Source organism: Perna viridis, chromosome 3 (genome assembly GCF_037379345.1).
Source record: "Perna viridis isolate PV_CMFRI_1.1 ecotype Kerala chromosome 3, ASM3737934v1, whole genome shotgun sequence".
In the NCBI taxonomy this organism is placed as follows: Eukaryota; Metazoa; Mollusca; class Bivalvia; order Mytilida; family Mytilidae; genus Perna; species Perna viridis.
In genome coordinates, this window is record NC_142447.1 from 40,413,543 (window position 1) to 40,474,490 (window position 60,948).

Here is a 60,948-nt window from a genome sequence, read left to right on the forward strand (position 1 = left end):
CCTCCATGTATTCTACACAAGAGGAGGGTCTATACTGAAAACATATTATTCATTGTTGGGTTAAATTGTTCGCAATATTTTACTTCAGCTTATTCCTTGCAGAAATATTTTCTAAACAAATTCCAAATATACATTTTTGTTTTCAGTTGACCAATTTTTTAGATAATGATTTATATCAGGTTTTTGTGGATCAAAATATGTCGGAGAACATGCCTGAATAGATTAATGTCTAGTGAACTCAGAGGCATTTATTTAAATTTTCCAGGATATGCCTTTTATGTTAAAAAAAAAAATAAGAGAGAATCCAACCTACTAACCCTGTGAATTCTTGGTGAAGTAAATCGAAACAAAATTCTTTTTTTCCGGGCCTGACACGGAATTAAAGAGTGTTTGATATTGAGAGATTTTGGGGTTTATTTTATGTTTGGTTTAGATCTTATTGTTCCCTGCAGGTATTGATTAGGGAAAGGTAATCCAGGTAGAAAAGGGGCACTCAAGGACACTTGAGGCTAATTCAAAGGTACATTGTGCAAAAATTAGCATCTATTCATGAGAATTGACTAAAATATTGTCTTGGAACACTAGACATGTTTCAATGTGAGTGTCATGTAACAACATTTGTATGGCGTGACTATGATAGGTCAGAGTATTGAATAATAATGAGTTCAAATACTCAGTCAGTTTTATTTTTTGCTGTAATAAAATAGTTTTTCGATATTTGAGTACAAACACTACATGTAATACCTGTATGCATGTACATTGTACTTGTTAAAAATAATAAGTAACTTTCTATGGTTGGCTGATATCAAATAGATGATGAAGTAGAGTATTTTCAGCTGTACACCAGTCTTGATTAATTTTAGTTACATGTACGTAACACCTGTAGAATGTACATTTACTTTCAAAATGTCCCGATGTTTTTTAATTGTTTGGTATAGTACAGTCTATATGTGTGAACTATTGTCAGTTTACATGGAACACCTAAATGAATGGATACAAAACTCCCCAGCATCCTGCATAATTGAAATACAAGCTACTAGTTGACCTTTTTCAGCATTTAAATTTTGAAGTCAAAATTCAAATTAACACACACTAGGTTGAAACTGTCTGTCAAATCATTCTGACTTGACCCACGATCAATCCTGCCCTTAGATACACATACCTCTTGTCTAGAAACAACAAGGTTTAGTTGGTAAGCTACAGCTCAAGTGCTACGAATTTCTCACCTATGTGTCCTATATTAGCGCTTAGTTTCTGGGCACCTGATTCAAGAGGCTCTTATTTATGTGGACTTTACTTTTGACCATTGCCTAGATTTTATCACTTTGATTATTTTGTTATTACGCTTCATTAACATAAACACTTTAGTGTTAGAATGTGATTTACATTTTTACCAAGTGATATGTGATCTGTGCGATTTTTCCAAATATACAATGTACTGTTCTTTTTTACTTAAAGAAGTGTGCTTTATATACTGAGAATAGTATAGGTATAGGAGCTTTGAACTGACATACAAACACATTGCATCTCTGCACCAGAGATGTGTGTGCCAGTGCTTTGTTTTACTATATATACATGTACATGATATATTATCTAAGCAAGGTTTTGGTCTTGTTTAAGGAGGAACAGGGTATGACCCAGAGAACAGAGACCCTGACTATTCTAAGTTTACAGAATGGTTGCAGTGTTACTACAAACCAGGTATGAGCAACATTGCAGACCATAATGGCAGAACAATGTGGTACTCCGGCAAACTTGGTCCAATGGCACCAAAAGGTAAGGAGGAGTCACTACCAAACTCAAATCTTCAATTTAAATATATGTCTCATGTAGTTTTTTTTACATGTATACCTACCATTGTCCATATAATGCCAAGTGATTGTTCAAAATTTTGTTAAAATGTGAGCCCTCTCATGGTTGAAGCTAGAAACTAGTTGTGTTTTTAAATCAAAGATATTTTATAATGATCCCAGAGTTTTTATTGTCTGTTGGTAATTCTCAAAATACCAGTTTTAATGGTACAAACTGAATATATGTATGACATTATCAAAGTCACATTTAACTGGGCCAGTCTTAGCTTCTTAAAATGTATATTTAAATTTTGAGTTGTCTCTCCTTACACACAATAATTCATTAACTACACTATCATTATTTATAGATAAAAAAGAAAGAAAAGTGAAAAAAAGGATGAAAAAGAGCGAAGATAAAGGTCAAGCTAAAGTAAGTCTGTTCTCATAATGGTACTTTTATATACATGTCCTTTCACAGCTCCAATTTTGTTGTAGATTCACTGACTACATCACTATAGGGAATGGTATGAAACTTAAAATTTAAGACTGATTATAAAAAAATGTATGGCTTGTATCTCTCTGTCCATCTTGATGAAAAATATTATTGTTTCTCCATGTGAAAGTTCCAGTTTGTTTTTAAAAAAATGGCTAAGAAGTTATCCCCATTAAGAAAAGTTGTTTTCCAATTAGTAATCATAGTGCTAATAAATGAGGTTCTGTTCAAAATGTCCCTATTTATAACAGATTCTTTTCATGTCTGTTATAGTATTAATTCTTTCATCTGCAAATTGCAAGATTTTTTACACTGTCTTTATATTTTTAACATTTCCTTCCCCCAATTTAAAAAGAAAGATGCATATTCTCTCAATGGAGGATGGGGTACATGTAGTTATGGAAAAGTCCAAAATTATCACCATCCAGAGCTTTATATAATGGGAGTATTTGAGTAATTTCTCAATTAAAATGGGCAAAAACTCTATTGTTTTGTCATCAAAAGAGTCTCAAAACCTGACAGCAAAAAATAGAAATCCAATTTAGAAAAAGTTGAAGGGAGAAAAATATTGTTCAAAAAAGTAATATCTGTTAAAGTATGAAAGAATAACTATATATTTGGTAGGAGCTCTACCCAGTCTGTTTTTCTTCCTAAAACTGATCATTTTATAGCATTTCAATGTGCTCCAATTATCAAAACAACATAATTCACAAATCTGTAGATACAAGGTGTATGTACTTCTTGCAATCAATAACTGGTCATAAACAGATTTTTCATCTTGTCAAGTTAAATTCTGCATCTGACATTCGATTTTTTTTGTGTTAATCCTTCAGGATCAAAATACCTTTTGTCACTGGTTTTAGTCCATAAATTCTCTACTGTTTCTGAACAATTCACAGAATGTAGTTCATATAATTTGGGCTCTGCCCCTAAAAGTGGCAGTTGACCTATAGTGATGACTGTCCATCTGTTACAAATCGTGTCCAGGCTGCAATTTTTTTTGTCTTTTGATGTAGACTTTTGATATATGCATGTGGGAAGATCAGTCACCTATAGGTGATGTGTGCATACAATGGATATTGGTGTATGACATTGATCTTTGACCTCAATGTCTAATTTCCTGCTTTTCACTGACAAACTCAAGTCCAGTCTGTGACTTTTTTATCTTTCAATGTGGGCTTTTGATATTTGGCATGTTGGTTGATCACCTAAATCAAATTTCTATATGTATGGCTTTATGCCATGCAGGGCCCACAGAGATGGATTCTACTTCAATAATTACTAGTTCCTTTTATACCTATAAAAATGTCTAAAATTCATTAAATATATTTCAGGTAATTATTTAGATTAATGATATTCTATCATTGATGCAAAAAAATTAAAATCTAGACTTTAAATCAAATCAAGATATGAGGGGCTTCTTTTTCTTATTTTTGCCTGAAAAGATTTTGTAGTTATAAATTCAGTTTTTTGCAAAATGTGTCAAGAAGCATTAGATGTGTTAAACATATCCTATTTTACACACTCTGTCTTAATCTCCATCCTTTCATATATATTTTATGATTGAAGAGCAGTAATTATAACCAAGTAAAATTGGTGGGAAAATTCAAATTGATAAAAAGCATCTACATTTGTATAGATTCTACTGTCAACACAAATTTTAAATTCTACACTGTTCACAGTGGAGATAGCATAAGTGGAGTCATAGTGTCTCCATTTTCCACGGTGGATTCACCATTTCAAAAACAGTCTGTAGTTAACTAATCCTGTCTTTTATACCAAAGTATATTTAATGGTTCTAGTAATTTAATAACATTTTAGTAATTGGCAGAAGTACAAATGTAAATATTGAAAAGTATAGAAATGGAGCAATTTTATCCCAATTTTTACTTCAGTGGAGTCACTGTGGAGAACACGAGTCACTCCACTGTGGAGAGTGGAGAAATTTTGGTTGACAGTAGAGTATGAAATTATTTTCTTCAGGAAGGTTTTTGAATGCAATTTTAGACAGGGTTTAAAAAAAACTGAGGAAAAGTGAAATGAAACAAAATTTGTAAATGTCTATGAAGAAATATACTGTTAAACTATTGATCTATAGATCTACCTGTTAACGCTCCTGTATTAGGGAAGACTCCTACAAAATCAGTGAAAAATTAAGAAAACAACATAAAAATGTAACATTTGTTTAAGGTTTTTGTTTACTATGTACAACATAATTTTTTTTTACGTAAACAGTTTGCTTTTATGTAAAAATCTCCCACATGACTGATAAGACAGAGTCAATGGAGGAAAATCTCCCATATGAACTGTTACAGGTTAGCAGGTATGCATCCATTTTAAACATTTCTAAATTACATGTATATGGGAAATGCAAATTTACAATTACAGTTTTATTTGACATGTAATCTTTAGGTCATTTGAAATTGTGTGCATGGTACTATTTTCACAGGAATAAAAAATCTCCAGTGATAACAGCACTTTGTTTGAATATAATGTTTGAATATATGTAAAGGACACATGGATTGTGTCCTTATTGTATGACTTATGATGTACATGTACCATGATTCTCAATCCTGCATGCAGTGTTCTTTCCAGATGGAGCCCTTGCACAATTGGCGCCAAAATATTACATATGGCACACATAAACTGTTCCCTGTGGTCCCTCCGGGCGCACAGTATTCTGTAGGTCAGTCTCTAAATATCTTGAGTTTTATCAGTTCTGTGTCTGGACATGTTTCCATTATTTATAGTGCCAATGATATTGACTGTTTCATAGTAAACAGGAAAAACGAAAGTTAAAACTTTTTGGTATGTGGTGCAAAACAACTTTAAGAAACTGCTGGCGGTGTCGCTGTGGACACAGTCGTTTGATACAATGTATGATGCTGCTGACGGTACCTTATAAATACAGACACGGCCGGCGAAACCTGGAGAATTACGAGTATAATGGAAAACTGAATGTTTGTTTGTCTGGCGGAATATGAACATAAAGATTCTAAGTGGTGCTGCAACATCAGAATGAATGTCAATTTGAATCAGCAGAATGATATTATAATAAATAATCAACATTTACTGATATCTTTGATTCATTAATGGAGGCCTCTTACCTTATAATGAAACTATAAAGTGTATACAAACATTTCATTTGTTGGTTGAATCTCCCATTATCTATAAATGACCCGCTATCATACAGCCATATTGGCCCCCTTTTTTCTGAGAATGACCCCCTTTTTTACTTTCAAGGGGTCACTGTCTCCCTTTTGCAATTTTCTGGAATGAACACTGCTCATTGGAAGAATTGGGATTAATTTTACATACGATAGGGACATAACTTATGAAGGTTTAAACTGGTCTGGAGCTGGCATGCGAATTAACTGATAGTAGTCCTTAGTTTGTACATTTGTGTAATTTATATTCAGTTTCTTTATTTCTGTTGTAACAAAGGACTCGGACCTTTTTTAACTGATTTTTAGGTGTGTTTTATTGTGTAATAATTTTTCCACAGTGGTCAGATTTTAAAGGGGAGGGTTTTTTGCACCAAAGCAATTTAACCCAACCACATTTTTTGCGCCATTCCCAAGTCAGGAATAACTGGCCTCTGTGTGTCTTGTTTCTTTTCACTTTTCGTTCATTTTTTAATTTACTTGAGTATATTAGGGCAACACTTTCACTGTACCTGTGTATAATCAGCCAGTCCTGTGGTATGAGGATTTTCTTTTTGTTCATTGAAGATCGATGTGTGGCACTGGGCTGACATTTTCATCCCAGTGGTGGTGTTGTCTCTTTTACACCATACCTATTCTCATTACATTGGTATATTTTGTTATTTTGACATTGCAGTACTGGTTGATATATTAATAATAATCATACCTAATACAGTTTGGATGTTTATATTATATTCATTTTCCAGAATTTAGTTTTCTGTTTGATAGTTTTCCATATTTGAAAACAAGAATATAAATTATTAGGCTTTAAATAAAAAATTTCAAAATAAAAAAAAGATATTTGCCTCATATCTTTACATATTTTTATTCATTCTTATCTGTTATTGTTATTTAAAAGTAAAAGTTTGCAGACATGATTTTTTCCGCCTTTTTGCAGAATTCTGCTGTTTCAAATCCAGATTTTTACATTATGATTCTTAATTTACTGTATATTTACTTCTGATTTTTCCATTTTCTTCTTTGTAGACCTCGTAAAATTATCTCTGAGTTTGATTCAATATGAGTTTTTTTCAGTGGCTGAAATATTTCCATGTAGACTGTGACTGTGCTGTCTGAGTCAAGTAATTTTGACCTTGCTATGCATTTACAAAAAAATTAACATTATACTTAGTCAGTGTCAGCATTTACTGTTTTAATGATGAAATTAAGTAATGCCAATATTTTTTTAGAAACTGAAGGTAGAATTACCAGATAATGTCACTGTGAAAACTAAGCCCCAAAGGTCAATAAAGAAAAAATCTGCCTCTGGACCTATCACCAGACAGGATATAGAAGATGTATCAAAAGAGAAATTACGGAAAAAGGGGTCAACTCCTACACAAAATGGTGACCAGGTCAAGGGAGGGAAAAAACTCATAACATCTAATACAAAGACTAAAGGGAAGCAATCTGGGATATCCAGAAAACCAAGTGTAACTCAGGACAGACCAAGTGAATCAGATACTAACAGGAAGAAATCAAGGACATCAAGAAAGTTGAGTCTATCTCAGAATGGTCCAAATAAACATATGGCCTTAAAATCTAAATCTAAACAGAGGACAGTCAACCAGTCTAGAAGGATAACAAGTTCCAGAAATACATGTAGATAATTTTGAAGTATAATTACTTGTACTTACATTTCTTATGTTGGTGCTTTTATTGATTTGCAAAGCTTTTATCTACCTCAGATGGATGGAATATGTATGCATATGACCTTATTTTTAAAAGTTTTAATGGTTGGGAGGTGCATACATGTATGTGTAGACTAGATTTTACTGCATGTGTTGCTCCAAATCTTGTGTCTATATAGTAACACATTAGTGAACTGTGAAAACATAAATTGTATTTTTATTGTGATAAACAGTTGAATGAAACAGGAGAAATAGGAGAATCAAATCATAAATTTTTTGAATGAATTTTATTGTATTTTTTTAATAAGATGAACTTTTGAACAAAGCAAATTTTGATTTTATGTTTATTAAACATTAATGTTGTTAGACCATCATGAATCTTATATACATATGGAGCTGTATACCCATATTCACACTATGTAACAACTTTTTTTTATAGATCTTTACAAAGTACATTGTTGGCTTTATGAAATTCACTTTTTAGTCCAGATTGCTGAAGACTAGAATTTTTCAACCTTACAGATAATTATCTGTAGTGAAAAGGTTTGATTTTTAAACATGATCATTATATTGTTTCTAATGTTTCTCTACTACATGTATGTGAGATAAAGTGTTCTCCTCTTTGGAGACTTTTTTGTTCCAGCTGTTGATTATTTTTAATTTCATTGTTAAAACAAATAGTTTTGCTTTATCATGACAAAGAGCACAATCCCTTTTTGGATGTTGACCAGATCAGGTATATACAAAAATCAAAGATCACTGTAGGGATAGAATCATGCTGGTGTCAAACAACAACATTTCTACACTCACACTAGTTCAGTTTTCTACTTTTAAAAGTCGTGCCAAGCCTTACATTTCAAAAATTAAATTATAACTATTTTAATTGTAGAAATGCCATCAATCTTAATTTGTTGGAAAAATTGATTAATGTTCAGGATTATTTCTTAGGGCTAAACCAATAAATTCATTGAAAAGAAAGCTGTTAGTGTTCCTCTTTCATTATAAAAATGAGCCAAAACAGGGAAAATTGGACACCTGTGAATATGAGCCCTTAAGCTCTAGACTGTGACTTTATATAAAAATATATGACAAAACAGTTGTAAAAATTGTTTTTAGAATGGCCTTAAAGTCATGTCAACACTTTTCTTAGTTTTGGTATGAAAGGCATTTTTTGTGAAAACTACCAGAATTCCCTTTGAGTTAGAATAAAAGGAGGCAGGTGAAATAACTGAATAAATGATATAAATTACTGTATATAAATGTTGTTGAGTAGGAAAAGATATGATATGCCAATATCAATATTATGTTTTATTCAGTTAAGGATGGTATAGTGTAAAGCTTGTTTCCTTAGCTAGGTAATATATGATCAAGTTATTTGTAAAGAATCAAAGATTTCATATGTCATATGGCATATTATCCTACACAAAGAGATAAATACACCACATGCGTTTAGACTCATTTCCTGTCTTATTTAAAGAATATATATAGAAACTAACACAATAAATATGTTTACATTCCCTTCGTGTTAGTAATTTTTTGGGGGTCAATGGGACACAACACTATAAACTATTTTGTTAAATCATGGGATATCTGCATAAGAATTTTATATGGTTGTGGAAACTTTCATATTTATACCTTGTGTGTGAAAGAGTAATCAAGGGAACCAAGATTTAAAATGTAATCAAAAGAATATATTCCAAGGATAAAGACGAGACAGGAAAAAATAGACACACACAACAAATAACACGAAATGACAAAAAATATCACGTACAAAAAATATCAAAGCAAATTGTATTTTGGAATCATTTCTATGAATAAATTTATTTGTTTATGCTTGAGGAAACAACTATCTAGAAACAAGAAGGGCAAATACTTATGTTGTACACTAATGCCCGAATAGCTCCTATGATTTTTAACTGTATGAAATTTGCTGTCTATCTGTACACTGGCTTGTTCCCTTTCTCCTGAAATTCAAATATTAGCTCATTTATACATAACCGTCGGAAGTGAACAACTTACCAATAATATACACACTTGTGCAACTATGTTGTAACTTTAGATGAACCCATAAACGGTTTTAAAACAACAGGATTATTTAAAGAATTTAATGACCCCCATCATTTGTCTCGAGTGTCTTCTGAAGCGCCTGGTTGACCAAAAAATGCTCGGTGCAAATACTTAATACAGGCATGGAAAGAATAATAAAAATCTGAAATTATGTTAACCACTGTTCTCTTTTCTAAACGCTCAGATAACCGATTAAGATCCTGAGCATAGGTTTCCTTACAGTTTCCTTTGATTTCCCTTGCACCCCGTGCAGGTCCGGGTGTCAAAAGAATAGGCCTGCAGCAGCGCTAAGCTTGTCGTAAAAGGCGACTAAATAGTGCTCAGAAACCTAGCCGGGGGCTAGGCGCTCTGCCCACAGAGCAACTGGGATGTGTGCCCCAGGTGGTGGAATGGGGTACCCCTGGCATGTTACATGCTGGGGTTGTCAGGCTATAATACGGAAAACCTGACCTCAAACCATAGTGGTGTTGGGAAAGATGCCACGTTCCTCGCACGTTAAAGAACCCTGCTATGGTATTCGATAGGAGTAGGAAACTTTGCGCTCCGCCACAGGAGGCTAAATTGCCCGACCTTACCCATCCCTCCCTTTTTCTAGTGGCAATCAAAATTTGTCGACCCTACTGTCCTTGTGTCCCATCCCGTTTTTCTTTTCATCATCATTTCATGTTCATCGTCTGAATATAGCTGAAATATTGCTGCTCGGACGTTAAACCCCAACAATCAATCAATCAATCAATCAATCAATCATGATTTCCTTTGCAAGCATCTGTTTTGTCAGCCAAGTCTTATGATATTATCGGAACACATCATATTTATTATTCTTACAACGAAAAGAAAACATTACATGCTGTGTGTGTCATGTTTTTAAACAGATGGGATGTTCAAACTGAATAAAAATGGTTAATAAATTTTACAGTGAAAGCTATTGAATGGCATTTGTAGCAGACTTCGACTTTAGAAAACGACTTAATACAGAATTGTCGACATTAATTCTTTGTAATGTATTTATTGAAAGCAATGTTAACACTTTTAGTATTATACTTAGTTAGTTCAGAAATGCAAATGCACTCTGGCTGACCATGAAGTAGAAATACCACTATTATCTAATATGGGAGCACACCTGAAGGCTGAGCTTGACATATTGAGTTCGAATGAAATTGAGAAAATCATCAAATTAAAAGGTTTTGTTAACCCACGGCAGTCCCTAACCAGTTAAACTGAGTTTTGATGGTTGTTGTAATTAAAATGTTTACCTATTTTTTTTCCAATTGTAGATTCAACAAATATACATGCACGTGCTAAGATAATGAAATTCCAGTTTTAAGTTACAATACATGTATTATCGACACAAGAAGTGCGCTATAAATATAAACAAATACTTAGGCCAAAACAAAATTTTCAATCAAGGTAAAGTTTTAAGTCTATGAAAAAGTAACACCTATAAAATTCACGTCGTTCTTTGCTCATATAGTTCGAGGGGAAGTACTGCTCTGTCACTGATAGTGGCCCCAATATGGTTTAAAATACCCGGGATGATACATCATATAAACTTTATAAACAATATAAAACCTGTAATACCCAGCATATATTGCACACAAATCACTCAAATTTAATACCAACACGCTTTGAGGAGTATAAAACGACAGCATTAGTAATTTATGGATTAGTGCATGTAGACCGGTAACTACATGCAAGGGCTTTAAGACGTATGCTAGCAAATTTTCTATCACTGACCGCTTTTGAGATAATTAGTTGTGTCTTCTTTTTATATCTAGTTACATCTTTTCTTTTTTTTTTTTCTTTTTTTTTTTAATAAATTTCAGAACTTTCCAATGTACCAGCTTTCTTGGCCACACTTACTCATGAATTAACCCCTCCCATCAATTCCATAATAAAGTTCAACTCCGTAAAATCCAACATAAGAGGGTTCTAAAGACGGGTTTCTACATGTTTTCAGTAAACACCGGATCATACGGAACGCATCTTCATTGTGATCTTTATGTAAACAACTTGATAAAGATGAAAGTCCATACCGATGGTCTTGACACTGGAAGTGCAAACTCAGTCTTACTACTACAGAAAGCAAATAGAGTCTTCGTGAAAAAAAGATCACACGGAATGAGCGCATGATTGGACGTCAGTGGTCTATGTTCTCCGGATATTTCATTGCATGAACCTTGAGCTAATGAGAATTTAGCAAGTAAACAAAACAAACAAAACGCAAAAAAAAAAATACCATGTGCACGGTACACACTTTGTGTAATCAAGTTTTATTGTTTTCTACAATGTTTATATACAGTTTGATGTGCACCTCCTATGGGAAATTTTAATTTACAAAAAAGGTGTTTATCATGTTGAACCGTTTTTATGACTCTATGATGTGGACGGCATTACTTCGTGTAATCTGGTAACCTGTAACTTACAAAAGTATCTAACCAATATTATTTAAACCTCACACTATACCTATTGTAGATTGCATGTGAACAAACAAAACAATTTTTACAAGTTGAACTTAGCCATTTTTCAGAATAATATACTGTACTTAGTATTATTTCTTTCAATATAAATTTTGTAACTCCCACGTTAAAAAACACTAAAAGCGATATTGAAGTAAACATAGTATGACGATGACGTAGGTCCAGGTCAATCTTATTTTATAGTTGAAATTCACGCGACTGTGAGGATACTCGTGAATCTGACGAAAATAATTTTCAAGCTTTCCTTCCCTTAAAAGGCTATGCAACTTTTTTTTGCATTTTGCTGACATAGAAATCATATCGAGAATGTATATAGTCTGCATAACAAAAATACTATTTACTACTCAAGTTGTGCGTAAACATTTAAGTCAGACATACACCACACCCTAATAAGAATACTTTTACATTGGCAATGATCTACATCATATAGGACTGAATTACTATATTCATCATAAAAATGAGATTCACGTAGGCTTTAATTGCCATTGGAGCTTGCTGTACAGATGTTTCGTGTTTTTAATTGCTGATAAATGCAATGCCATTATACGTATTGTGAACTTTCCGTTGTTAATTTCGTAGAGAGCAAAATTTAGGAAAGAAAAACACGAAGTGCATTGTGAGTTAAAATACTCTTTAAAGTCCAAATATTTTTTATTAGTGTCTTAAAGCCATAGAAATAGAGAAAATTTCAATTGTTGAAAGGACCCTTATGATTAGGCATAGAAAAATCGAAGTTATTCGTCGACTCTATTTTCGTCAAAATTTTTTTGCAGATTTTAGCGAACACCATGCAAACTATAGATAGAGATATCCTAATGTTATAACGTCTACAAAAGTCGATGTTGTTTGACTTCTCTTTAAAATAAAAATGAACATTTTTGCGGTCTTTAGTTTGTGTCATGAAAAAACATCTCGGGTAGAAAGACATGCACTTTTACTTGATAAAAACATCCTTTTTTATACAACTGCATTATGTTAACTTATGATGTTAAATTGTCGTCGTCGTCGTCGTCGTTAATGTTTTCGTTTCTGTTTGATAACGTAAGTTGTATTGAATCGAATGTCATGAAATATTGATATATTGTTACTTGTTGCTAGAGGAAGCTTGCTGTTTAAAATATAGCATTGGGAATTTTTAGTATATAGGGACCAAAGTGGTACCACACACGAAAAAACTTTTATTCCTGCTTCGATTATATTTGTTTTCCTCGTGGAAATCTCTGCCTGTATTTTTCAATCAGTTACATGGGGTCAAAGAAAAAAAAGTAATTTTATGAAACACCTTTTTTTTCTTCAAATTTTCTTATGACTGAAATGAAATTAAAAAAAATGTTCCTCCTTAGGGCTTTATGCTGGTAGATTTACTCTATCACTGACCGTTTTTTGAGATAATTAGGAACAAAATGGTTAATGAAAGCACCCTGCTAGCAGAACATATTAATTATACTTAATTACTAAATAAGGTGCAATACTGTATCCAAACCAGTTATAGTGTCCACGATGATCTGTAAGTCCTTATGTTTAAGTGTCCATATTTGCCCCAAGCGAATCTAGTTCAAATGGTTAAAATCGTATCATGCAGCATTTGGCGAAGCTTTTAATACTTTTATGTTCTTCTCTTTGTGTTGTTCCCATTTTATCTATTTCCAGACATCACTTCAACGCAAAACCCCTGATTGTACTGTGTAGAATTCATTTCCACCGTTAAACCAAATATCATTAATCATCATTTTCGATTATCACTTTTCCATCCAGTGTTATTGTTTACTATTTCGAGTACTTCCGTTGTAATTTCACGATTGTTTTTCTGTGTTGATTTGGTGGAAATATTATTAATTTGGTGAGTTTTTTACTTTATCTTTGTATAAATATACTTCCGATGGTTAATTACATACATTTTGATAATTAGATATAATTTTTGTAGGTTTATTGACTTTAATTTTAATGTTAGGCAGATTGATTTTCGAGTGCACCGCAATTTTTCACTGTATGTTGGGTGCCGATCGATAAATTATTTTCTCAGTGAAGCTTAATAGCGATTTAATTAATTAAATCTTAATTAAGTTCTTTTTACATATTGTATTTTCATGCTTTTGTGTCATTTTCTATTGATTTTCTATTGATATTGTATTACTATTGTGTTTGTATTTTTTGTTTTGATTGGTTATTTTCTTGGTTGACGACATAGGTACATTGTATTTCGTTTTTCTATTTTCAGTAAATCGTCAACATCGTCAACATCGTCAACATCATCTATATTTTTGTTCAGCTAATGAAATGTACTCTCTGGAATCTCTGGACTCTCTGGTTGTTGTCATTAAAGATGTTACGCATTTACTTATATATTTCCACGCCCATTTGCTAGCCAACACATTATTTACAAATTAATAATTTATCAAGTGACAATGGATGACAATACGGAAGACTTAGTAGAAGCTAGTAGAGAAAGAAAGCTTACGGAAAAGGGATTGATGTATTCCATGAGTCTTTATAGAAACCAACGTACTCGTCTTATAAAATCATTGACAATCCTAAGTGGTGAACTTGAACGATTGATATCGCAACCAGGAGACGTTGATTTGGTCCGACCAGTGTATTCTAAGTGGATAGGTATATACGAGGAATTACTAGAGACACATGATAAGTACCAAGCAATTTTTACTGACTTGAACGATAAACAAGTAGACAATGCTTCGTTCCAGGATAAAAATCGAGTCTTTCTATCAACAAATCAATCAGCAAAGGACTGGTTTATATTGAATAAAGCGAAAACAATATCGCCGCAACATATAGTTCAAGATGATCAGAGATCACACAGATCCGGGAGCGTAAGATCGCACAGGAGTTCAGGTGCAAGGTCCCACAGAAGTGCGAGATCTAGTAATGCAAGTCATATATCCAAAGCCAAGTTAATGGAAGAACAACGTAAGGTAGAATTGCTAGCAAGAGCCGAAGCGTTAAGTGAGAAGAAACAACTCGAGGAAGCTAAGTTAAAACTTAAAATTCAAGAAGAAGAATTGGAAATAAAAACGGAGCTTAAAGTTAGTGACGCTAAATCAAAGGTGATAGAGGAGCTGGAGAAAAGTATGAGAGACGACGATTTGTTAGAATTTAAACTCAATAGACATGAAAATCTAACTGAAGTATCTTACAATCAGAAACCTAGACAATCAGAGGCAACACGTATGAAAACGTATGTACAGGAAGAAACGTCACGTTTAAATCCGCAAGCATCTGAATGGATTCCAAGTAAGTGTACGCCTAGGGTGAAGAACTACGACTTAGTAAATAGAAACACACCTGTCGTTCCGTCAGAAAGTATTTCAATAGTCCGCGAGCTGAATAAGCCTCAAATCGACATACAGAAATTTGATGGCAATCCTATGTTGTTCAATGGATTTAAGAGACAATTTCAAGCTAGAATTGAATCGAATACGGCTTCCTATGATGAACGTTTAACTTACTTGTTACAGTTTACCCTTGGAGAGCCACATCGTATTGTAAAAGGATTTTCTCACTTGGATGCGGAAACAGGCTATACAGCGTCAATGAATGAACTTCAGGACAGGTACGGTGAGCCGGATGTGATAGCTAATTCGTTCGTTAGAAAGGCTTTAGATTGGCCCGTGGTTAAGCAAGATAACCCCAAAGCGTTAGATGACTTTTCGATATTTCTTACCGAGTGTTTGTATGCTGTTCAGAACGTCGATGAGGTCAGGGTGTTAGAATACTCGGACAATATGAAAACTCTAGTTCGAAAACTTCCGTTCAATTTACAAGACAAGTGGCGTAATATAGTGTATGAAACAAAGTCACAGCGAAGAACTTTGTTATTTAGTCAACTTGTAGATTTCGTTAAGAGAGAAGCAAAAAAGGCTAATGACCCTATTTACGGTAAAGACGTTATGCGTACACCCTCGTCGGTAAAGAAAATTCAAGAATCGAAATCCTCGTCTTATGGTAATCGTAAAACGTTGGCCACGTCAGTGGAATCTAACTCTCAAAATGATCGTAACGATAGTACGGACTCAAAACCTAATGCATTTTCGAAACCATGTGTTTACTGTGGAAACTCAAGTCATTCACTGAAGATGTGCGACAAGATTACAAGTAAGTCTCTTAAAGACAGATACGATTTTTTCAAGTCTAAAGGTTTCTGTTTCGGTTGTCTGAAATACGGTCATCAGAAGGTTGTATGTAGTCAGAAGGCAACGTGTTCCGTGTGTAAAAAGGGTCATCCGTCAATTCTTCACGTCGATTCACGTAAACAGAAAGTAAATGAAACTTGTAATGACAATTCGGTTAGAGATGTTACTAGTTCTGCAACGTCTACAGGGGCTGGAGATGTCGTCCAGCAGGCACTTCCAATATTACCAGTAAGAATTAAATGTGCGAAAAGTGACAAGTTTGTTGAAACGTACGCTTTTCTTGACTGTGGCAGTACCGCAACGTTTTGCTCAGAAACTATCATGCGCGAATTGAATGTCGAAGGAAAGAAAACGAAACTCGGTTTGCTTACAATGACACAGACGGAAACGGATGTGAAAGACTGTTACGTAGTTAGTGGTTTGGAAATCAGTGACTTAAACGGTAATAATGTTATATCCTTACCGACTATTTTTTCACAGGAGAAATTACCAGTTACTAGTAGTGATATCGTTTCAGTAAGTGACATTTCAAATTGGCCACATTTGCGTGATATTCCATTACAAAGGATTAGTAACGATCACGTTGGACTCTTAATCGGAGTTAATGTTCCTCGTGCAATGGAGCCGTGGAGTGTGGTACCGTGTGCTAATGGTGGACCTTTCGCGGTTGAGACTGTGCTTGGCTGGGTAATAAACGGTCCGTTGAATGTTTCTAGAGATGAAAATACTTCTTGTAATTTCGTCAGAGCCAATCGCATCAGTGCGTCAGTTGTGTCCGAGAATCGTATAGACGTTTCGCTGGAAGATCAAATTCGCAATCAGTTTGACTTTGACTTTTGTGAAAGGACTATTGATGATGTCAATTCGCCTTCCGTAGAAGACCGTAAATTTCTAGATAATGTTTCAAGATCGATAACTCTCGAAAATGGACACTATATTATAGACCTCCCGTTTAGGTCGAACGAAAACGCGATGCCGAATAATCGTAGGCAGGCAGAACAGAGGTTGATGTTACTGGGTAAGCGTTTTGAAAAAGACAAACACTTTCAAGATGAGTATGTAACGTTCATGAAAAAAGTTTTAGGTGAAGGATATGCGTCGGAGGTATCATCAGAAGATTTGTTAAAGGACGATGGTCATGTATGGTATCTACCACATCACGGTGTGTATCACCCACGTAAGAACAAGATCAGAGTGGTTTTCGATTGTGCGGCAAGATTCCAAGGTACGTCATTAAACGAACGCTTACTTCAAGGTCCTAATCTTACGAACAGTCTCGTTGGAACATTGATTAGATTTCGGCAAGATGACATTGCAATAATGGGTGACATTGATTCCATGTTCCATCAAGTGCGCGTGCCTACTGAAGATGGAAATTACTTAAGATTCCTATGGTGGAAAGATGGACACACTAACTCGAAACCGATCGAGTATCAAATGAACGTTCACCTTTTTGGTGCCACGTCGTCACCGAGCTGTGTCAATTATGCGCTCAGACAAACTGCAGAAGAAGGCAGAGGTCATTTCAATGATAAAGTGATAGATACGGTATTGAGAAACTTTTACGTGGACGATTGTCTTAAATCGGTGGAAATAGTTGACGGTGCTATTACGTTAGTTCAGGATTTACAAGCGCTTCTTCGGAGAGGTGGATTCAGGATAGCTAAATGGATTAGCAGTAGTCGAGATGTGATGCGATCGATACCGATATCAGATAGAGCCAAAGAAGTGAAGGACATTGATTTAGATCAAGAGATTTTGCCGATCGACAGAGCGTTAGGCGTTCAATGGTGTGTTGAAACCGATACTTTTCAGTTTAAGATATCTCTTCAAGACAAACCGAAAACCAGACGAGGAATCTTATCAATGGTCAGTAGTGTGTACGATCCGTTGGGATTTTTGACTCCGCTTACTTTGAGACCAAAAATTATTCTTCAGGAACTATGTAAGTTGAGATTGGCATGGGACGATCCGGTACCCGACGTACTATTACAGAACTGGGAGATTTGGTACAACGATTTGTCGAGACTTTCTAGCTTCAGTGTGCCTCGTTGCTTCAAACCACCCGATTTCGGAAACGTGTTATCTGCTCATCTTTACCATTTGGCCGATGCCAGCGAATCGGGTTACGGTGTATTAAGTTATCTCAGACTTGAAAATGTCGACCACGAAATTCACTGTTCATTCGTAATGGGCAAGGCTAGAGTTACGCCATTGAAACAAGTTACTATTCCCCGGTTGGAACTTACGGCAGCGACGGTCGCTGTTAGGACTAACAAGATGATTATAAGTGAACTCGAAATTCCGATAGACCATTCGTATTTCTGGACTGATAGTATGTCCGTTCTTCGGTATATCAACAACACAACCGCTAGATTTCAAACATTCGTAGCGAATAGACTTTCAGTTATTCACGAGGGATCGAATGTTAGTGATTGGAGGTACATTAATACGAAGATGAATCCTGCAGACATATCGTCTCGAGGTGCATCTGCTAACGATTTGCTAGAAAAACATTGGATCGATGCACCGGCGTTCTTGAATCGGCATCCGGATGAATGGCCTAGTCTACCTACAGAAGATCTCGGGAACATCGACACGGAAGATCGAGAAATAAAGCGTGCGAAAGTTGCTACAGTTGTGTTAAGACTAAACAACACAAACATTGACATTATGTTAAAACTTTTCGAGCATTATTCCTCATGGTATAAGTTAAAACGTGCCGTAGCTTGGATAATAAAAGTGAAAGAGCAATTACTGAAGCGTGTGCGTAAACTACAGACAAGAGCAGATCACAGGATTAGGCATAAACTGACTTTAAAAGATCTTGAAGAATCCGAAAACACTATTATAAGTATTGTGCAGCAAGAAGCATTCCGAAAGGAAATTGGTGCTTTGAAGTCAGGAAATCCGAAAATTCACAAGGACAGTCGCATAAGAACTCTTGATCCTTTTCTTGATGGAAATTTATTGCGTGTCGGAGGACGCTTACATTCTTCAAGCTTACCAGAAAACAGTAAACATCCAGTTATACTGCCAAAGAACAATCACGTGTCGAATTTGATACTTCATCATTTTCATATTCTTTTGAAACACAGTGGTCGTAATCATATGTTGTCAGCGTTGAGGCAAAGATACTGGATAATTAGTGCTCCTTCCGCCATCAGAAAGATAATTTCCAAGTGCGTAAATTGTCGTCGTGTAAGTGCTAAAGTTGGAGAGCAAAAAATGGCAGAATTGCCAGAAGATCGTGTGTTACCAGACGATCCGCCTTTTACTAGAGTCGGTGTGGATTATTTTGGACCTTTTGATGTTAAACAACGCAGATCTAGAGTTAAACGTCACGGAGTGATATTTACGTGTTTGGCCAGTCGGGCAGTTCATTTGGAAATCGCTTCATCATTGGACACTGATTCGTATATTAACGTTCTAAGACGATTCGTTTCTCGACGAGGACAAGTTTCACTCATAAGATCTGACAACGGAACTAATTTCATTGGTGCGGAACGGGAAATGAAACAAGCTATTGACGAATGGAATTTACATCAGATTGAAAGTTCGATGCTTCAAAACAGTGTTGAATGGAAATTCAACCTTCCTAGTGGTTCCCATTTCGGAGGTATTTGGGAAAGGTTGATTCGTAGTATCAGGAGAGTAATTTCAAGTGTGATCAAGGAACAAGTTCTAGACGATGACGGTCTACATACACTGATGTGTGAAGTGGAAGCTATACTGAATAGCAGACCTATTACTATGAACTCTGACAATCCGAACGATTTAGAAGCATTAACGCCAAACCATTTGCTTCTGATGAAATGCAAGCCGGTTCTTCCTCCTGGATTATTTTCTACGACTGACAATTACTGCAGACGTAGGTGGCGTCAAATTCAGTACATGTCCAATTTATTCTGGAGTCGATGGTTATGTGAATACCTACCAATTCTTCAAGAACGGCAAAAATGGAACAATGTTAAGAGAAATTTACACGTTGGAGATGTAGTTCTAGTAGTTGATTCGAACTCTCCAAGAAATTCTTGGCCTATGGGACTTGTACATGCATTGATTCCTGATCGTAATGGACTAGTTCGTCAAGTCAAAGTTAAGATTGGTTCAACCATACTTACCCGTCCGATTGACAAACTGTGTACAATTTTAGAGTTAGACTAGTTTAGGGTATTATGTATACTTACCTAGTAGGGACATTTTGAGATATGTTTCATTTGTTATTTTGACATTTTCACTTTGATTATTTTGTGAGGGTATTTCTTGTATTTTTTTTATGGTTTATATTTTTTTGTTTTATTGTAATTGCTCGCTATGCTTCACAATTAAGGGGCTGGTATGTAGAATTCATTTCCACCGTTAAACCAAATATCATTAATCATCATTTTCGATTATCACTTTTCCATCCAGTGTTATTGTTTACTATTTCGAGTACTTCCGTTGTAATTTCACGATTGTTTTTCTGTGTTGATTTGGTGGAAATATTATTAATTTGGTGAGTTTTTTACTTTATCTTTGTATAAATATACTTCCGATGGTTAATTACATACATTTTGATAATTAGATATAATTTTTGTAGGTTTATTGACTTTAATTTTAATGTTAGGCAGATTGATTTTCGAGTGCACCGCAATTTTTCACTGTATGTTGGGTGCCGATCGATAAATTATTTTCTCAGTGAAGCTTAATAGCGATTTAATTAATTAAATCTTAATTAAGTTCTTTTTACATATTGTATTTTCATGCTTTTGTGTCATTTTCTATTGATTTTCTATTGATATTGTATTACTATTGTGTTTGTATTTTTTGTTTTGATTGGTTATTTTCTTGGTTGACGACATAGGTACATTGTATTTCGTTTTTCTATTTTCAGTAAATCGTCAACATCGTCAACATCATCTATATTTTTGTTCAGCTAATGAAATGTACTCTCTGGAATCTCTGGACTCTCTGGTTGTTGTCATTAAAGATGTTACGCATTTACTTATATATTTCCACGCCCATTTGCTAGCCAACACATACTGTGTACTGCATATACTGATATTACGTCCGCAAATGTGTATGATTAGGTTTTGTGACATTCAGTATCAGGATTAAAGTGTTTTGTTCCTACTTAAGAAAACGCATTCGCTGTTCATTTCTAGGTTAATTTGAAAGTAATCCTTTATAATGTAACTTCCCACGTAAATACGTTTAATAATGTCAATGTCATGGTAAACTATGATTTCTGTTTTTGGAAGTGATAACATGCACTTATATTCTTGTTTTTTTTCCCTTCTTGATAAGTTAGTTTTAAACTTTGGTGATAGTTATTGATAACATATATTCTTTTTAATACACCAATTTCTGAAACAAAAAACAATAACTAACTACATGTAATAACAAATGTTCACAAAGAAATAACTTTTTTGTTGGTTTTTCTACTTAAAAGTCGTGTAAAACAGAAATACCAGATAACATAAGGAACAATATTAAAACACTGCAACATTAAAAGTCAACGAACACTGCAGAGAGAACTGAGTGAAGAGTTTCTTCAGTGGCGCATGCTTATAATAACAGTAAGTTTGGATTAATTGTCTCATTCAATTTCATTTTTAGATAATGAAAAAATACAATAACATAAATGACACAATGTCCATGTACTTCTGTAGCTTGTGTCAGTAAGCAACGTAAATACATTAATTTGATGCTCTATAAATGATTCTGAACACAATGGTAAACTACAGGGATTGGGCGCACTATTGTCTGTCAAAAACGAAGATCATATCATTATTCTTTATTGCGGAATAAACCATTGGCATGAAGGTAAACCCTCTACTAAATTATAAACCAATGCCATTGACATGAAGGTAAATACATCAACTAGTAAATTATAAACCAATATGTTTAGATAAAAACTCGAAAGACGGATCCTGTGAAAACTATGAAATATGCCAACAAAACACAGATACCACAACATTTATGTATATATATTAAAAGTCTGATGAAAAAAAAAGTATACGAGTCGTGATAAGGACGAGTCTTCCAAAAAGTTCCACTTCCTACGTATTTGGTTATTATGCAATATTTATGTGATGGGTATTTTTTAATTTAGAATCCAATGGGACAGGACCATAGGCCCACGAAGGTATTCATCAACCCAGTAGTCAGATTTGTCAGAACGTGACCTATTTAATTATCATGTACAAGTATTATTTACCGAAATGCGCGGTATCTTAAAATTCGAAACACCTAACACAGTGAGCTTTCGTTTCCTGTATTAAACATGAGGTAACAATAATGTAGCTCATTTGATACACTCTGGTAGAACTTGTCGGTGCTGGTTTTGGCTTCATTTACGGCGTATTTGGTTTTGAGTACTTCTTGTATACAATTTACTATTTCGAATCTTGAACTTCCTACGTACTTGGTTTTAATGCTACTGATGAGTGGTTACTCCTGAAACAAGTATACAGCATGTATCCAAATATGTTTATGTATTTGTGGTATTTTTTAATTTAACCAAATTTGCTAAAGATGGTATAAAATTTCAAATCATCCAAGTGTGAGGTTTTTAAGTTCCTATAAACAAAAATTAATGGCCCCTAAATATTGAACAAAACTTTGAATTAAAAAAAGAAATATACGTAATGGAACTACTCGTACTGAAAAAAAGACCAAAGCAACAAAACATTTGAAGGACAACACTGAAAGATAACCGGAACCGGAAGGATGACTAATAATGGATTATAAGGAACACTTTCATATGGAAAATTGTCAGGAATAACTTCGTAAATGTCAATTACGACAATGGCAACAGCAGAGTATCAAAGTTGAACAAAATTGAACTTGGTTGTGCATGTATGGATTTTAAAAGTACGTGCAATTTCTTCCGTAGATCATTCGACAGTTCAATTATTTGTTATAGCCAAAGAGATATGTCAATAAGTACATATATATTTTGCCACAACAAACATACCTTTTTTTTCTATACCGCTTGTAGAACAAGGATAATGTTCATGTTCTTTTCAAATAATTAAGGGTTTGTTTGATTCAGAACTGTAGTATGACATTTCCAATTTAGGTCATCATGTCGATGATAACAACTTGAAAACACACGAATACTTAAGTTCGGTAACACGCCAATACTAAACTTGCACAAAAGAATTGAATATGTAATACAGGCTTTTTGTCACATCTTGAATAGATTTTATACGTGTATAATCACTATTCTATGCTTTGTTATGCCTATAGTTAACACATCTTATCGCCATTTTTGTACAATTTTAAAATAATTAATTACTGACTGTCGTGTCTGCTTAAAGTAATTGGATTTCTACGCAACGAAGATTATATCACCTACTCATTTATTTCTATGTTTAAGAGTTAAGTATAAGACATTGTAAGTGCTTAACATTAAACCGTTTTAAACCTTATGCCTTAGGTAAAAAAGACAATATGATCTACTTAACTGTAATGATACACACAGTATACAGTTGTTTTGAATGAATGAACCGGGCAGACATAAAATTAAGGGTTCAATGTTTTGAAAATGCTTTATACTTTCAGGGACTAATAAACTTGTCTATCGTCTACACGTAGGTATAAAACTCACCAAAGACTAATTCGTATAAAAAAGCAAAAGTATCCCCTAATGCATTATTTTAAAAAAGTATAAAATAAGCAATAGGTCGCCATTCGTATTTTTTTCTATCTTTGACCAGCTTTTCCAATGTTTCAGGGGTTTGGGGTCAAACGAAGCATTAATTTCTGCACCTATTGTTCAGTCAATTCATTTTCTTTTTTTCTTCTTGATGCCAATGGTATATGCTAATGTCATATGATACATTTTTACCATTTCTTATAACAGTAATTTTCACCTAGACCTTTAGGGTCTGATATACATGTTTTCAATCATGCAACGTTTCAACAGATTTTTGTTTAACAGAACACACTGAAAATTTATGTCGTGATGCCCGATAATATGTTCTCTAAGAACAAAGAAGTGTTGATATGACACAATTTAGGATGTAGATAAAGTCGACAAATAGTATCACACCTTATGTCATGTCTTATTTTATATACCCCGCTTTGCTTTCTATATAGTGATTATGATGTCCGGACGTCCGTCAAGTATTTTTTCGTTGCAATTTTCTCGTCAACTATTTAACATAGTCACTTGATATTCTGCCAGAAGCTTCGTAGGATTCAGACTGAGGGGACACCAACGTCCTCTTTAACCACTTGGTTTATATTTTTACCATACGGCAATTGGGGTAGGGTTTGCTCGGGGTTTCTAGTTTTAAATTGTATCAATCAAATGGTGACAAACTACATGAAAACAACTGTAATGGAACTTCTTGTTTTATTCAGAAATTACCATGCTGCAGCATTACAAAGATTGTTTCAAACAAACATTAGTCATAGTATTGCATTTTTAAAGCGTTATCCACTTGGCGTATGATAATACATACATAATTTATGACGACGAAACGATGATTATAAAGATCAGTATTGGAATGTACATTTGATTTATTTACTTTATTTCCAGAGATTTGTAAGTACGATTTAAGTGACAAATAGTTCTTGAATAGATAATTCATAAGATATAACAAGAAAAGCCTAAAAAAAAGGATCCCAAACTAACCATTGAAGCTATCTTATTTATCTGATTTTTCAACTATTAAACCATTGCCAAACAAACTGGTATTTAATCAAATCATTCAGATCCGTCGGATTTCAAGAATTGTATGGATACACACACAATTCAGTTCTTACACCCGATGGCTCTTCATCGAACTGTTCAGGAATTTCGTCAGTAACACGACGTGAACACGGGAAATCATGACAAACTCGATTTGTACCATATCATAATCAAGTGCTGATACCAATTTACTTAAAATTTTAAAATCATATTAAAATATATCTTTTTTACTTTCAACAACACAAAAACTTTTTCAACAGAAATAACCAAATAAGAGGAGGACACGGAAACTTGATAATCCTATCCCACACTCGATTTATTTCCCTTAACTCTTTCAATCTACTTTATTTTTTGTCTAGCATTTACTATGTCCTCCCCTTATATAAATAAAAATCATTCAGTCAGTTTGTGCCACTCGGCAATTTGTTTCCTCGGGCAATTCATGACCTCATTCCAGTGGTGAACTTCTTGTCCATCGGCCTTTGTTCCTATTTCGAGACGACCTACCACCTCGTTCTTTGTCATCCTATCCCAATCAAGAACCAGGAATTCCAAGCTTATGTTCTGTAGTCCTTCATTATATGGGACGTCGAATAAGAATGATTCGTTATACACGGGGTTGAGTGTTCGCTTCTTGACGTGTGTCTTCTTTTTAGCGATTCTTTGGTTATTGTAAAGTAGATATACCTTGATGTAGGGATCTGAAAAATAAAGAATATTCATTCACTTTTGTTCTCGAAACTAATCTCTTCCATATATATAATCACTTCCTGAATTTTTCGCATATAATCTCTGCTATAGAGGATATAAAAAAAAGTCACAGGGTATGAACACCACTTATTACAAATCCACAAAGCTGTGTACGGTGATCTATACAAATTCACATAAACAAACGGGTTTCAAGCTCTGCGCATAGGTTTAAAGCTTTGAAATGGCGAATTTGCCCTCTGCACTGGAAATTGTTACAAAACATTATGTAATTTAACAGAAACAATATTTTCAAGTATAATTTCATAAGAAATTTACAAAAAATGCTTATAAGTAAATTACAAAAAGGTTATTTTACTCTATTTCAAGTAGTGTGTTATCAACTTTTTTTATTCGGCACATACAATTTTCATTGTTGGGGTTATTATACTTCATAATAATTGACTAACAATTAATATTATTTTAACATTAAAATAGTAACTGTCTGTAAAGTGATTCATAACCATCCATTTTTTTAACATTTCTTGAAACATGACCTTCAAAATTGCCATATAACCATCTTAGTATTATCATTTTCAGTTTGATTTTTTATGATAGTCTTTGGCGTATTTGGAGGTTAATTTTTTTCGTCTTGGGTCTTGTTTCCATTATCTTATTCGATATTATTTTATCATCCCCGCCAGATAACTAAACTTTTCAACATTTGCTTCCACGATTCATCTGAATAGTGTCAAGGGGTTCTAAGAAATATTAACAATTATCAGATATGTTTTATCGATTAAACTCCAAACTAATCAACCTATAAAACTACGTAGACATACATGTATTGTATTGTTGTTTACATGTAATTGACAAGAGTTGTCTTTTCACCTCCACTGAATTGGGGCTGTATGTCTCACTCACCAATTACCATAAAAAAATCAATACTTGCCCTCTCATCTTAGTTTGATAACCTTAGTGATTTTGGGTTAAAATGATCCCCAGAATGATGACCGAGTACTTTGGTTAAATAAAGCATGTATCAATATAAACGTCTGAACTATTCTTTCGCTAATTGAACATGGCAATATGGTACAGGTATTCTCTTGCGTATTATAACTATAATCGGCTATATATCATAAGTATTTTGCTTGTTTTACCCTTTTATCACCTTTGATTTTCATTTAAAAAAATGAAATTTTAAAAAAATGTCAAATAACTTTCATGTAGCAGTTAATTAGGCTGGACAAAACAAACATTTAACACACGACAATACAAGGCCTCACGACGAAGAAAAGATATTATGTTAAACCCAGTAATCTATGTATGAGACTTCAATCAGTTTGAATATAATTTGTATTCCTTCCGTAACAGCTATAGTAGACATCTAAGTCCTATTGATTGGCATTGTAACAAGAATTTATGTCTTGTGTTAATCTTGTCTGAATCACAGGATCAGTATTGATTACTTTGTGTTCCATTACAGAAACATGCAACATCACAATTTTCCAACGTTTCAATTACGAACAAGAACATATCAAATATTTATTCGTTATTATTTTCAACACTAAAGAAAGGTCTTATGACAAATTCATTTTTGGGAATTCAAGATTCTAGTCATCTGTTATCACTTCCAGTTCATTATAAACTGATATTTTAATAAACTCACTTAAAGTAAGGGAATTAATTCGTAACTTTACGATGATTTCAATGTTCTCTACAAAACAATATCCTCTTTTAGTCCATTAATTCAATTTTCTTATGATATTTTGAAGCATTAGTGTTATATCAATATGGTAAGAATAATACCCAACAGAAATTTGAATTCGTGTTTTGTCTACAGTAATAAAAAGGAAGATAAACACAACCCCAGAGATTTTTGGTGTATGGCGTAATTGTGTTGTTCTGCAGTTGCTTTACCTAGAATTCTGCTAAGTCAGGTTTTTGTATATTTTATAGTATTTTTTTTTTAATCCGAGATTCCTAATGTGTCAAGGTTTTGCATTTATTTGATCGTATCCGAGAGTTTTGTTATTTCGGATTTTTTGGTATATTGTTTAAATTTGTTTATCTGAGAGTCATGTCATGCCATGTATTTATATTTTCTATAGTAGTTACTTATTTGAGAGCCCTATAATTTTTTGTATATTTTGTCCTATTTGTTACCGTAAGAGAGTCAGATTTATTTTGCATATTTGATAGTAGAAGTTTATTTGAGAGTCCTTTTATTTTTGATGTTTGTATTTTTGATGGTTGTTTTTTACCTGAGAGTCCTGTTATGTCCATTTTTGGTAAATTTCTGGCTTTAAGGACCACTACAGTTAGTCTGTTGGCAGCTGGCTGGTAGCACAGTGATATCAAGATCTCTCCTCTCCCCTGAGATTTCAGCTGTAAAATACAGATGAAAACAAATCTGATCAAAGAATTAGTTCTGTTATACCATATTTTAAACTTGTATATCACAAGCTGATATTCACGTTAAATTAATTATTCTGAAAAAGAAAATTGGGGAAAAAAACAAACAAAACAAACAAACAAACAAAACAAAACAAAACAAAACAAAACAAAACAAAATAAAACTCATTACTCTGAAAAAGTTATCCATGTATCCCACTGAGTACGATTTTGACTTCAAAAGCATGGCGTTTGTCTTTGAAATCAGAGTTTACATCATCTCAAAAAGTGTCATTGAAAATTTGATACGACAGATCACTTCTTAAAACACGTGTACACCATACCGACACTTACAATATCTATACGATTGGTATTTTTGTAATTGAAAATGAGTAAAAAACATCATAAAGTCTCATAAAGTTTCATGCGTAATTTCATACCTAATGCAAAAACATTCCGATACACAAACTAACGAATGTGAAGTAACAGACCAAATATAAAAGTAATTTATCCAAGCCATGCAAAATGAATGTTAAAGAGTAAAGAAGGGAACCAAGGTTATAGCAGTAATCAAAAGAATGTAATCCAGGGACAAAACCAGACATGGAAAACAGACATACACAACAAAGAACATAAAGTAACTAAAATCACACATACAAAGTAACAAAAGTAAATGAGCAACTCGGACTCCACTAAAAACTGGGAGCATGGACCACAGGACGTAGGATAAGCGTCTTCTGCTTTTCTAGAAACACCCGCCAAGTTGCTCATAAAATGTCAAGTCCGGCGTAGACAAACGAGGAAAGGAAAACTCGTTTTCTTTTGCTTTAAGCCTTAGCTGCTAAAATTGGATACATTTCTTTATTTCGACCATACACATGTATTAACTTCTTCTGATTCAGGGCGTGATTGCTAAATGACCTAAAGATATTATGATATACCAAAATAGGTTTTAATTACAAAGAAATGCTTATGGTTAATGGTTTTATCAAGTTTCGATTTATTCCATTCCAATAATAATTGCAGGGACGGCGCTCCAAAGAGAAAATCAATTCGTAATAGAAATATAAGTAATGTGTTTCTAATTCTCAGGCAGACACAAATTTAATGCAAATTACAGTGAAGAAAACTCAGTTAGATTATTTTTTATACCGACAAACTACATAAAAGTCAAATAGATTATTTACTTCCTAAAGCCCAAATAGTACACCAAATTGTTCCATCAAGTTTTCTCAGCTTTTTATCGATAAAACCAAAATATAAAGAAATAATCACTGCGATTCGTCCGGACAATAATGACAGGCGCGTAGCTGAGGCCAAATTGAAGTGTAGGCAAAATTACGGCAGGGGGTCTGGGGCCGCTTTAGGCCCCCAGCAGGTCCAGGGCGGAGCCCTGGTAGGGAGTCCAGGGGGTCAACCCCCCATCCCCCGAAGCTCCGCGGAGATAGCGTTTTAGAGCATCATTTATGCATCTCCTGGATATATTTTATATTTTTATAAAAAAAAATTGGCAAAATTAAGTGCAGGCAAAAGCTTTTTTGCCTCACGGCAGCTACGCACCTGAATGATCCCTAACGAACTTTTAAAAATATCAATACTAAAGACTTTCCAAAACAACGATAGACCATTTCTACCACTGACAGATAACAATAGAAAACATTTCCTTCCCTGATTGATGATACTGTTCCAATAATGGTTATCAATAAAGATGCCAAGTTCAACAAACACAAGAATGTAAAACAATGTTTATGTCTAGTTAGATAGTGGAAAGGAAACATAGTTATTAACCAACATAGTAAAGAATCCAATGAGAAGTAATAAAACCAGCTATAAAGATACAAATTAAAGCCGTAATAACTGACACGATGTTAACTGTGAAAGAAAGTCAACTCTCTAAAGTTGTAAATGTAAAATATCACTTATGTGCGGCACAAAAAAACACAAAAAAGAGATTACTCTTATATATGTTATTCTCTGAATCAGTTTTGTGTGTTTTATTTCCATCATGTCACAGTATTCCTGTAAGTGTATACTACTTATTGATTTCAATATCGAGTTTGTTCATGCTTTGTCTATTTTTCATAATAGCATAATATTGAATTCATTATTAATGAAACTTTAACAGTCATTCTATCGGATGCAATAAAGCAAAGCAAATAAAAGAAATCGAGGCTAATTAAAAAAATGTCATTAAATGTTCATAATGTTGAACGTACATTCGAATCTGTATTTAAACAAATCAATTTAGATAAAAAGTTCAATTCTTTTATGTGAAAACTTTTATTCCATTAATTTTGGTTGCTTAACCCAATTCTGTTCGAACCGCGTGGGTTTTAAGAAAAATCAATGGATAAAGAGTATTAACCAAATTAAGCCAATGTTTTGGGAATCTATTGAGGAAGATGAAATTTGCGGATATTTTCTAACAGAGTTTTACTGTATTTCAAACTCTAACTTGGACATCTTGAGACATTAATGGCTTTGTAAGGAATAATATATTCTACAAGAGCGAAACTTGACAAAAATAATTGTAAAATAGGAAATATATGTCAATAATGATAATATATCACACAGTGACAAAATTCACTCCATTTCATAATGGTACTTGATACAGCGAAGCAGATTATTAATTTATCACTTGTATTACGCTTGTTTTAATTCAAGATTTAGAATCGCTGTAAAGAGCTCGAAAAATGAAGTGTAAGCACTATTCTCACTGATCAAGTTATAAACCGAAATTTTCCATTAATTTACAGAATGCCAAGCAGAATTAATGAATCGTCTTCCAATCTGCTGAAAATGCCATATAACATTATGTGCCCACGCGTGATGAAGGAAACAAGTTTACCAGTATGGAAGTTTTGAAGCTAATAATGAGAGATGGGCATCGATAATTGTTCTTAATCCTGTCAATAAAATTTATCGTGTCTCCTATCATTGGTTCTTAAAACCATATGAACTGAATATTATGTTTCTTCGAAAGCATTTTTAATTCCTTGTGCTAGTTTATAGGTATTTGTTATTTATTACGATATGCTCCTATTATGACAATATCATTATTTGTAAACGTTTTGATGAATTTAACAAACTTTATATTAGATCATAGACAGTTAACACATCCATGTTGTCATCTCCCAAAAAGGGAAAAACCTGACCCATGAAACTCTTTGGAACCCTCTCTAACTATATTGATTTTGTGTTAAGTCCAAACTACATACCTTCTAATGTTTCTTAAAATAGCTGTGTATACTAGGTGAGGTATATTTTTTACTTATACAATTTCATATCATATGTATCTATTCATATCAGCAGGTAACTTCCGAAGACTTCTGTGAACTAATTTCTTTTCTAATTTCCAGAAAACTTTTTTATATATCTACTTTAGTAAATTACTCAGTTTTTTAGGTTGTAAAATTTTACCTAGTATGTTTGAATGAAACGATTTTGTCCTAATTATTCAACACTGGATGCTTCATTACTAAGACTTTAAAAATAGGCGGTGGCTGTATATCGGAAAAGGAACTGTTGGTAAAGACACAAGATTAAAAATGAATTGAATATGCAACACATCTGCTTTATCTTATAGGATACAATTGTCTTTGTTTATATGGTAACAACAACTATAACAGTTTCTTATGTTTACAAGGCTTTTGCTGAAAATGATTAGTGCAAAAAGTATTTTGCCTGAAATGGATATAATGACAGTTCTCTTGTAACCAAAACTGATGAAATTGAAACAGTTTCAATCAATTTTCTACAGTAACTTGATCAGCAAAGGGGAAGTCAGAAAATTATTCCCAAAGAGAACCAACTACGCCTACATAAAACGACAGATCGTAAATCTGTCTATTGTTCATTACAGTGCTGTAATGAAAGACATTGTGCATTACCGTTCAAAAGGCATCAAACTCGCTAAATTAAAACCTTATTTTCAAAACCAGCTTTCTACAAACTGGAAGTTAATCGTTAGATAGCGTTTTTAACGATGATTTGCTGCGTTTTGAGTAACATGGTTCCATCACATTATGATAATAATAGTAAAATAATGTATTAAACACTATATTTTAATTCATTTTCAGTGGATATATCGTAATGTTAACTCACCGTAAGATGTCGCGGACTTATTTCTTGACACAATGTCATCTCATTTTTGGAAACGTCGAAGTCTTTCATTGGATGTATAACCTCTCCGATTATGTCGTCTCGAGAAAATCTGTCAAAGCTCAACACTACGAAATGAAGTGTGATATCAGCAAGCTGGTTAGGATTGATTCCATAAAATGTAAAAGTTTCGTCATACTGGGGGTTCAGTGTCTTCCTCAAAACTCTTGTCTTGACTTTGTGCCTCTTTTCTGGTAGAAGTTGGAGTTTGATATATGGATCACAACCTCCCAAACTTGGGTCTCTTGTGGGAAGATCTTTCACATTTATGACCGTGACCAATAGTGTCATCTTTTGAAGGTCGTACGCTATAGAAAACGACATATTTCCTAATGAAATTTGCTTCTCATCGAGTTGTTTTTCGCGCATACTTTCCTCCTTTTCATACACTATTTCTGGTTTTTCCTCTTTTTCATTCTCGACGTAAGCTTGATCAGGCGATCTTTGCCTGCTACCGGCATCAGAGTGAGATGAATATGTTGGTGACAACTTCCTGTCTTGTGGAGAAATGTCTTGCCTGGAGTGACCTAAAGGGCTAGTAGCTTTGTGTTTAATTGGTGTCCCTAGCGGAGGGATATTTTTCTTTACTCCCGGGTTTTCCTTTAAACCTTTTTTTATTGCTGTTGATAATCTACTTTGAGCCAAACGGCTGCGACGCTGTCTATAACATTTGTAAGTTACCACGGTCAGCAACAATAGGAACCCGATTACACCGGCACATATACCTGCTATTCCAACAGCAGATACTGGAAATATAGATAAAAAATGTAATTAACAATGCATGTTTTGTCTACAGATGACTCAAGATTGAAAGAAACTATTATCAGCAAATTCTCTACAAGTATTTAAAACCCGGAGGTTATACTCATAGTATTTTTCCTCTACCCACGAAATTTAAGACCTATGAAAAATGATGAAACTACAGTAGTACAAATTGACATGACGTTGTTTGGTACAATTTAAAACAATATTAATATTCAATATATCGGCCAGTGAACTTTGAACACACATAACCAATAATCATGAAGGCAAAGACGGAACAATAAATTAACATATACATGGTAACCTAAATATAAACAATGAACGATTTAAGTATTTATTATGTATACTACATAACCTTGTTTCCTCCGATGCATTTTTAAGCTACATTTTTGCAAATCATTGACCTCCGCTTTGTCTATGTTTTATCTCCATAATAAATAATTCAGCATTGCTGAGCAAACTACACAAAATGTAACTAGTTCTGTCTTTTGTACAATACGTCTTAAGTTAATTCTGTGCAGAACAATTTATACCGCTGTAATCAAGTGCTTTATTTATAAGGCACAATTTATACACAGTTTCTGTTTTCTTTTTTAATTCGTTTGCTGTAGTAGGAATATGGAGAGAATGTTTGAAGGTTATAACTAAAAGCTCGTGTGAGAATCTATTAGTCATCCTCAATTGCTTTTTGGGCTGCATGCCGAATACCGTTATAGTACTGTCAGTGTAAATTCATTGTATATTTTTGTTTAGTCAAACTCGTAAAACTAATTGCAATACAGGGATTGATCAGCACTTATCAACCTGCGCACTTTAAAACAAGGTATATCGACTTTAATGGGTTAATTCTCAGTTCTCCGCTTTTGCATTTCTAAAATCAATAGTTGCAGCTTTATTTTCTAAAAAAAATCTATTGTTCCAGTCATGAATTTCAGTGCAATTTTATTAAATATATTGTCCTTTGAGTCTTGTATTATCGAATTTAAGACATTTTCAATTCAGACACGAAACTATTAAACTATGAACTGTTTGATATTTTCAATTTTTACCTAAAACACACTGCCAATGCATATTAATAACATCATACAAAATGTACTAACAAATTTATCTTTTACTCTAATACGTACTAGGGTGACGCACGTATTTCTTGATCTGGGAAACGATAACTCACATGATGCCATTTTGTTCCCCCGAGCTGATCGGTGGTCAATATTTCCCTTAACACCACACAAATAACTAACCTTATGAGAACTTGAGTTGACTGAAACCGCCATAATGAGACATTTATTCGCTATAACATGATAATATCCTCGTCGAATTCCAAAATGTCAACCGTTCTAACTGACTGGAATTTTTTAGAATTTGTAACACTTTCAAAATTCTTAACGAAAATCCATCCACCAGTTAAGGTTGACATACGATGCTTAGAAATTGCACGACAAAATACCTCCAAGGAACACATTGAATAAAGAAAATTATCTGCACAACTGTAAAAAATGTCCTTCAAATGTATTGCGATTTTTGATATACAAGAAGTGTCATTAATCAAATGTGGACTTTGACTGACATATTCTACAGGAACTAACAGATAATCTTAAACCAAATATATTTATGTACGTAGTAGTATGAAACATTTCGATGGCACATGCGGCGACTTTGGTCAACTATTGTCAACTATTCTTTCCTTTGATTTACATTTAAATCTACTCTTTCGTGTGAAGTTTTGTCTCTCAACGCATACTCTTTTGTTAGATATCGATGTTTTATATAGATATCTGAGGTGGACAAGAAGGTTTCGGTCGACAATCTACTGTCATTACAATTATTTGATTGACCAGTATGGATAGTCCGTTTCAAATAGTAAAACGAACAACCATCTTTCATGGGTATTACTCCTCTTCATAGGACTCACCTTATAACGAGCAGCAGGGCTAGTGTTTGACAAGAAGTGCAAACTGCTAAACTTCAAGAGCACCCGAGTTCACCCCGGTTATAAGTTGAGTCCTTACTGTTGTTTTTCTGCCTTTCTTTTTACTCCTTACTGATGTGAGAATTTTCACTTGTCCAGGGTGTTTTTTTCGGCGTTGGCATTGCCATTTTGTCTTATTCTTAATTTGTGATACTTATTCAAGACAATGCAACGTTCATATTGTTATTGAAACTTTTAGGAGAATCAAAAGAAAATCGAAGTTGAATTGTGGACTATCACCGCTTTTCACATTACATTGTATCAACAACCTAATCTGTTTCCTCGACTCATATAACATTAAATCAATGTTTCAAACCAAGTAGATAAACAGGAATTTCGTCATTAAGTAATGAATGTTGTTTCTAGAGCCAGTTGATATTGATAGAATATCAAAAGTCTTTGAAAAAAAGGCAATGATGCAAAGAATAACAGATAAGATATGCCATCTTCATTTTATAAATCCTACATATATCTTAATGGATGCTAGAATGTGTGGGCCTGACCTGTCATTATAAAATCGAAATAATTTGTTTGTTCGATATTTCTGTAAGGCGCTGACTGAATTACATGAAATTTGCAGTCTGTTATTCCTAAGGACATTTCCTGAAAACAAACAGGAACTCAAATGGTATTTTATTTTTATTCAAGTACGGCAGTATAAAATCGAAGTAAACTATGAGTTCAAAACTATCTTACAACAATGAAAGGTCATCTTCAGAGCATGACTGTAATTATCAGGATCCCCCCCCCCCCACACACACACAATTTAAGACTTTAGCGGCGCTCAAAAACCGTTTTGGTGTAATCACAGCACAAAAAGTCAACCATAGATACTCGAAAGTATTTTGCACACGACCGCAATTACTCGTCGCAAGGTCAATTCTCATGCGTTTTATCGTCGTTTTAGATCACCAAAGACAGTTCGACCTTTTTAGCTTTTATATGTCCGTTCTTCAACAATCAATCAACCAAATAAAATTATTTGCATTTGTTCTATATAAGGAATAAAGCTTTAGATTGTACATTTAGATTTTTATTTAATTTATCTGCAGACTCTACTTTTTTATGTATTTTTCTGCAAACAATTCTACACCTTTCATTCTAAGAAGGACGGCGTTGCAGGTTAATTGCACCTGACAAAGTAGTTATTTTCATATCTAAAGCGAGTTTATTTCCATTAAATGTATGAAGTGCGATTCTCGTCCGTTAAAATTGGGTTGTATGCTTCAACCTAATCAGGGACACACCTTTTAACTATTTTCCATCGAGTTGATATTGCGGGCATAGAAAGTAATCGTAGCTTAGCATCCCACATACATTCATATCATTTTCTTTTCAAGAAGTTTTAATAAGTAAGGGAATAGTTCATTTATTCTCTATGAAATTCAATAGTAAAATTGCTTTCAGTGAAAGGCGGCTTCATGTCTATTGTATAATTTTCCTTGCCATGGAAACGAACAGAACGCAAAAAGACATATTCATTCCATAACCAATATAAAACGATCGATCAGCTTTTTATAAAGTTATTTGAAAGACTGACATAGGTTGACTTTAATCAAGCCACCCTTAATGACATAGACATTCAACTTATGCTGGCATGTTGCTGTGAGATGATCAATTATACATTGTGATCTTTTACCTGTTTGTCAGTGAGTTTTAACTGTTTATCAGTGAGTTTTAACTGTTTATCAGTGAGTTTTACATAGTAAAGTGTATATATCCAAATAATGCGCTTTTGCATTTGATTTAGATGCAGATTAAGACATGTAAGTGCTAAGGAAACCGTAGATAGACAAAGGACAGCGTCTCCTAACCTTTATAAAACAATAACTTCATATTACAGTCTAGACGACGTTATCCATTATCAAGAGTCAAACCTAATTAGCAAACATTAAATAAAATGTACTGAAGCCACCCACGTCGCTAATAATTCCAAATGTTAGCTCTAAACATTAGCATAATGTCTTATGACATATTTTGAAAGGCGAGGTAAATACAAATTCATAACAATGTCACGCAAATGTTGCTGAAACCATGTCAACGTAAATGATTTACTAGACCGTGATTAAAAGCATTCAAAATCTCCATTCTCGGGACCAATTTAGCATTTTTCACAAGTAATAAAAATGTCTTCCCTCAGACTACTGAATTATTTGGCATCAAATCAACTCACATCACGTTAAAATTTGTTACTAACAGAAAAAAAAGTGATAATAGCATACTTCAATTAATGGCACACATCATTCATTTCAAGATAAAATATTCAATGAATAATTTTATCTGAAGATGACTATTTACCAAATGTCGTTAAGATCATATTCTTGTTATTTTTCATGATAAATCTGTAGATTTAAGAAATGTGGTCTCACTTGAATTAAAAATACTATAATTGATAATGTGTCTCTCTAAGATTCATGTTTCAAAACACTATTGAGAAAGCAAATGTTAAAATAAGGATATTTCTCTTTGAAAGCAAAGCATTTACATTCATTCTGTCTGTGGTCTTTAAAGAAATTTATACTAAGTAATTGGTCCGTAAATCGACGACCCATTTCCGTATTTCTATCTTGAATCTGAATTGTGTTTTATGGCATAAAAATAAAGAACTTATTTTTTTTTCACATAAGTTATCTACATGCGAGCATAATAACGAAGACATATGCAGTTATTTCTCAATTCTCTATCAATAAAATAGGCTAGATTGTTTATCCCGCTACTCCGATCCGTTGCTACCGGTACAATACAACCACGATAAATTATCCTTTAACAGTTTAAATGTTTCTTTCTTTAAATTATACCCCGAAGTATTGTATTATTCATTTATAGTCGTATGTTAACGGAGGTTGTTAGCCGTTTCAAGCATGTGACTTGGTATAACGTGCAGAAATATAGTACTATATCACTTGTAGACATGTGATAATATCAGCTACGTTCCTTGCAACAAGTAAAATGAAAAGCAGTTAACATTTTCAAATAACACATGTATACTAGATAAAAATTAAAATTGAAATAGTTCAAGTACATATAACTGTTCGACGATCTGTCAATTTCTCTTGCTGTGGTAAAATTTCTTTCCTTCCCAAGTATTTAGTCATGTATGCTACTCGAGAACGTGTTGGAGGAACACATTTTTAACTAATTGTACTACTAAATACAGAGAAACTTTTCAAGCAGATTGAAGTTTGGATTACTTATAAAGGTATTCAAGTGCTTCCGTAAATTTCTCTAACGTAACCGTACGTCTTGTTAATCATAAAGACAGAACATTCAACATAGTTTTCTTCTTCCATTTAATACCGGAGCGACTCAAAGTTGGTGATTGTTTCTATAAAAGCAGATTTTGTTCATCTTACCCATGAGACTAATCTATTCTAGACTTTGATGGAGTTTAGAGACCTCAGTTTCTTTGAGGTTTCCGTAGATTATGCCTCCATTTTATTTAATTGTATTTATTATTTTTTGTTGACTGACAAGTTTAACTGATTTAATAGTTGTTTCCTCTAATTCGACTTTAAAAGAAACAATCGATTTCCTTTTTGGTCAGAACGTAATTTGTATCATTGTCGGACTCTTCTACAGCTAAAGGTTGCAGTTGTCACGAAATTTTATCTACCTTTACAAAAGATATTTTAGAAATAATAACGCCCTCCTTTTCGAATTTTATTCTTAGATAGTATTACTCATACAAAGCAAGGAGCAAAATGTTGAAGTGTTTGTTTTAAATTCACATCCTCAAAATCTCTCCTACATGGAGAATAACAAATACTCCCTCAACCCTTTTTATCTAGTTTCATATTACAAACTAACAACATGGTCTTACAGTTGCAAACAAAAGTTGATGACAATTTTATTCATAAGAACAATAATTATACATAGGAGTTGTGATACTAATAATCTGTGTTGTTTGTTATAACACATTTGATTATAAAAAAAAATAATTTATGTTGTCTGATAAGTTTGTATTCTAAGGGAGAGGGAACTATAAAAATTTATTACTGAGAATGAGATTAACATGCATTAACAAGTGTTAACTGTGGAAGAATGCTGAGTTCTATTTTTAGATGCACATGTAATTGTCAAGTGCATGAAAATAAGTTGTTTGGTGTATTTATCATTTATCTAAAAGTAGTGAAAAAGCATTTTTTATTCTTAAGAAGAATATTTCCAATAAGAGTTTTCTTATGGGCTCAACCGGGAGTTTGGAGTACTGGCGAGTCCGGGTAAGGAATTTTATGTAAATTTATGTATTAAAATTATTAATTAACAGTTGAATCGTTTTATTTGTTGAAGTTTTTTCATTTAAAAAATAATCATGACAAAATTTTGAAGTACTTCAGAAAGAATATTAAGGTTTATAGTACAAAAATAAAAAGAAATAAAATCATAAGTAACGACACGGAAAGAAATAAATGAGACTAATATAAATGCAGCGATATAATAGCCTTGGTAAAAACAATATACAAAGATAAAAAAAAACCATTCAGATAACTTTACAATCCGGGCTCCAGTAAAAACTGGGAATAGGAACGTGGATATAGTCCAGAGGCCATGTCAAAGAAATTCTCGTAGGAATAGGACCTGTCTTAGGATGGACTTGGGACTTTTTCCTAAGTCATGTCAATAAAAGTCTCCTAACTAAAGATACGTCCTAAAGTAATTAGAATACCTCGATAGGTGTCCGAAGATGATCTTAGGATACTCCTAAAACTTAAAATGAGCTTAAGATGCCCTTTCCTTACTACTCATGATTCATGATTCGTACAATACGTGTTTAACGACTTTTGAAATTAAAAGTAATGATATCGAGTGGACCTCTGATCTAATCTTTTATGTGTATCAAGTTGACCATAGGTAGATATCAGTTTTAAACTGTACTTGTGTATACTACATTAACGACAAAAAAATTATTAGAATTAATAGTGTCAATTTTTGTAGAATTTTTCAATGGTCTGTACATATCATAAATTTGATATATACACCTTTTCAATATGTTCACAATTCAGTTTTTTTTTATATTTATCTAACATTAAATCATAAAAAATAACATCGCATCGTCTTAAGACCATATTAGGATGACCATAGTAAGGTTCATCCTAAGATAGCTTCGATTTACATGTGTCTCGTGCTTGTCCTAAGACCATCCTAATTTTATTCCTAAGGTATGTCAAATGGTGGATTCCCTATGTGAATCAATATCATATAAAATATTTGAAGTTATATAAATATAAAATATTAGAAATATTAATGTTTTTTTTATTTTTATTTAACGCTTCTTTTTTTTTTTATATATAAAAACAGCATCGTTTATCGACTGACACAGACATCAGATGTACTTTGATAAAGACCAGACCTTTTTAAGATGCAAATGTAAAAAAAAGCACAGAGGCGACCCAAGGACGACTGCATATGACATCGCTTGGTAGATAATGAAAAATCGATGTAGGATTATGAAATAATTTGATATTCCGTCGAATAATCGATCTATCTTTTCCATCTGAGTCTTCCGGACGTTCCGGATTCTAGCGGATATTACACTAACAGTCTTTTGGTTTTAAATAATTGTTCATTGATTCTGTGAAACGTCAGATAATTGCTTTTTATCAAGAGAGGCGCCAATTAGCCGATATATTTCTCTTTGGAATTATATTTGATTTTGTTTTTATCAGTTAATTCCAACGAAAAGTAGTATTCAAATTATTAATTCTAAGATAATAACAGAAAGAAACTTAATGTTGGACACTTTGAATATATTATGTAACGTTTTTAACACTCTAAGTACATCACCCTACTTGTGTAACTTGGACCATATATTTTATCTTGATATTGAACAAGTCCTTCAAAAATCATTAGGTTTCGTCTTTTTGACTGCTATTGACCCTCTAGTGTTAGTAGAGGATTGATGTTTCAGTCAGTAGACATTGTCAATACGTATTATGATTCTCTAACCTATGTTGGTATTATTAGCCTTCCTGTCCGAGTACATGGTCATGATAAACCTGATCTGTGTCAGTGGCTATTTGAAAAACGAATGAAATAGTTATATAACTAATGGAAATTTGAAAAATTAGTAAACCCATTCCCTCAGAAAGTAAAGGTGCTTTGTTGTGGATGTAGACTAAAATGTTTAAGGGTATTTTGAATTAAAGATGTAATTTTAGTTTACCTTCTTTGGTTGATGTCATGGAGCTTGTTAACAAGTATTACAATAATTATGCAAATAAAAAACAACCCTGTTTGCATCTAAACCTGTTTTTTTTTATCAAAAGAATAGAAGCAAGAAACCGCGCTAAATTTCAGAGCTTCTAATTGGAGAGACAAGAAATACATTGACAGCATAAAGAAATAAAAAGGATAATTTTGTTGAGTAACATAACACTTGAGGATCCAAAATGACTATAGAAGAAGCGGTTGTTTATCCCAACCCTTTACACAACTGTTTTAAGCAATATTGAATGTTTTTCTTATCAACTTTGTCTTTTAGTATTTTTGTATTAAAAATATTCACAGTCACTTTTATCTTCGCATCTGTAAGTCCATAGCACATTCCATATAAATAAAACTTTCATTGAACTATTTATATTTTATGACAAGTATCTTACCATACATAGCCAAGGAGATGCAATAAATAGGAACAAAACAAAAACAAAAAAAACCCTGCCTGTGCTACTTTCAAATACTTTAAATTCTTTGCTTGTTTTTATTTGTTACTTTGACCCTGGATTACATTCTTTTGGTTACCGCTATAACCTTGGTTCCCTTGATATACTGGTGTCCCTCTTCAACTTAGATTAAAACATCGTAAAGAGTCATTGTTTAAGTATGGTAAAAGGAATAAGCATTGGTGTAACACCGATGACTAGATAGTCGATTTTTTTTCATTCAAAGAGATATTTGTTATTATACATTTTCTTTTTACAAAACACATAATATTTGGAAGTTCTCAATATAAAAGGAAAACATAATAAAGTATTAAAGCATAATAAAGTTAAGTCCTTCGATATTAATAGAATGCGAGATATGCATGGTAAACATATGTCAGTAGAAGACTTGTATCACAACATTATGACGAGAAAACAAAATGGTTTGAATTGAAATAAAAATAATTGATAATTGTAATAAAAGAGGTTTCCGTTACTTACTGGAATGATGTATCTCGGGTGATTTTACCATAATTGTGATGAAATGTCCAGGTATAATATTGTTTCTACATTATGACTACAAATATTCCATACACGTCTCTTCTAAACAAGCATACGTTCGTGATATCAGTATTTTCTAAGAAATCGATTGGTTTTCAGACAAATCTGGATGCCTTAGCGTCTGACGTAAATCCATTTATTTTGAAGAGGACGGCATGATTGCACATGCGCATTAAATAAGATGAATTGAACAGCAACAGATAATTATAACTTTAATAATTAATACAAATTAGGAATAATTAGTCGCATCGATGGGAAATAGATACAGTGCAATATTCTATCGGGAACTGTAAACTTTCTTGGTGGACAAAATCGAGAATATTATATGATAAATACATGCTTCTGGCACTGAGCAGACGACAAAGTAATTGTAGCAGAAACATGCAACAAAAACATAAATCACTGAATCAATGACTGAATATTGATTTGGTGCCTTCCACGACACCAAAGTAAATCCATGAAAATTGACATTTTCATTTATTTGATCAACACATAAACAAACAAAGAAAACCACGGAAGCGTTTATTTTATGCAGCTTTAACTTATTTACACCCACAGAAATTCTATTAAAGTGTAAAGTGTAGAATAGGAGACATAATGGTAAAAGGGTTCGTTAGACATACAAAGGTTGATATAAATACTTAATTTAGAATGTCCCTTTATGGTTGCAACTATTTGGTTGCTTTAAAACATAATTATAAATCTCTTTAGATTACTTATCACTTGCCTCCACCAGCGTTATTATTTCTAAATTTAATCGTCTTTAAGCTCTTTGCAGACAAACAAAATAAGTTTAAATAAGTCACTGGAAAACTGACTGAAAATGATGATGGAGTTGTTTTTTTTCTTTTAAGTTCCATGTAATAGTTTCATTAGAAAATATGATGGCTATTAAACAAATGTGCAATGGGAAATGGTAGACTGTTAAATGATACGATGAAACGTATAAAGATATGTGGAAAATATAACAATAACAGTACCAATATGAATTTGAATATTTCTTTTATTACATATGCATTTAAATATACAAATTAACTTATTTAACATTTATTTAGCAGTGTTTCGTGAACACCTTCTTCGCGTTTTTACCCATTAAAATGCGCTTAATGTTTGATTTCAAACGAGAAATTAACGAAAATTTGAAAAGTAACACATTCATTTATCAACTATACCATCAAAAAGCTAACGACTTCTCGTTTTGTTTCGTCAGTTTTACATTGTGTCATCTATTTACGGAAATAGTACCTTCAAGGTCTTCAGTTTTCTTTTATCACCATAAACTTGCCAAACTATATGAAAAGAGCATCTCCACCATAGTAACATTTATTCTTCATTTTATCGAGATTACCTACCATAGAATACTAGATTATAAACTTGAGTTTAAGGCAGTTCATTTTTGTTTGACCTTACACTAAAAAGGGCGATTAAAGTCTTAAAAAACTAGTTATCCTCACCGCACACATGCCCCTGTGCACAGTCAAGAGATATCGGTCATTTTGTTATTTTATTTTATTTTTATTCTGAAAAAGTGTCATCGTACTGTTACCACGGATTTTAATTACTTGTGTTGTTTGGTGGGGACATTTCTGGGCTTATTTAAAGGTGTGTTTACACCTGTTGAAGATGTCTTGGTCATCCCTGAAAGTATTTACTATTTTGTATTTACGCTGGTGCATTTGTTGCGTTTCAACATATCCATTCTTTTTCTATTGTGTAGAAGAAATACTGTTTTGGACAAAAGAATTATAATTATATATAATGATAACATATTGTTGCACTGCAATACTCCTACTAACAATATATTAATTAACTCAACCACGGAGATTATATGGACGAGATGTATTTGTCAGGAAGAAAACTTGTTGAGATAATTATAACTTGCAGTGGAACGTTATAAGCTTACGCTAATTTTTACAAAACATCTACAGAAATATAAATTGCCTAGCTATATCTTAACAGCCATACTATATTAAGACGTTAGTATAAATCATGGCTAATGAAATCTACGACATTTATTACATGTGTGTTAAATCAAAAGGTTAGTTCAAAATTTATAATCTCCGATATTTGTTTTGTCTTGTGATTTTTTAATATATTTGTGCTTCTTCTGTTTACTATCCCTGTAGTCTTTTACTATTTTGGCAACTTCTTCTACTGGTGGAACCAAAATAGCAAATGCTGCAGCGATCATGACCCACACCTGGCACACTGTTACCCATGTGTTATATTGACTGGATGACAGGATGTCCATTGTCAAAACACTAGACGGTATCACGATGCCGAACACACATAAACTAAACAAACCACCAAAAATAGCAAGGAAGCGGGCATTCCGGAAGATTTTGACCATGTGCTTTGTTGTTACTGCTTCATCTTCTCCTACATGAATGCGAACTAATTCGTCATGGTAAAGTCTCCTCCATGGGCTCAGTGGATTGTCAATTGACATAGTTCTATCCCATATCTTCTCAGCATCCTTGGCTGATTTAATGTTATTAGTACAAAGGGAGACTATCACTGTTAGGCTTACACTTACAGTTACACCAGATATCATACCACCAAGTAAACTGTAATCTTTAGATGAATTTACTAAAAAGTCACGTAGACCTGTCTCGTAAACTAATTCAGTTACAACTAACAATCCCACAAAATAACATATACCTCCACATACACTACCTGAAAATATAAAACATTTTAAAGAGTACTAATTTTACTAAAAGATGATCATCCACTTATTTTGTCGACACTCACAGAATTCTACAAATGTGAATATGTTGACACGCATAAGAATCCCAGCACTTGAATCTGTTCACACCTAAGAAGAAAAGCTATTACTATTTGAACCTTGGCTATGGGATAAATGTTGTGTTTATGGACAGTTTATCATAGACGTTTAGTATTAACCATAAACAAGAATGTGATATTTTACTAACATTCGCCATTTCATTAATATGTAACTTCGGTCTGAATACTCTTCTGATTCTCCCAATTAAAACGGTACAGATACATGTACATAGTACATAAAAACAAAATCAAGCACATAAGTGCGACCCCTCATTTCACAGGAATTATGAACGGCTAATCAATATCATATTTCTAGGAATGCAAAACTTTGCAAAATTTAAAAAAAAGAAAAAGAAAACGAAAGAAAAAAAAGTAAAAAAAGAAAAAGAAAAAAAAGAAAAAACGAAGATATAAAATTTATACTCGCATTTTATATTTGAGAGTTACTTCGGAACCTGGTGTCCTTGTTGTCACAGGAAGGAATTAACAATATACAGGCATCAAGAAGTAGGATTTATTGCGTTAATATAACTTACTTTTATTATAAGTCTTTGTGTCAGTTTTGTGATTAATCAAAACGTTAAAAAGTCAATCATATATACATATAGGGTTTGGACGTATATGGAAACAAACAAAATAAAAAAGGAAATGTTTTGTCAATTGCGGTTGTTTCTAATTTCCCGGTTTTCGCCTTGATTTTGCCTTTTCATTCTTTTGACTACATGTATTCCTTCAGTCTTTTGCTTTGAGTTTTTCGGTTCGATATTTTTGTTATTACCTTTTTATAGTGAGAATCACAAGTGAAAGGGTAGATAATTGTAATTATATAAACTATTTTTGTCGAAGATTTATATAAAGCGTCAACGGACTATAATAAAGTACATGAATCTAGACTTATAATGAAATAATATTAGTGTATAGTATTTAACATTTGCCAATTAAACGTATTTACATAAAACAAGCCTTAGATCCTATTTTGAACATGAAGGTGTGGATTTAAAATCAAAGTGCTGAAGCACTGAGTCAAGGAAGACCTCAAGTAATAAAAAATATTCATGTAACCAAATTGTAAGCAAAATAAACCGATCAAAACTTAGTCTTTAAAGAATAACCATTTGTTTTAACGCAGTGTATATTTATACAGTCCGTTTATCGATATATATTTTTTGATCTTCTTTTGTATTATTGCTTTTGGTACGTTGATGCCCTCGAATTTCCTAATACTTAAATCAGCATTTCTTACAAAATATGAATTCCTCTGAGAATTATTGACTATCAATATCCGATGAATTTTCAAAGTAAAATTGGACCCACACCTTGAAATTTCGGTTTGGAGATGCATGAAGTAGAAATGAATCCTGCAGACTGGAGGAAGTTGAACAAAGGCCCAATCTCAAGGGAGAAATGAGCAAAATACTTTTCCTTGCTTGTGCTCACTTTGATGTAGATTTGTTTGGAATAAATTAAAATTAAAATTTGTCTTTGTCATTGTTGTCTAGATTAGGCTATGGTATGTACAATAAATAATTACATTTTTCTAGGATTTTTTCAGTTCAAACAAGGATAAAAACTCTTGTTGTAAAAATTACTATGTACATGTAGTTTAAAGATCATTAACCTGAAAAAAAATTTGTAGTCATAGATTTGAGCAATTAAAGATTCCAATTAAGTTGGAAAGTCAATGTATGTGGTGAATACAGGGAATATGTCTTCATCACGCATGCACTTTGAGTATAAATCCATCTTTTTTTCTCTCCAAAACAAAAGTTACCAGTGAACCCATACCTCACGAGTACCACTTTTTTATGATGAATCACTATTTGCTGAGTGTTTTATACCTGTCTGCCTTCAATAATGTATGTGCATTTCTTTCACTTTTTTTCTGCATAATTGTTTCACAAATATGTATAAGATTACAATTCAAGTAACTCGTACTTGTTTTGCAAATATATAAGTGCTAATGTTTTTTTATTGAGAGATGTTGGCATATACATTTACAGCTGCTTCATGCTACACATACATGTACCAGACTTGAGAATCATGAACTTTTTTTCATGCTTAAGTAGTGTCCCAGCACATAAATGGTCTATTTTACTTTTGCTTTCTTCCCACTTCATCTAGTGAAACTTCTAAGTGATAACCACTGAAAAGAAATCAAGGGAAAAAAATTGTAACAGTGTCTGATACATGCAAAATGTTACAATGTAAATTCATGAAAATATACATGTATTTTAACCATATGATATGGAGAAACCTCCTATTGTTGGGAAATATTGTAACATGTACATATAATTTCGTGCAAATCAGACAAAAATAAAGGTTGGGTGGTTATAACTGTATCAGGTTTTTACTGTTTGTTAAACCACCTGGTCAATATTCCCATAGTGATCAATACTGGTAGATTGAAAATTTGCAAACAATATTTCTGTCATTATTCATAGTTTTTGTCCTACATTAAAAATGTTAATACAGTATATATCTACTATATTTCAGTGTTTTAAGGTTTTATTCTTTTAAAATCTCTATCAGCTGTATTAATTAAGAAAAAAAATAAACATCTATTTCTCTAAAATAATTCAAATTTATCTGAAATAAAATAACAAACTTTACAAAAATGTACAGTGTACTTCATGAGCACATCTTTGTTTCAATAACTATTAATAACAGGTAACATACATGTAAGTAAGAGTAGAACAGGTTACTTTTCACCTGTAATTGTTAAAACAACATGTTTTTTTTTGGTGTTTCTGCAGCTTTTAGTCCAGGTGATCAAAATTCATGAAACCAATTATAACTCAAAATGACCGGAAGTTATGATGCCATATTGGCCCTGGTTTGATCCATATTGACCCCCTTTTTTCATATCAGCCCCGTATAGATGCCCGGTTTGAATTCATATAATTAGTCAGTTTTTGACATTTTTTAACGTATTTTGGGTAGTTGGTTAATAATATAGGTTAATAAATATGTAATTTCATATCGGTCCTGTTATAGGTTTGAGGTCTGTCATATTGGTCGAGGCGGTCGCATTGGTCCCAAGGCATCGCCGAAGGCCAATATGGCTGTCGAGGCCAATATGATTGACCGAAACCTATAACAGGGCCAATATGAAATTACATATTTATTGACAATTTTATTAACCAACTCACCTAGTTGATTTGTAGAACAGTTGTTTTCTTGTTTTTTAACAAGAATATGTACGTTTATTTGCATTTATAAGTCTTAAATATCCTTTTTGTATAAAATGGAAGATTTTTTTTTTGTGTTTCTGCAACTTTTAGTCCTGGTGATCACAATTCATGAAATCCAATTTTAGCTCAAAATGTCGGTTTCAAACGACCAGAAGTTATGATGCCGTTTTGGTCCTGGTTTCACCCATATTGGTCCCGTATATATACCCGGTTTGAATTCATATCAAAATGGTCACTTTTTTGACATATTTTCACATATTTTGGGTAGTTGGTTAATAAAGGGTACTTGAAATGGGTTTTGGGGTGTGATATAGGATATGCCATATAGGTCTTTGGGTGTGATTTAGAGAATGCGATATACGTCCTATACAGTATGCGGTATAGGTCTAGGCGTGTGATATAAGGTATGCAATATATGTCTGTGGGTGTGATATATAGGGTAATTGAAATAAGTTTAGGGGTGTGCGATAGAAGTCTAGGGGTGTGATATACAGAATGCAATAAAGGTCTAGGTGTGTGATATAGAATGCAATATAGGTCAAGGGGTGTGATATAGAATGCATTATAGGTCTAGGGGTGTGATATACAGTATGAGATATGTCTAGGAGTGTGATATACGAGGGGCCTGATGGGGGGTCTCATCACGATTCACAAGTTGATTTTTTGTCAATCACGATACACAGAAAATAAATTTCCATGATCACGGATCACGAAAATATAAAAAGAGTATCCCCAATCAATCTCGATAATAGAGATTCAGAAGCTGGTTGTTTGTGTTGTAGATTGGTTCAATTTAGCTACAATCAAATGCATTACTGGCTCATTACTTATTCATGTTTCGAATTCTCCCAGGTTCTGATTGCACTTTTAAAACTATCGCGCCACTTCAACTTTTTAAGCCAAGAAAGACAACTCAATGGAACTCTTTATTTCCGTAATATTAAGGAACAAAAATCACGAGAACGAAATATATGTCTCAATCACGAAGAACGAACATAAAACTCCAATGAAAACGATTTACGAACAATGCTGTCATCACGAATCACGAAAAATAAGTCTGTTGAAAAACGGATCACGATAGCGAAAATGCGCCGATCATGAAGAACGAAAATAACCCATCAGGCCCCTCATATACGGTATGTGATACAGGTCTAAGGGTGTGATATAGGGTATGCAATATAGGTCTATGGTCGGTGTGGAAGTTTGGATTTTAGGAACATGTACATGTACAAGTGTATGTGTAATGTCACGGTTCATGTCTCCACTCGCATGCCCAGGATATTTCTTTATTTCACTGGATACCCCTCCTTTTTGATAGTTCAAGATTACCTACTGAATGTGATAAATATACCACATGACTTCCTTTCATCCTTACCGTTGAAACATTTATGTCTCTGCTTTGAAATCATAATAATTAACAATTCTGTTTATTTTCTATTTTAAATACTTCTTTGTTTGTTACATATATGCACATGTGTGTTTACCATTTTATATTGTACATGTATATGTAGTAATTAACATATATGTACACAGTGCTTGCATTTTATGTACAGAAGTTAAATTCCAGGGATCAAATTAATCACACCTGAAATTTTCCAATAAAAGTAGGGGTGCCAACACCATGCACCCTCCCCTGGATCCGCAACTTTAATCTATACTTACTACACAAAAGGTTACATTGCAGCTCCGACAATCCGTCATTAGAAGCCCCCGACATCTTCATTAAAAGGGTCAGATCGAGAGAAATAAATTGGCAAATCTCGATTGAGCTTTCCTCCCTGCGAATGTTCGGGTCAATTAGACAAAATAGTCCAGCTCTCTGCGTCAAAATTTAAATAGTTAATATTATATAATCATTGAAATCTTGCAGTTCTACTCATATTAAATAGCCTTAATATCGCTACACGCCCATGTCTTATGTAAGGTAAACATCACATATTTGACATGGAGTATGATCGGCGGTAGAGCGATATCTTAATGTAAACTTTGCAAGGAGAATAACCAGCGGAGTGTTATTTTGGTAGTTATATGTTGAAATGTCTACCCTGGTTACGTAATGTGGTTGCCAACGATCTCTAAGTCAAGTTCAGTCAATAAATAGACTTCCTCGACAAAAAATTCACGTTAACATACCTGATATAACTCCTTTTCCTGTGCACTTTGGCCATGTAATGGTAAGAACCAAGGGACAAAGAAAAGCGCTTAGAAGTCCTTGCAAGGTAAATACTGCCCAGTTCAGATTTACACCACTATTTATGATAATTAATCCATATGGTATGATAGAAATGGTAACCCATATCATGCACCAACTCTTGTAGTGTAATAGCTGGTCTTCGTAGCGACGATAGCTTGAATTAAAAGAAAGGAATTACTTCAATATAACGGTGAACACTATATATATATATATATATATATATATATATATATATATATATATATATACGTCTCAGAATGTGACGACTCTATTCGCTACACTGCTCCATCGGATCAAATTGATACAGGGAAGATAACGTAAACTTATAGAAGGGTCTGAAAATTCCCAACGATGTTAGAACTGTCAAATATGCCAAGGAAATTTTTGGTCGTTCCCTCCGCGGGACTCGAACTCTTACCGTTGTGACATCTATGGCAACACCGCCTGCACAAAGTCCAGCGCCCTAGACCACTCGGGCAGCTAGGCTAGGGACTCGAACTCATACCGCTGTGACATCTATGGCAACACCGAGTGGTCTAGGGCGCTGGACTTTGTGCAGGCGGTGTTGCTATATGTGTCAAAGTGGTACGAGTTCGAGTTCCGCGGAGGGAACGACTAAACAATTTGCATCGAAAATTTGACAGTTCTAACATCGTTGGAAATTTGTCAGACCCTTACATGTCTATACATATATATATATATATATATATATATATATATATATATATATATATATATATATATATATATATAACGTCTTATAACGTCTCAGAATGTGACGACTCTATTTGCTACACTGCTCCATCGGATCAAATTGATACAGGGAAGATATATAAACGTATAGAAAGGTCTGAAAAATTCCCATATATATATATAGTAATTGTTTTGTTTTTTGTTTGTTATTTTTTATTTTTTTTTATTTTTGTATTTTGCTTTTTTTAATAACTTGAATAGTTCGTTGAAACTTTCCGTTTTACTCAGGAGTAAGAGAAGCTCTGATTAATAAATTTTTGATTAACCGACTTTGTAGTTATTAAGCTCATTTTTTGAAATTAAAACAAATTCAACGATAATTTCATCCCAAACTTTGAAGTTAAATTAAACATTTAGATTATTTTACATTTTTTTTTCTGAAACTATACATCTATGTTCCGTTTGCTGAACTCTTTATTTTGTTGTTACAGTTCAATGACTATTGTTGGTGCAGATCATGAAATTTGCAGTCTTAAAAATAATATCTAAAAGGCTCCCACTAAGATTTAAGATGCAATATATATTAAAGTACTTTAAACAAATCTACCAACCAAAAAACTAGTTAATACCATCAGTCTTTGTAGTATACAAGACGTGTAACAAAGAAAGATGGAAATATAAACATTGGGGAACAAAATCAGTCAACAAACTGAACTTGATCCTGAATCATAACACCTTTACTCGTTGCGACAATTCTAATGACAATTTTGTTCTCTACGAAAACTATTAACTAAAACAACATATGAATTACATGATCTAATTACCTTCCATGTATAGCACATTCGTAAGGTTTAGCATACCGTGCTGATGATAAACTACCTGCAATATCCTGGAAGCATAATTTACATGATGTAGCTATAGGACATCTACATATTCCAGTTTGATTCCTATTATCTGACCGTATTCTGTTATTCCTACATAACGGACATCTGGTTATATCGCTTTCGTCGCTGTAATGAAATACATGCAATATCAAATCACATTGATTTTTTAAAAGAGATTCTCATTTTATTTCATGTTCCCAGTATTTTTCCGTGGTATATTGGTTCGTGTTTGTCCTGCTCTTATCTTTAGATTTCATTCTAACTGTGATGCTATTTAATTTATCGTTGATTTAATTATTGAATTCTTATAAATGCTTTATCCAGTGGGGTCCGATAATGGTCATATTGGACCAGTCTTTTTCCTTTTGCCTAAAACTAACTTTTACACAAAAGACATACGTGTAAACTATTCTATCAACAACTGTTTTTGATTATGCATTAAAGTAGATAATACTTATTACACGGAACATTCTTTACTGGCGTTTTGCAAAATCATACGGATATATGTATTTTCAATTAAGTAATACTGTTTAAATGATGTAAAACTAATTTGTTTTCGGTGACCAATGTTTTTACATTAAAATTCTAAGTACTTTCATTTCAGGCTATCTTTGAGAAAAACTAGGAAAATTTATCTACTAGAAATATTAATTATGATCTACCTCAAGTAAAACATTTATAGTGATACTATTTTTCTATGGAGACCTTACGCATATTTTGTAGGATCATTTGCTGCAGTATGCAAAAGGAAGAATAAACGTTTTATTAAAATGGAGAAAGATACAAATTAAACATACTTGAAAGGATTTATATAGACCTTATAAATGTCATATACAATAATTGATGAGATGGCCATAACCTCTCCTGAGCCGGTGGACATCAACGACATAGTGACCATTGTAATCAGCATATAAGCTCCAGTCTCGCCCATTACAGTTTCCATGACATATGGGGTAATGAAACCTTTAAAAATGTAGTGACAAAACAGTATTAGACCATTAAAATCAAGTCAATTATCTATCGTGGTTACGCGATTTTAACATAGCCTGAGTTGAAATTTTACTACAATAATTGTTGATATTTTTTACACATCATTGATGATAAAAGCAACGAAAACTATGTAAAAGAATCAGAAACTTGTCAAAGGCTTGGAATTTCAATAAAAAGATTATCAATGTGATAAACATGTGTAATAATGTATTTGTACTAAATGTACTTTTATCTTTTAACATTGACGTCAGTTAGAATTTTTAGTCAAATATTTTTGTTGTTTTGTCTTATTTGTTTTTGTTGTTTTCATGTTTTAGTTAGAAGTACACAATACAACCACATACCTATGTAGTGTTCTCTATATTCACTGAGCTGAATGATATGAAAATTACCATGCTGACTCACCAGAATCAATATCTGCAGTACTTAAAAGGTTAGTCCCGTTCTGGTAACTCATTGAAAGATATATACTGGAAGATGCTATTGTTATCGTCAGGGGAATGGCAAACCATAAATAAGATGCAAGGAAAAATCCTGCAACTCCTTGAGCAGGTTTCGCTGCAATTCTACTCTGCCAATTAGCCTGATCACAGAAACTTAAAGACGTTGCCATGAGAAACAGAAGTACTCCGTAAATAATACCTCCACGAGACTGGAAAGTCATATATGAGTTATTGTAATTGCCTTCGGGTCCTTTTAGACATGTCATAGCTTCGTATACGTTCTCCTGTGATGTATATTTATCATCTGGTACTATATAAGTCACATGAACAATAAAAACGAGAACACTTACAAAAGTTAAGGCAGTAGTAAAGTATGAAATGTAGAAAGTAGTGCCTAGACCTCCAATTAAACAGTACGATCCAAATAGGAAGGCTAAAAGGAGTAAAATCATCTCATCCGACACATCATTGGCTAAAACATCTAGTGCTGCCTTTGCTGCCAATACCAACCCCATTAAAGTGACTAAATTAGCAATAAGAGCTATGCAACAGAATACAATATGAGCAGGTTTTCCATAACGAGCATAGATTATCTAAAAAGAAAAAAAATTAATAATTGGTGTATTTTTTCACGCATTCAAACAAAAGTGCATTTAATCTTTTAGAAATTATAACTAAAATGTTTCATAAGTCGAGAAATGAATATGTAGATTGCATGTAAGCAAGATTCATTTTCATAATACGCTTTGGGTTTTATGTTGGATAGATATCAGGCGTTTTTTGTATGCTTTGGTATTTTTTTAAAATTTTTTTTGGTATTTATTTATAAATAAATGTTTTGTTTTTGTTTCTGGTTGGATTTTATTTTTTCATTTGGCCATTTCCACCACGAACTCGAATTTGAAATCCTGTGAACGTCTCGATATTTTTTTTTGTTTTTTTTTTTAAGCAGAGAACGATTACTTTGTCGATGTACCTGCTTTTACTTCTAGTTTTAGTAGGAGTCCAAGTTGTTTTCTTTCATATTCGTGTGTATTGTTTAAGTGAAATAGGTTTTTGCGTAATTGGTGTTTTTTTCCACCAGGTTTCCCGGGTTCCTGTGTAAATTACATTCTGTTTCCTGTTCTAAACATAATCGTTTCCATGAATACATCAAACAAACACAAATTTACCTGTAGAAAAGTTTTCGCTCCAGGAGCTCTGCTTTTAAGTGTAAGAGACAGTAATGGAAATAGAAGAATATCTAACACAATGGCTAGGGCAAAAAATAATGACCCTCCAAGTCCTGTCTGTAAACAAGAATAAAAATGAAATGTTAGTCACAAATGAACTTCCGTGTCAAATGCCAGAATAAAAAGTCAGTACCAGACACTTTACAAATATTAACAGGAATTGATAAGACGCATTTATGACCAACATTACAAATGAATAACCAAAAAAGTAAAATTCACAACACAATTAATTACGTTATGCAAATGGGTTTTTCAATAGAGCACATGGTGTAAAAGTGATTTTGAGTGATAATATTATTTCATTTCTTTTTATTCATCAATACACTATACGGTACGATTTTGTAATGTAGTTATTATTTACCTTTGTCATAACAGTTGCACTCTGTAGAAAGTCAGCAGGCCATAACAATTGTGACGTAACTGTGACAGCAGTTAGACTAACAGTTACTTTACCGCCAGCGTCGAAGACTGTATCAAGACTGTTGGTATCCCGATATACGTATCGACGTACGGTTGAGTAGATAACACCAAGGGTAATAGATAGACCTCCGAATCCAAGGAACATTAGTAATAGGGCTTGGTACTTCTCTAACACGGGACTCAACCTTCATGAATAAAGCATTCTTCGATTTATACGTATAAAGTAAGGAAACTTTATGTTGTTTTTGTCTTATTTTGTTTTTGTTTTTTGTTTTGTTTTTTTATTTGTTAGGATAATGAAATTCGGGCCAAACTTTTGGTAATCAAAATCTATGACGAGTAATAATGTCAAAGAAGAAAAAAAACGAAGACCAGTATAATTAAGAATATCGAAGAGTAATTCGAAAACATACTAATTTGAAAAAAAACATTCCGATTAAAATTGCGTTAATTTTCGGTATCATTTTCATTTTGACTTATATTTTTGACCTTTGAAGACATAACTTTAATTACGTGGTGAATGCTTAATAACCCGCTGACCTAGTTTTGTTTTAGAATATAAATATAACCATGTATATTGAATAATTGATGACGTTGATGAGTGTCACTACATGTAAGATTTCATCCAAGAAAGAAATCACATTTCTTCTAAAATCAAATACTTGCTTTACCTTACTGCTGGTGGTTACAACCCCTAATTAAAGTTTAAAATGCCATTGAAATCGAATTTATTAACTACAGAAATAAAATGCAGCAAGTTTTCTATTTAGGAAAGTGGGGTAATATCATTCGTTAAACTATTGTACTAGCTTGTTAATAACTCCATATGTATGCACAAACCAATGCCGTTTTCTCCGGTAATGTTTTTATCATTTATGTACATAATCTTTGAAAATATTGGTCTCAAAAGATGCCATGTATATCTATACATTTGATTTATTTATGCCGATTTTGAAACAAAACCATATTCTATCTGTTACAATCTCATGTCTTAATTGTTATTTTAAAGTTCATTTAGCGTTTACTTATTCAGCTCTTTTCCACGCGCAACAATCTCTGTCCCGCAACCCTCCCTTACCCCCACCCCCCCCAAAAAGTTATAAAATTTCATTTATTTTTAGATAAAGTCCTCACAGCAGTAATCAATACGAATTTAATCTTTGACCTTAAAAACACTGACAGCCCGATTTCAGCGATTTCAGTCTGACTGGAAGTTAACCTATTATGCCGAGTAAGGATCTTAACGGTTTGTTAATGTAAAACTGTAAAAGGCGTGATTATTCATATGAATATCAATAAATTCAACTTCGTGATCATGTTTTCATGTTATCTACAATTATATGCTTCAACTTTTCGAAATAATTATTCAGGTAGATTATAAATGATATTACTGCGTTATTAACATTTTTTAATTTATTTAAATTTTGCATATCTAAAAATGTATATTAGGTCAACACATTGAAATGGATATGTTAGATGAACGAAGAACACAAACTTCAAAGCTGCATTTATCTGTCATTTTCGTAAATTTTTGTTTGTATTAAAATATGCCTTAATGTTGAATTATTTCTACTAAATAAATTGTACTTTTCCTGTATAATTTCATTTGATACCCACAAATAAAATTCATTAAATACATGAAATAGGTTATTGTCTTGCAAGACAAAAAATCGACCTAGATAAATTCGTATGCATGTAACATTCTCTGGAAAATTTCACACCTGCTTCTGTGGTCGAGATACGTTCTAAAGGCTCCTAACAAATCGTGTGAATTGGACCCTTTACCACCATTATTAATGAAATCATGTATTGAAAGTCATAACTGATATGGTTAATAAGTCTTTAAGGGAGAGCATCGTACCAGATGAATCCAAAAGTGCTATTGTGCGAACTCTTTTGAAAAAGCCCGGCCTCGACAAAAATGTAATGAAAAACTTGCCATTTGTGTCAAAAGTTTTAGAAAAAATCGTTGAAAATCGTTTTGAAAGTCACCTGTCATCGAAAAATCTTTATGAACCTGTTCATTTGAGCATACCACTCCACCGAAATAGATCTACTGCGTGTGCACCCATGACATTTACGAGGCACTTGATAGAAATTGTTGCGCTGTGCTAAACATGCTTGACCTATCGGCCGCGTTCGATGTGATCGATCACAATATTCTCCATCGACGCCTGGAACATTCTTTTGGAACAGCTCTTAGTTGGTTGAATGCGTATCTTAGAGACAGAACTCAGCGAATATCAATTGGTGCTACAATGATGAGATCGAACTTAAGTATGGCGTTCCCCAGGGATCTATTTAAGTCCATAACTATATTGTATATTCAAAGCCGATAGGTGAAATATGTAGACGACACAACATGTGTCATCACTGCTACGCCGATGATACACAAGTATGTCTAGTTGTACAACCGCTCGATAATTGGAACAACGTATCTGAGCGACTTGAATCTTGCCTTAACGATATAAGCATCTGAATGTATAGTAATATGCTAAAGCTGAATAAAGATAAGACCGAACTGATTATTTTCGCACCATAACATAAAGCCAAAGACCTTTCGAATTGTAGTCTTCGTTTTGGAGGAAACATCGTTAGTACTACTGATTGTGTTAAGAACTTAGGCGTCTACTTTGACAAAACACTCTCGATGACAAAAACAGATCAGTGCAATATCAAAATCTTGCTTTCATCAGATTCGCAATATTGGCCGTATTCGTCGGTACATCACAGAAGACGCATGTAAAACTCTTGTTTGCTCGATGATAACATCAAGACTTGATTACGGGAATGTACTTCTATATGGACTCCCAAGTGGTGAAATTAAAAATTAAAAATACCGCAGCTAGAGTTATTTTACGGAAAAGGAAATCAGATCATATCACCCAGTGCTGAAATCTCTCCATTAGCTCCCTGTCTCTTACCGTTGTCAATTAAAGTTGTAGCTGTATGTTTTCAAAGCTCGTACAGGCAAAGCTCCGTTTTACATTCAAGAACTGATTAAAATCTATAGATCGTTGAGATCGGGATCTCAATCTTTGTTGCCCCGTGCAGGTTCGGGTGTTAAAAGAATAGGCCTGCAGCAGCGCTAAGCTTGTCGTAAAAGGCGACTAAATAGTGCTCAGAACCCTAGCCGGGGGTTAGGGCGCTCTGCCCAAAGAGCAACTGGGATGTATGCCCCAGGCGGTGGAATGGGGCACCCCTGGCGTGTTACATGCTGGGGTTGTCAGGCTATAATACGGAAAACCTGAGCGCAAACCATAGTGGTGCACCGTGTTGAGAAAGAGGTCACGTTCCTTGCACGTTAAAGAACCCTACTGTGGTATTCTCCCGGAGTAGGAATCATAGGGCTCCGCCACAGGAGGCTAAATTGCCCGACCCTACCCATCTCTCCCTATTTCCAGTGGCAATCAAAATTTGTCGACCCCATTATCCTTGTGACCCATCCTTTTTTTTATCATTTCATGTTCATTTTATCATCCATTTCATGTTCATTGTCTGAATATAGCTGAAATATTGCTGCTCGGACGTTAAACCCCAACAAACATACAAAATCAATCTTTGTTAGAAATACCAACTACCCGAACAAAGTCATACGGTGAAAGACGATTTGATAAATCTGCTACCTTTCAATAGAACGCCTTGCCAAATGATATGCGGGACACTACAGTGAGTGTGGATGTTTTTAAAAAGCGACTAAAAACTCGTTCTTTTTAAGCAAGCATTTATGTGATAATTTGTATCTGTGGATTTGTGATATGACTTATATATATATGTTTTAGGTTTTTTTTTATTTTATTTTTTGGGGGAATGTTTCTAAATATTTATTACCATACTTGAATGTTTTTCATGCATGTTTTAAATTTGATTTTGGTTTATTTATTTTATATTCTTTTAATTTTGAATATCTTTTTATACTCTTTACAAATTCAATTCCAATCAATTAGTTTTTTCCCTTTGTCTCTTATTTTAGAAAAGCGAAAGTGGTTAGTCAACGGCAAGGGAGACCGTCGGACTCAAGCCGTAAAAGAAAAAAATCGGATATAAGGCAAGGATCCTTTTTGAAATTTATGTATTGTGATATAAATAATGTGTTACAAATATGGTCATTATTTATTTGAAAACTAGTCAAGAAATAAATGAAATGAAATGAAAGGAAGACACGTGCTTAGCTTACTCCAGCAATGCTAGAGGTTGTCTGGCCAGCTATTTTCTGACTTGGTGCCATCCTAACCTCTAGCATCTGACACGTTGAAAGCCACCGCAGATGTGAAATAGCTTAACATGTGTTTTAAAACATTTTAAGTCTTTTATTTACATAAAAGAAGTTTAACCTACCGGAAATCGAGCGATAAAAATCCTAAATATTTGTTTTCAAAATGACCAACAATTTTGAATTGGGTCCCTAATTTTACGTAGTACAATATATTTTCGACAAAAAGAACTCAAATTTGGAAATGGCAATTCGTTGGTTAATTTAATATTTTCGTTTCACAAATAAAAATTCGAAATTTTATCAACCGGATGTACCCATTCAAAGAGCTGAAAACCGAATGTGAAGTTAATTTAAACTTCTTTTACACAAGATGTCCAGGATTGCTGGATTTTCTCATCAAGTAGGTCATTTGTTTTTCTTCAGTTTAGTCACCTTCTTCTGTGTTAGGGTAAAAAATTGTATCAAATGTTTTAAATGGTAAATATTTTACTATAATTCTGAACGAGCGGGATGCAATATATGGCGCTCGGGAGTAGGAGGTTGTGGTAGGGAGGAAAAGTTTTCCAACCTCTTACGTTGTAGGAGTAGCATATTAACGAAAAAAATCTTACATGTTAATAAATGATTTTGCCATTACAATAAATATATTGCATATTAATGAACAAACTTACTTATTAATGAAAAAAGTCTTGCATTTCAAAAACCAAATCTTGCATTATAATAAATAATTTTACATTTCAACGAAAAAAATCTTACATATTAATAAAACGACTATTGTATTTCAGTAAGAAATCTTGCATTATAATAAAAATATCTTGCACAATAATGAAAAAATCTTGCACTTTAAGAAAAAAATCTTGCATTTTAAAGAAAAAATCTTGCATATTAATGAAAAAATCTTGCATATTAATGAAAAAAATCTTGCATATAAAGAAGAAAATGTTGAATAAAAATGGGAAAGTGATGTATTTTGCAACACATCACTTGCCATACTATTTGTCTGTCGAAAATATGTGTATTTTTATCCATCCGTTAATGTAGCGACTTTCACCGTCGACTTTATTAATCTGATTTATTCGATTTTTAATAATTACTACAGAATTTCGATCACAATATGAAAAGTCCGAAAGGTATCAAAGATCATGAAGGCGACGCTTTTGCATTTAGTAAGATAGTACTAGTTCCGATTTTTTGTGAGACGCCTCAATTTTGTTTGTTGATTCTCTCATTATATTTCATTCGTTCTTCTGTTTTATTTGAATAATGTGTTTGTTTTAGGCGACTCACCTGGACAACGTTCCGTTACCAAGCGATGTAATCTTGCACGATGAATTAGTTGCTTGTACTGTGTCCACCAAAAAAACAGCTAAAGCTAAAATCCGCATCTTTGTAAACGGAAAGCACTTGCAAATTAACAAACAACGTCAATGAAGTCGCTTTAGATTCTAGGTCAGAAAGCTTCTTTAACTACACGATTTAAAACATTGATAACTGAAGGTCATCGCTCCAAGCTATATAAAACTACGTCGAAATGGTATAAAAATGAAAACGGTAACGGTAAATAACTTCAATATCTCGTTAAATGATTGCGAACACATAGCTGCATTGATATGTTGTGCACAGGTATTCTAAAATTACATACATGTATATCAATGTGATATTGCACGTTTAACAAGAACGAATAGAAAGCCACGTTGCGTACTGAAGCGCATCAAACCATGAAAAAATGGAAATTTACCAAAACATTAATGAAATAGTTACTGGTCTGTATGGTACTGACATTGGTATCGTTGACGGTCAAGGTGAATTTATTAAAGTTTATATTTACTCTTTGAGTATGTATTCGGATGAATGATTATGGACATATTAAATAAGCAGTTTTCAAATTGAAGGAAGATCGGTTAGATTACAACCAAAATATGTCTCAAGAATATTTATATACAAGAGGTGTCTTATTCGGTTTTAAAATTTCAATTGTACACACATTAAACAGTCAATTCATTCATACTAATTGAAGAAAGAGCTGTTTATCGTTTACGTACAATTTATATAGTTGTTACTGTCCCTTGTTTAATGGTGATATTTGATTGTCTTAATTTCATTTTAAAGTCTATTTCGGATTCTTTTCCACTATTGACTTTTTATTACTTATTTATATCATGATTCTTCGTTCAATTGAATGGTATCGCCTTGTGTGAATTATTTTGAGTGGACCAGAATTTCACTCACTTATG

The 60,948-nt window shown here is 33.2% G+C and overlaps 4 protein-coding genes across 6 annotated transcripts in view; 2 read left to right on the plus strand and 2 right to left on the minus strand.

Annotated features, from left to right (window-relative positions):
- The window catches only part of LOC148622250 (endonuclease 8-like 1), an 11,016-nt gene extending 2,382 nt beyond the window's left edge, over positions 1 to 8,634 (plus strand). The window contains exons 4-6 of the mRNA XM_088571959.1: positions 1,621 to 1,776; positions 2,159 to 2,220; positions 6,677 to 8,634. Coding sequence (XP_088428085.1) covers positions 1,621 to 1,776; positions 2,159 to 2,220; positions 6,677 to 7,096 — 638 coding nt within the window. The 3' untranslated portion in view covers positions 7,097 to 8,634. The remainder of the gene's footprint in view (positions 1 to 1,620; positions 1,777 to 2,158; positions 2,221 to 6,676) is intronic.
- Positions 8,635 to 13,341: 4,707 nt separating this feature from the next.
- LOC148622251 (uncharacterized) lies at positions 13,342 to 19,976 on the plus strand. The gene is made up of 2 exons (XM_088574113.1): positions 13,342 to 13,501; positions 13,880 to 19,976. Exon 2 carries the CDS (start codon positions 14,067 to 14,069, stop codon positions 19,974 to 19,976), a length of 5,910 nt encoding a protein of 1,969 aa, XP_088430239.1. The 5' UTR covers positions 13,342 to 13,501; positions 13,880 to 14,066.
- A 4,161-nt stretch (positions 19,977 to 24,137) lies between these two features.
- On the minus strand, positions 24,138 to 41,786 carry LOC148622252 (synaptotagmin-11-like). Its single transcript, XM_088571962.1, has 4 exons — positions 41,608 to 41,786; positions 31,681 to 32,483; positions 27,447 to 27,570; positions 24,138 to 25,196 (listed from the first exon to the last, which is right to left on the minus strand). The coding sequence occupies exons 1-4, from the start codon at positions 41,636 to 41,638 to the stop codon at positions 24,889 to 24,891; spliced, it is 1,266 nt and encodes a 421-aa protein (XP_088428088.1). The 5' UTR covers positions 41,639 to 41,786; the 3' UTR covers positions 24,138 to 24,888.
- An 866-nt stretch (positions 41,787 to 42,652) lies between these two features.
- Positions 42,653 to 60,337, minus strand: LOC148622253 (uncharacterized). 3 transcript variants are annotated; one of them, XR_015920612.1, is made up of 9 exons: positions 60,002 to 60,337; positions 54,440 to 54,683; positions 54,019 to 54,135; positions 52,809 to 53,439; positions 52,211 to 52,376; positions 51,354 to 51,539; positions 49,776 to 49,990; positions 46,472 to 46,594; positions 44,223 to 44,343 (listed from the first exon to the last, which is right to left on the minus strand). XR_015920612.1 is itself a non-coding variant. In XM_088571960.1 (8 exons), exons 1-8 carry the CDS (start codon positions 60,097 to 60,099, stop codon positions 43,712 to 43,714), a joined length of 2,289 nt encoding a protein of 762 aa, XP_088428086.1. In that variant the 5' UTR covers positions 60,100 to 60,337; the 3' UTR covers positions 42,653 to 43,711. The 3 variants fall into 3 exon arrangements, 2 of the variants coding, with proteins under 2 accessions (XP_088428086.1, XP_088428087.1); XM_088571960.1 differs by lacking the exon at positions 46,472 to 46,594 and having other exon boundaries at positions 42,653 to 44,343; XM_088571961.1 differs by lacking the exon at positions 44,223 to 44,343 and having other exon boundaries at positions 44,351 to 46,594.
- Positions 60,338 to 60,948: the final 611 nt, after the last annotated feature.

What these genes read in the sequence shown, in the direction of transcription:
- LOC148622251 (XM_088574113.1), top strand. Translation starts at nt 14,067, where the DNA reads ATGGATGACAATACGGAAGACTTAGTAGAAGCTAGTAGAGAAAGAAAG.
- LOC148622252 (XM_088571962.1), bottom strand. Translation starts at nt 41,638, where the DNA reads ATGGTAAAATCACCCGAGATACATCATTCCA. An exon ending in ACCCGAGATACATCATTCCA is followed by an intron (nt 32,484 to 41,607) that starts GTAAGTAACGGA and finishes CTATATTTCCAG; the next exon opens with TATCTGCTGTTGGAATAGCA. An exon ending in GGACATAACAGGACTCTCAG is followed by an intron (nt 25,197 to 27,446) that starts GTAAAAAACAAC and finishes TTTATTTTTCAG; the next exon opens with ATCCCTACATCAAGGTATAT.
- LOC148622253 (XM_088571960.1), bottom strand. Translation starts at nt 60,099, where the DNA reads ATGCGGATTTTAGCTTTAGCTGTTTTTTTGGTGGACACAGTACAAGCA. An exon ending in GGTAACGGAACGTTGTCCAG is followed by an intron (nt 54,684 to 60,001) that starts GTGAGTCGCCTA and finishes TTATTCATGAAG; the next exon opens with GTTGAGTCCCGTGTTAGAGA. An exon ending in GAGCGAAAACTTTTCTACAG is followed by an intron (nt 53,440 to 54,018) that starts GTAAATTTGTGT and finishes TTTTCTTTTTAG; the next exon opens with ATAATCTATGCTCGTTATGG.